The sequence below is a fragment of the Salminus brasiliensis genome, chromosome 12, assembly GCF_030463535.1.
Source record: "Salminus brasiliensis chromosome 12, fSalBra1.hap2, whole genome shotgun sequence".
In the NCBI taxonomy this organism is placed as follows: domain Eukaryota; kingdom Metazoa; phylum Chordata; class Actinopteri; order Characiformes; family Bryconidae; genus Salminus; species Salminus brasiliensis.
The window spans coordinates 23,020,125-23,091,908 of record NC_132889.1 but is presented as its reverse complement, the minus strand read 5'-3'; the positions used below and the strand labels follow the sequence as shown (position 1 = coordinate 23,091,908).

At 40.8% G+C, this 71,784-nt stretch overlaps 4 protein-coding genes across 6 annotated transcripts; 3 read left to right on the top strand and 1 right to left on the bottom strand.

The window, feature by feature from the left end:
- Positions 1-20,408: 20,408 nt before the first annotated feature.
- On the top strand, positions 20,409-28,697 carry ptger1b (prostaglandin E receptor 1b (subtype EP1)). The gene is made up of 3 exons (XM_072693479.1): positions 20,409-20,739; positions 23,275-24,150; positions 27,385-28,697. The coding sequence occupies exons 1-3, from the start codon at positions 20,737-20,739 to the stop codon at positions 27,649-27,651; spliced, it is 1,146 nt and encodes a 381-aa protein (XP_072549580.1). The 5' UTR covers positions 20,409-20,736; the 3' UTR covers positions 27,652-28,697.
- A 7,866-nt stretch (positions 28,698-36,563) lies between these two features.
- On the top strand, positions 36,564-49,768 carry ilf3b (interleukin enhancer binding factor 3b). 3 transcript variants are annotated; one of them, XM_072694432.1, is made up of 20 exons: positions 36,589-36,635; positions 37,917-38,043; positions 38,760-38,838; positions 39,135-39,358; positions 39,607-39,787; positions 39,901-40,048; positions 41,535-41,626; positions 42,661-42,756; positions 42,989-43,100; positions 43,203-43,300; positions 43,396-43,507; positions 43,648-43,761; positions 43,871-44,076; positions 44,193-44,366; positions 44,835-44,972; positions 45,134-45,271; positions 45,423-45,549; positions 45,693-45,740; positions 48,004-48,420; positions 48,931-49,768. In XM_072694432.1, the coding sequence occupies exons 3-20, from the start codon at positions 38,836-38,838 to the stop codon at positions 49,059-49,061; spliced, it is 2,559 nt and encodes an 852-aa protein (XP_072550533.1). In that variant the 5' UTR covers positions 36,589-36,635; positions 37,917-38,043; positions 38,760-38,835; the 3' UTR covers positions 49,062-49,768. The 3 variants fall into 3 exon arrangements, with proteins under 3 accessions (XP_072550532.1, XP_072550534.1, XP_072550533.1); XM_072694431.1 differs by lacking the exon at positions 37,917-38,043 and having other exon boundaries at positions 36,564-36,635; XM_072694433.1 differs by lacking the exons at positions 37,917-38,043; positions 48,004-48,420; positions 48,931-49,768 and adding an exon at positions 46,328-47,227 and having other exon boundaries at positions 36,564-36,635.
- Positions 49,769-50,707: 939 nt separating this feature from the next.
- Positions 50,708-64,746, top strand: farsa (phenylalanyl-tRNA synthetase subunit alpha). Its single transcript, XM_072694434.1, has 13 exons — positions 50,708-50,874; positions 52,651-52,788; positions 53,409-53,507; positions 54,436-54,554; positions 58,086-58,178; positions 60,211-60,339; positions 60,584-60,699; positions 61,639-61,723; positions 61,830-61,929; positions 62,031-62,199; positions 62,320-62,397; positions 62,955-63,069; positions 64,027-64,746. The coding sequence occupies exons 1-13, from the start codon at positions 50,728-50,730 to the stop codon at positions 64,130-64,132; spliced, it is 1,494 nt and encodes a 497-aa protein (XP_072550535.1). The 5' UTR covers positions 50,708-50,727; the 3' UTR covers positions 64,133-64,746.
- A 1,102-nt stretch (positions 64,747-65,848) lies between these two features.
- LOC140574391 (uncharacterized) lies at positions 65,849-69,061 on the bottom strand. Its single transcript, XM_072694209.1, has 3 exons — positions 69,008-69,061; positions 67,877-68,207; positions 65,849-67,191 (listed from the first exon to the last, which is right to left on the bottom strand). The coding sequence occupies exons 2-3, from the start codon at positions 68,106-68,108 to the stop codon at positions 66,893-66,895; spliced, it is 531 nt and encodes a 176-aa protein (XP_072550310.1). The 5' UTR covers positions 68,109-68,207; positions 69,008-69,061; the 3' UTR covers positions 65,849-66,892.
- Between the last annotated feature and the right edge of the window lie 2,723 nt (positions 69,062-71,784).

Here is a 71,784-nt window from a genome sequence, read left to right as displayed (position 1 = left end):
CTGAACTGATGGACACTGAGAAAGAGGTGAAGTGTAAATCCCGCCCACTAAAAACACAAGATCTACTGAGCACGACGACAGACCAATCAAGATACTCTCTGTGTCAATCTCTTCCTACCTCTGTCACTCGTTCCCTCACTCAGTCACCTACCCCCATACTTGCTCATTTGCTCACTCTTTGTCACCTGGCTGTCCAGGCCAATAGATAGGCCATGTCCCTGGGAACGGGAACGGTGTCCATAGTAGAAGTTTACTCTAAAAGAGACCCTATGGAAAAGCTGAGGTGCATATATCAATGAAATTAGCAACAGCTCAAATATGTCTATTACAAATGAGATCAAGTACAGGACTTCAGAAAATGTAACGCTGTAAATCCACATGTAGACAGCAGGGCAACAAAATCTAAATAACGATGAAATGAATTACAGACTTAATAATGACTTACCATTTAACTTACTGGCTGTGCTGTATGTTATTATATTATATTATATTATATTATATTATATTATATTATATTATATTATATATATTTGAGAGATGGAAACTAATAAAACTGAAAAATGTCTTTTTTAATGCATTTATAAAACATGATTAAAAGAATGTACATTTTCTTGTGAGGAAAAGTTAGGACACCCCACATTTACTTCTACCTAAAATGCCTAAGATCAGAATGAGGTACAACACATTGGCTGCAGATGATCAGAACATCATAAGAGGGGATTTTGGAGGAGCCTGTCTTATTTAAACCTCAAACATTTAGTTTGGTTTGCTCTTGATGGGTAAAGAGAGTGGTATCACCATGGTGAGATCCAAAGAGCTTCATGAGGCCTTCAGAAAGAAAGTTGTTACTGGATGTTGCATAAATGAAGGCAATGGTCTGTCTTAAAAAAAAAAAACAGGCAAAAAAAAAAAACAATCATTACAACTCAAGCCTCTAATGACTTTCCTCTGTCAAACTAACCCACCATCTTCGAGTGATTGATCTCAATAGCTAAGAAGAGTCTTGGATTGACTGCAGCCTTGCGGAAGCTGCCTGTCTATCTCCCCACGGAGGGCCCAGCACTCCCAAATTACTGCTCCCGGCGACCTGACGTCATTTCATTAATCTCCTCACTTGTATATCAGCCTTTGTTTCTCATTACTGTCATCGGAGCCACTGTTGTTGAGCAGTAGTATAGCTTTGGAATAAGGATAGACTATTTATCAGGGACCTGCTGCATGGTATTGCATATCTGTCTGCCAGCTGCCGGGAGTTTATAGCTGGAGGTGGTAAAAGGGATTTATGGATAGGGTGTTTGCACTGGCTGTCGTCTCTGTGCTGCCTCTGGAATGATGGAGCACTAGCTCTTTCAGTGAGCGGGAAGTCTAAAGTATAGACGTCAGTGACAGAGTCCAGTACTTCAGGAAACTGAATGCTGTGGATCCACATTTACACAGCAGGACAACAAAATCTAGATAGTGATGAAATGAAGTGCGGACCTAATAATGAAGTATATATGTCATGCAAAAACCTTGTATCTCAATAATCAGCAACAGCTCAAATATGTCTATTACAAATGAGATCAAGTACAGGACTTCAGAAAATGTAACGCTGTAGATCCACATGTAGACAGCAGGGCAACAAAATCTAGATAATGATGAAATGACTTAACATTTAACTTACTGACTGTTTTAATCTGCTGTATGTTATTATATTATATTATTTTATAATATATATCATGAGAGATGGAAACTAATAAAACTGAAAAAATGTCATTTTAAATGCATTTATAAAACGAAGGGATTTAGAAAGATCTCAGAACACTTAGAAATCCGCCGCTCCTTGACCTGCAAAAAAAAAAATACAAATGCAACAACTACCAACGTGGCCAGGTCAGGCCGTCCTGGCAAGCACAGCCTGATTTTCTCAGTCTTATTTGTGTACTAATATATATTTTAAATAGTTCCTATTTCAATATTTTTACTATTTACAAAGGTGTTCAAATTATTTCACATTACTGTATGTCATAAATGAAGGCAATGGTATGTCTTAACAATCATTACAACTCAAGCCTCTAATGACTTTCCTGCAAAAAGACTTGTATCTCCAAGATGGCAACTTAACCAAAAAAAAAAAAAAAAAAAAAACTTTCAATAAAAGTCAATGCAAAAAGATTTTAGTCATTTCGAAGCATTTCTACCATGCGTTTTTTTTGTTTTACCTTTCATCATGGTATTGTGACACAATGTAAAGAACAACCGCCAGATTCAGATTCTATTCACATTATAAGGAGATACAATTTTTTTGCGCAACACCTACGCTATGCCAATCATTAGAACTTTGTCATGCTTCCCATTCCTCCAACCAACTCTCGTTCCTTCCTCTGACACCACTTCATTGGACTACGTTTCCCAGAATCCAATGGGCCACCACATGACAAACACATGTTCTCCTACAACTAGACACTGTCAACGTTAACGTCAGCACAATTCATCTGCAAACATTAACGCGTTAAACTTTTTTGGCCCAAACGTCCTCACGTAGGTCTCCCTCTTTACAGAACCTAGTTATGCATTAGCGGTTTTATTTAGCTATGTAAACATGGCGTCGCTACTCTCTTAGCTCTTAGCTTAATCCAGCCCAATGACTGATCCATCCATTTATCTCTTTAAAAAGGTGTTACAGCATTTTCTCTTTTGAAAGCCACTGGGTCAGAGATTCATCAATGTTCAAGGCAAAAGTTATCAAAACTTCACTGAGAGATTATAAGAGAAGAAATCGATTACTGTAGGCAGTTTTTAGCATAATTCATCATAATTACTTACAGATTAGTGTTGTGATTGACCACACCAATCTAATTTAAACCTGTCTCTTTGCATTACTCACTGTGAAGTGTTGCTGTTGACTAGTTACAGATTGCATAGCATAATTCCAGGATTGGTATTGCTGGTATATTGACCCTTTTTTTGCTCATTGTGTCTCGCTTAGCACTGTTCATTCTCAGGCTCCGGTTTTGTGTCTATTTTTGAATGTTTTGTACTTGTTCTTTTGTGTGTTTTGTTTGTTTTACCCTGCTGTCATTTTGGATTACAATAAAAAATGCACTTTCACTCTACTACCTCCTGTCCTTCATCTCCCTCCACATTACGCATTAATTTGGACATATTTCTACATTTTCTTGCATTGAAATTTGTAACTGAAAGTGATGCGAGTGTGCAGAAAACATTTCACAAAGTTGCAGCAGCGATACGTGTAGTGAGCCATGAGATCAGGGAAGTGTGTGTTGTGTGAACTCTGAAACAAACGCCAAATCTTGCAACGTTCCCATGTGCCCCCGTCGAGCGGCAGTGACACAGTACAGGAAGCTGCGGTTTTCTGCTAGCTTACAAAAGGACACGCTCAAATCTCAACTGTTTACCTCATGCTGTGAAGTGCTTGAGCCAAACACTCACTTTTCCTCCAAGTAAACAAATAATTGAAACGGCCCAAGGCTATTAGGATGCTCTTTTCTGCTTGACTTCTGTCTCTATTTGATGCCTGTGTGTGCATTCGTGGAGACTAGTCAGTGGTCAAAGTATTTGAGCATCTGCACTTGCGCCAGCTTCTATGAACTGAACCCACTTGCATTTCTAGTTAAGGCAGTTTTGTTTCATCAGCTTGCGTCAGCACTCGACAGCTACAAACGAACCAAACTCAATTTGTTGTTCAAGGCTACAAAAGACTAAGCTACAGGAGTTCATGTGTCCCATTAAACCCCAGTGCATAGGCCTACCTCTAGCAACAGTTTCACAAGCCCTACAACAGAACCTTGTGGGACTCCACAAAATGTGTTAAAAGATTACCATATATTTCACAATGATTAAGACTAATAACCACATACGAAACCTGGGGGTTCAATGTGTAACATATGTGTAAAGTTTGTCCAATTACTTTTGAGCCTATAGAAATAAATATCTGAATTTGCCAAACTGTTAATGCAATAGAGCTAAAGGGCTAAAGATTTTCAATCTGAAGTCTTTCTGAATATTCTCTTATTTCTTTGAGTGTGCTGGAAACTGAAATACAGCACTGTCCTTGACACCATATCTCTCATTTATAAAAGAAATGATAAACTACTTTATTTATTTATTTTCCCCCCCTACAAACTCTATGGCATCGACACATCAACTATAAATCATGTTTCTCTGTTTATCACTCTTGCAGTAAGCAAACAGAATAGATTGCAAAGTCCTGTGGAAAACTGAGGATGCTCTTAGACTGAATATTAAGGTGAGCTGCTTTCCTTCCATGCAGCAGACCTGGCCCATCAAGCATCTTGTATCTATTTCAGGGTGCAATATATAATGCACCCTCTGACACATTCAACTCATGTCCTTTCTGAAATGTTTTCACTGAAAGCAGACTGGAGCTGTGATTCTGGGCTCTGAATATCAATGAAGATGAAGTTCAGACAGATACACAGACTGATAGTGAGAAATAAGTGGGCGCATTTGAAAGCCCTCCACAATGAGAGATGTCTAAAGCTGCACAAAAAGGCTTTTTGAAATGCTAACACTGTTGAATATTAGAGACACCCCTCACATAATGACACATTGTACTGATCCGTCGGTACAGATGCTACCAAAACAAAAACAGGAAGGCGGGAAGTGGGGGGTGCTGCAGCCCCCTTAGCACCCTCGTGATTTTAGGATTGTTTAACTGCCAATTCTAAAAACAAAATAAAAGCAACAGTCTAAGTATAGTAAAGACTTACAAGTGATTTTTTTAGGGTGGAGTAAGCATTTGTTATTTTGTGCTTTATTTACACATTTATACACTAGTGCAGTGTGGTCGTAGGCATAAGGACGAAGACTGGGTGCTTAAAATGAGCACACCCATGCAACTGTATAGCACGGCTTGGAGTGTATTATTCCAGATGTTCAAAAACAAATATCCAATACTACTTGAAACAGTCCAGTAACGATTGAACTGTAGCTTATTTCTATGATGTTCTCAAACATGTTTGGCCATATATTACAAGTCATCAGCAAATAAAGCACAGAAACACACTCAGCTGGTTAACCGCATTTATTGAAAAGGTTAAATTGGACAATCAAGCTGTGGTAATCATGGAAAAATCATCACAACTGCAACTGGGAAGAACATGACCTTCATAACGTTCTTCAGAAGAATGGCATGGAGAATTCAATCCAGAATTCAGTATTAAGTGTTTTTACAATGATTTTAAATGTGCCTCAGCCAATCAAATCAAGTCAGTTAAAAAGGGCATTTCATGCTCCTAAAGGACACACATTTTACATGCATTTAATAAGCTGAGAGATACAGAACCGGCATCTGAAGTGAAGGAATCATGTGGGTGGAGTAATGATATAGTATTTTACACTAATACGTCTAGGGTAATGCAGTATTATGTACTGTGTAACTTTGCCAAAGTTACATAGTACAGTGACGTGCCAATAGTACATGCCAAGCCTGGAGTAGCAAGGATAGGAGTGTTATTCTCCATGTTTACCAGATTTTACTTTTACCACACATAGCCTGTATGTCTGATTGTGAGATTTTTTATTTTATTTTTGGCACCCCAAACAGGCACTGAGCATTGGTAATCAGTGTGCGACCACAACTGCCAGTATATTGGAGGAGTAAACACTGAATTTTGCACATCCCACACAGGATAACCTGAGAAGACCAGCCTAAAATGATCTATTGTGATTGTTGGAATGGACAAATCCCAAAGAAACAGCCCTACTACCTTGCTATGTAGCTCTCCCGATCTTGCTTGTAATGCTAAGTGCAATCAGCGTAATTAGCCCATTGACCATACATTTCAGACACTCTCATTAATTTCCATTAAATTGCCATTTAGTAGTGTAAAAATGTGCAGGCAAATAGTGCCTTCCTCATATTTCAGTAATTCTTCTGGTGTACGTGTGAATCCGGACCATTTAGCCTGTTTCCCATCACCCCAGTTCTCTCTGCCTGCATGTCGTTCCCTCCTATCTGTCTGTCCTCTTATCCACTTTAACTCTGAAAGTGGAGGAGGCAAATTACTCTCCCGAATGGTATAATTTTTGAAAGCCAGCAGCATTACGTTAATCCATGATGATCATTAATCTCTATTAATGCCATTCCAACAGAGGGAGTAGAGTCTTCTGAACTCCTGAGTATGCTTCCTCAGACACATAGGCCTCTAACATTCCTCCCTAATTATTTTATTTTCTCCAGTAACATCCATCCAAACCTCCACTTCAGACCTCTGATCCCTCTCCTCCAGATTCTGGGACCACAGCGAGCTGAAGAGGGGAAGGAAGACATTTTTTCTCACATGCGGTAGACCAAACATGGCTTAGCAAGCGCCTGTGCAGCCGCCCGGAATCATGTGGTGGGAAGAAGCTCGGAAGCATCCAAAGCCTGTCCCATCCATTCTGCATTACTGGACGGAGTTCAGTCTTCGTTTGCTGCATTGAGGAACGTTCCTGGAGGTGCTGAGTGTGTCTATCATGGCGGTTTGTGCTTCATTGCATTCATTGTAAAGGATACTACAATGTACTGGACATACAAACAGAATATGGCCAACTGGGGCTGGTTTTCTTGTTCAAACTGCTTATCTACATTGACTAATTAAAGCTGGAGGAAAGGTGGGAAATCAAATCCATGGTAGCCTCGGAGGGGAAGCATTCCTGCCTCTTTATCACAGATCAAGGCATTTCCTGTGTGCCGTTTCCACAAACAATTAGCACAGTTCCCCAAAGCAAGGAATCAGCAGCATCAAAAAGGCCAGATGACATGTATTTGAAGGTTTCTGCTATTCTGCATATCAGCTATTCAAGTCATAGCTGTACTGACCATCCTACAGATTTTTTTTCCTCCTAAGGAAGAAATGGTCCAAGTCTCCCAGAAGACCAGTCTCCCTTATTGCACATCCATTGTCTTCATCCCTTGCCACATGCCACAGAATTAGCACACCACAGAAAGCTTTCCACTTGTGAGATCAAACGGCCACACAGAAGGTCTGGGAAACTGTGCTTAAGCAAACCTGATGACCTGGACTTGGAAGTTTGAGAACATCCAAGATCCATGCTATGCTTTCTAAAAAACTGAAGACCATGGAGACTTCCTTCCTGAGGGCATCCCTCACCACTTCACTCACATCACCCACATGGACAGAGCAGGGAAGTGTAATTAAAGGCAGCCAGGAGACAGCTGAAGGGAGGTAGCAGTCACAGGCAGAGTGATAACCAGTACTTCCAGTCAGATGGGAAGGATAGGCTTAAATATAATCCCAGGTCTGAACTGAGCTCCAGTTCGACAGACCTCAGAAGCATGACCTCTTATTTATCACCTCTGTGATCTGAGGATCATTTGGTAGCTCTCCAGCCCGATCGAGTGGGCATGCAGAACTAAGGAGAAGGAACATACCTGAAACTTTTTAAACCTAATGTCCTAGAAATCTCACCTCTACCTTGTTGAAGTGTCTACAGCAAGTCTTCGCAACCCTCCACCATCCCATCTCCTTGCTTTATCCCTGTTATCGATTATTCCTGGCTTTAATCATCAGAGGGGGGACTGGCTTCCCCCACTCTTACAGTCTTCTCCCAGATCATCACAAGCTGAGGGCATGGTCCAAACTAACAAATTAGCTTTAAGAACCTTCAGTCTAAACACACATACATACTAGTCTACATCACAAGATGGTCTTCGTTTCGGTGAGTCAGGAACACACTTACAATTCAGTTTACATGCAATTACATTGGACATAGTTTATTTGGATTGCTCAACTTAAGTAAAATACAAAGCATGTTTCTTTAGCTCCCACAACTGACCACTATCCTTTCCTTTACATCTATCAACATAACGTCAACGCTTTTAACAAAAGGCAGCATGTCACAACCAGGAAATTTACTGGACTGTTACAGCAAATTCACAAACCATTCATCAAGAAGCCATTTGTTCTAGGGACAGCATTACGGGCCCACTTGTTATCAACATGTGTGTCACCCTGATGCAATATATTTCACTGGCATTGACACCTTTGTGGGCCACATATTAAGAGTTCCCATGATGCCAAATGCAAATACAACCATTGGAACCAAATACAACCCCTCCTGACCTTTTATCTGCTTGATTCGTCATGAAATTATGAGGCAACAGGCTACACCTGGCCTTGAAACTGCATATCAGTCAATTGTTCTATTACTTTTAAGCCTGTGAATGGAAAAGAATACCTATAATTCCAATTTCAACAGCGTTGTTGTTCAACCCCTGGAATTAAAGCTGAAAGTCTACCTTGAGTGATTTATTTCATTATTAGATTCTGAGACCAACCCTAATAGTAAACACCCCTAAAAATTGGTATTGGTACATATTATACCATACAGCACTCAACTACTGTTCCTAATTTAACTACATTAGCTACATTGCATGTTGCTTGAAAGTTGCATAAATACTTGCTGGGCCAAAATGTTCAGATGCAAAAGTACAAGCACAACAGTGCAAGAGTCTTACCCACATGAAGGGTTGATTGGGCCATAGCAGGCTACAGCTGGAAGTTGAGTAAACTTGATTAAACAGCTCAAAAGAGGAACACTGTAGTGATTGTGTTGCACACAATTTACAAACAAATGCACACAATTCTTTATAGCATAGTAGTTTCCACAATCGTCTGAGAACATTTGTCTCTTTCAGTATCACAGCTTCTATACAGACCTAAGATCTTCTACTCATTAGTAAATGCAAATAATCCAGTAAGACAACATCTTAACACCAGTCTGTGTAAAAATAGTACTTTAAGGCATTTTTAGGTCTAAAAAAATACGCTCTATCTAATAATAATAATAACTATCGCTAAAGTTATTAAAATGTTGTGATGCTATCTAATAACATGACATCTATCTTATATGCTCATTGCTATCTTACACCCCACCAACAGTCTATTTTCACGCCTTCCGCCTGCGTCGTTTAAAAGGAACAGTGCTTGTGAATATATCTATGCTGATGGGCATGGTGGTCTCGAAATGAGGTGTGTTCGGGTATATTTCTGGCGTATTGCTATCTTAGCAGGTGCACCACTGACTGAAAACAACCTAGGTAGATGTCAACAGTCGACGTTCATGTTCAGACCGCACCTGGCTCTTAAAGGGAATGGCAAGTTACATGCTAGATGGTTTATTGCACGTTGCGCCCAAAACACACCCATGATTCATTAAGAGACTTACCACATGCCTTTTGTGCATTTCCTGACGTAACACTAACAAAGACACACTGACATGTCTTAAATCAAGCTGCGCAGCGCACAGGTGACTCTTTAGTCGTCTAAAGACCACTAAAATAGGGCTCCATAGTGTCACTGATTTGAAGCACCACTGTGACATTACCCCCAGGTAAATTTCTGGAGACAAAATATTATGAAAAAAGCATAACTCACCAAGCACTTTATTAGGTACACCTGTACATCTGCTTATCCATTCAATTATCTAATCAGCCCATTATGTGGCATCAGTACAATGCATTAAATCATGCAGACATGGACCAGTGCATTTTATTTATTCCAGTCCACTTCTGACAATTTTATGGATTTTATTTACCAAAAAGCATCAAAATTCATCTTTATCTCAGGATATATTTATCTCTCAGAATCAAACTGTCTGTCTGTTTTAATATTGTGCCTCTGAACCTGATATATGCAAATGATCTTTATTAATTTTGGCTTCCCTGAATAATACAATGCTAACAAAACAATCCATGTTGAAACTCCTTTTTTACAACTTTAAAGTGAGTGGGCATTAGCGAGCTGCTGTAGGCATCACAAAAGCAGTTTGTACTTATGGACATTACATGGACTGAAGTGTAAATACTATGTTTAAAATTTTTCTAAATGTTTACATACTACAGTACCAGTTAAAAGTTTGGACACACCTGGCTGCATGCGTGCTGACCATCATCTTAAAAACGTTTGATTCAAATGCTGGGGTGACCATATTTTTGTTTTCAAAAAAGAGGACACATGGTTATTCACTATAGTGTGGCAATGTATATGTGTGATTATGGAAATACCTCAAGCCATGCAACTATACTGCTATAGATATAAGATGATTTAGGAAGATTTGAAGGCTCTTTGGTCTGAAACTGTGGAGAAACATTTTACAGTGCTTTAAGGAACCTTCATGGAACCATTTTTTTTCTAGAAACCTCCTCAAAGCACCTTAAGAAGTTCATCCAGAGTTTAAAAATGAACAATCTCCAAAACTTCATTAAGAATGTTATACTTTTAACAATATGCTTTATGTTAATGTGCATTAGTACATAAACATTTGCTCATTTAGTAAGACCAATGAATAGCCTAATAGCCTATTTGACTAAATAATCCCCACCAGCTAAGATACTATGGAGGTTAGGTTCCTTGAAAACTAACATTTGGATCAAGTGCACCAGATGTGTGCAAACGTTTGACTGGTACTGTATATTAAGCCCTTTTAGTTAAAAAGGTGAGGATAACACAAGGCACTGCCTCTTATTGCTTGGTCACAAAAATGCAATATTAAGACATCATTGTATCAAGTCAAAATTGAGTTTTGAGTATCATTAGGCCCCAGACACCCAACTGTAACGTGTTAAATATTTGAAACTAAATATCTGAGATTCCTCTGAAGGATTTGCTATGTGTTCTTAAACCAGGCCCATATCAGCTGGTCAAAACAGAGAGTGTGCTCCAACAGACAGCTTTATGAGTAATAACTCAGTTGTGCTCATTGCATGCTTAAGCGCCTTGCGGTGTCAAAATGGTATTTTGGACGCTCTGGGGGGAATCTGCTCGAGGCTCTTTCTGGAGGAGGGAGCAGCAGTAAGGGTCTCAGAGTAGATGTGACACAGCAGTGGTGCTACATTTCAAAGCCCTTGGCTCCTGGGACCCAGCTTTCGGATGGATAAAGTGTAGGGGTTACAGACGAAAGGAATGGGCTTGGAGGAGCTCTGGGTGAAGAGGAGCAAATGCCTGAGGTTTAGATTGCAAATTATGGTGAGATATGGACTGGTGTGGAATGCCCTCAGAAAAAACTAGAACGGAAAATTGTAGAAAGAGCCAATGGGTTATGATTTTTGTTCTCTGTGTTCTTGGTAGGCTGAGTACTAGTTCGGTTGGAGAAGCCTTGTGTGAGGCCGCCAGGGCTGGCAGTTTATATGAGCCACCTCTCGCGTTATACATCCAAAACAAATACTCAAGCAACACCAACCGTGTTATTGGTGTGTGATTTTGGATTTCTGAGGCTTTTTTAGTGGGGACATGGGTTAAGTGGCACAAAATATTAACATCTGGTATCCATCTTTTGTTCCCTATCTGATTTGGCTGTAAGGCAGTGGCTCAAAATAAGCTTACTCTTTATTGGAAGTAATGCTGCTCGTACCACCAAAAGGTATGCCGATGTATCTGGCATTAAAATGTCAAAATAAAAAAAAGCCAATAATAAGGTTAACCCAATTGCACTGATGCAAATATATTATGGACTCCTCTGCTTCTCAACAATTAGTGTCATGTTAGGTTTATTTGGGCTGTAGCTATAAAAGCTGAAATGACATGTTTTCTTTGCGCTCTGGTTTCGCATAAGCTGCTCGAGGTTGGATGTGCGGCCCTGTCTGAAAATGTTGCCGTAGCTGTGCAAACACAAATCTACATGCCGGGTGAGCGCACACAATGTCCAGACACACGTTTTCATTCAGAGCCATGTTTAGGGTCTCGAGAACTCTCGTGAAGAAAAGTCCACCTCTCTTTCTTTCTCTCCTTGCTCTTTCTCCTTCTTCCTTTCACCACAGGTTGCCTGGAAGATGTTGATTTTAGCTCGCCTCCAGGTCTCTCGTGTACCCCAGTGGACTGGTCAGGTCCAGGACTTCATTAGCCAGTGCAAATATTGTGGACACACCTGTCTCCAGCGCTTGGCTCTGGTTCTCCTGCTTGTCTGCAGCCTGTGTAAATTCCTGTTGGCCGATCAGGCCTTCAATTTGTCAAGTAGAAGTTAAGTCTCCTCTGGTCTATTATCACTGGTCTCATTTGAGTAGAACTGAAGCCTTCTTAGCTTGAATGTCACTGGTCTTACATACAGTAAATGCAAGGAAGGAGTGACAGAGAGTTAAGAAGAGACCTTGGCTTTCTCCAGAAAAGCCTGCATGAAAGGAGGCTCTGTTTGCAATGGGAGGGAGAGAACTGCATGACTGTGTGTCAGAGGTGCAGACGTGGCCGTACATGTCGGAGAGTTCGAGACTAGCATTTGGCGCTGCCAGAATAACATGCACATAAAATTCTGGCTTGAGCCAACTGGTTTGCTTTGTTGGGTCATTTCCACAGGGTCGGGTGGAATAGGGTTGCCAGATTGTAGGTTCGGCTGTTACAAAGTCAGCCAGGCAGGGGTGCGTGGGTGGTGGCTGGCGCTTGGTCATTGTTTTGGAGGTGTCATATTTTAAATTGTATCATTTCAGTTGTGGCTTAAAAGAATAAGCTGAAGGTCTATTGGTTTACATGTGCCACTGTCCAAATACTTGGTATTTTTACATTCTTGGTACATGTAAAAGCAGCCAGAACAAGCTGCATTGCTTATGTTAAAAAGGTAAAGAAGCTAAAAAAACATTCAGAAACACCTTGTAGTAATTGCATTTATTCATTTATTTTGTTAACCATTTGATACTCTATTTAGTGTTTCTTCCTTGCATCTGAATACCTGTACCAACATAGAAAGAGAGACAGAAAGAGGGATGCAGCGATGGAACTGAAATGTATAAACTTGGTGTATTTAATCAAATGCAGTGCATTCGGAGTGAGACTGGACATTACGACATACAACTGACAGTGCCAACTGGACGACAGGGTTCAATACCAGACAGTCCAGCCCAAAACCGGAGACTTGGCAATCCCAGCTGGGGAGTACACTGTGCTGTGTAGCCACTGGGTAAGTGACTGGGTCAGTCCCATTGACAGTGGAGACAAGGCAGACACAGCCACTCCCCCACCCCTTTCCCTGCCGCCAGGTATAACTACCCAGTCGTCAGGTCACTATAACCCAGCTGCTGATTAACATGTGGAAGTAGGAAGTCAGTTGACCTTTTTTCTTGACTGCTCCTCCACTTCACCTCACCTCACCCTTCAGACCTCAGTGTGCACCAGTTGAGGCCTATTTTCGTCTTTAAGTAAAGATTTCAAACTCAGTTTGTATATACCAGCAAAATATGTATATGTATATGAACTGAACTATAAAGTGGTCGCCCTGAGGATTAAGCCAGATTTACACACAGCGTTTGCACTGGGAAATGATATAGCTTGCTAATGCACTTCTTATAAGCAAGATGTATTTTGCTGTAAGATAACTGTAACTGTAAGATAATTAGTAAAATAGCATGTTGAATTTGTTTAGCCTATAGGCAGGATTGTTACTGGAATAGCACAGGATTGTACATTATTATTATTCTGCTCACTTCAATAGTGTTACATGTAGTTTATAGTTTGCCGAGCCTATTACAGGTCAGTGGAGCATCGCAATGATTTCAAAGCTGCTATTTTAAGGTAGAAATGCTGCATGCTGTTGCTTGAAGTAGTAGTATCACGTTTAATCACATAATTCTTGTTTTCATTAAACATCCATCATGTTTTGATTTGTTTTTGTTTCACCTTCATTGCTATTGATATGAAAATAGGCTCAACACCTATTCTCTAAAGGGATCTCAAGGAAGCGCTGCCATACAACATGTGCAGCCAAAAGGAATTCTACAGCCTGATAACATAAGCAAGGACGCGCCACACTGCTCATGCTACACAGAAGTAGTATATTGGAAACAGGCCTAGGTTCATCTGTTCCTCATCAGCAAGTTGCTCTTACACACCAATGACATCCATGTACACAGCTAGTGCAAACAAAACAAAATCAAATCAATCAAATTTATTTGTGTGACGCTTTTTACAACTGACTTTGTCACAAAGCAGCTTCACAGTAATCCAATAATAGGACAAGAGATCCACAAAACATGAAACATAAAACCCCTGGTGAGCAAGCCAAAGGCAACAGGGGCAAGGAAACACTCCCACAGAGATGAAGAAAGAAAAGTAATCCTAGTAATATTAGCTGTGTGATGGTCAAATTATAGATCTGAATCTATTATGATATCAAGATTATTAGCTGCTGAACCAGGAAAAACTGTGAAACAGACAGATTGAACATTAAGGGCCCTATCTTACACCCTGCACGATGCTCATTGCTATCTTACACCCCACCGTGAAATTGCTATTTAAATAGCAACGGGGCGTGTGAATATAGCTACGGTGATGGGTGTGGTGGTCTCAAAATTAGGTGTGTTCAGGTCAATTTCTGGTGTATTGCTATCTTGGCAACGAAAAACACAGGTGCGCCACTGACTGAAAACAACCTAGGGAGACGTCAACAGTCAGGCGTTCATTGGCTTCTTGGCAGTGAATTGTCAACACCGGCACATGCCCAATGCGCATACACCCCTGCTTTGCACCATTAAAATAGCAATCCTCCAAAGTCAGGCCTCACCTGGCTCTTAAAGGGAATGGCAAGTGACACACTGATTGGTTTATTGCATGGTACCCCCAAAACACACCCATGAATAATTAAGAGACTTAGTACATGCCTTTTGCATGTTTACACACTTTTCCCATCGTTACGATAGCAAAGACACACTGACGGCCTAAATCAAGCTGCGTAGTTGATGGCTCCCCTAAGATCCCTAAAATAGGGCCCTAAGTCTAAATTAACACTTTTTTCTTGCTGCTTTTGGACCCAAATAAAAAACTGTTTGTCGCTGTTTAGACCACTGTCCATCATAGGACTCAATTTTCTTTAAACTAAATTTGTCATCAGGTTTGGCTAATATGTTAAGGCGTGTGTCATCTGCATAACAGAGGACATTAATGCTATGTTTGCATAGAACATGTATAATGTAAATAATAATGATCCTAAAATACTTTTGTATAATTTGAAGGCATCATTTACCTTTCCAAACTAAACATTCACTTAAATACAATTTAAACCATGATATTGCTGTTCCTGTGATTCCAACCATGTTCTCTAACCTTTCCAGGAGGACAGCATGGTCTATCGTATCAAAGCTGCACTGAGGTCAAGTAGTATTAATAAGGATACAGAGCCTTGAGGCAAGGAGATCATTTGTTATCCTAAGAGTTTTGAGTTTTTTAAATATGTGGTTCTCATGCAGGAATGATGAATATAGTTGTTGGGTCACAGTTTTTGTCTAAGATGGATATGAATGGTAGGTTAGAGTCTGTAATTAAACTGTACGCTAGGATCAAGATTTGATTTTTTGTTCACAGATTTCATAACAGCTAGTTTAAAAGCTTTGGGTATGTGACCCAGGGTAAGGAACAAGTTTAATATTGTTAAAAGAGGTTTGATTATAACTTTCATTTTCCCCATTTTCAGTCTGCAAAGCTAACATAGCTTGACAAACTGCCTGTGCTTAGTTTTCATCCACACCAATTTTTGCTAGCTGCTAAATATAGAGAACTTAACATTTAGATTTAAATGTCTGATTTAACAGAGCTTGTATTGGCCTATACTGTCTCTTTTAGGCATTTTAAAGCAGCATTATGCAAGAATTAGCATTTCTTGAGGCTTTTCCAACAGTCTAGAATTGGAATTTGTGCTTTGAGGCTCCTCTAAAGGACACATTTTCACGTGCATTTTATAAGCTGAGAGTTACAGAGCCATCATTGAAAGTAAAAGAAGCATGTGGACTGAGGCAGTATGCAGGACTAATCAATTTTGTGTGTTAATATTGCATTTTCTTGTGGGCTGAGCCCAGAGTAGCAACAATAACGATGCTACTGTCGTTATTACAGGTCAGTGGTGCATCACGATTTTAAAGCTAAGGTAAAATTGCTACATAATGCTGCTTTAATATTCCTTTACCTTCTATATCTATATCCCAAGATGTAATAGTTACCTAGCCTAGCTGACCTACCGTCATCTCTCTGACTGGTTAGTTTTTCACATCCTGCTTTCTGTTTTCCTGTTTCTTTTTTCTCTTTGGAAGGTTAGCTGGAACATGGATTGTATAACTACTCGCTGTTTACTCACATGCTACTCCTTTATCACTGTCCAGCATTTGCAGTATAACTGCACTGTTTACTATGTGTAACATCACCAGCCATGTGTACAGTATCAATATTGATTTACTATTGGCAATTTATTTACTATTACATTATGTGTAATAGCACTGGTCACTGCTATGCATGCATACTGGGGAACCTTTTTATATATATTTCAGCTGTCAAATTAAAACCACTGACGTGAAGGGAAGTGAATAACATTGATCTTTCTTATTACAGTTGGATATACATGTTATATACATGCAAGTGAACAGTCAGTTTATGAAGTAGATATGTGGGAAGCAGGAAAAATGGTGACATCCAGGTTTTGATGGCTAGACAGGCTGTTCCCGGGATGCAGTGGTTAGTACCTACCTACCAAAAGTCCTGCTAGGATAGGAAAGATAGCAAGTGAACTGGTGGCAGGATCATGTGCTTCCAAGGATCATTGATGTGTGTCTGATAACCAGGGGTGAAAGCTGCTGTAGCACAAACTGCTAAAACCGTTAATGCTGGCTATGTCTTGTGGAGTCCATGCTTCTACTACTATTCAGAGCTGTTTCAGTGGCACAGGCTCGCACAATTTTAGGCAGGTGCTTTTATTAATATGATCAGTGTTGATTAGGTTGTTTTCCATATGATGAGCACATCAGGATGATGGGATATTTCGCCTCTGTGTGGTATGCTAATACTGCAACTTCTGGAAAGCACATAGGCTGTATTCAGATATGCACTGAATGTGAATGTAGTTCATATTGAATGGTTCTAGCACAGCTTTCTTATGCTGAGGAAATGTCGCAGCTGCTACATACGGATATGTGTTTTGCTGCTGCCGTCTGCATCAATTGGTTTGCAGTGCAACATTATGAAAACAGAAGTCTGTGCAAGTGAAAGGGGCGTTGCGACCCCAACACTGGCCTCTTTTTCATGCAGTGCGAGTGAGGTCCAAAAGTCGAGCTCAAAACTCCCATGCAGCTGTGGCTACAAGTGGTCCACCCACAGAATGTTTTTGAAGGCAGACAGAGCAAATCTGGTTTGCATCGATCACAGTGCAATCTCTACTGTGTTGGAACAGGGGGAAAACAATTACAATGAATAAAAAGGACCCCCTCCAACACATTTACACACAGTTCAGTCAGAGTCACTTCACCCAAATAGAGACCTCTCCCAGCTGCAGAGCCTTCAGACACCTTCACTGTGTTTGAAAGAAGTGTTTTTTGAAGGGAAGGAAATTACTTTGAAAGGGCCCATATCATGGAAAAATCTATGTTTCGATTAAAGAGCTGGTGGTAGTATGTAAATAATGTTAAGGTTTGTGCAGTCAACACTCTCAGCATAGCACCTAGCAGCATAAACAGTGACCAAGTGCATAAGTTTTGGGTCATTTATCAGATTAGTGAGCTGCTGCTCCTCTCTCTGACACACAAACAGGTTTCACAACTAGGAAATGCTGCCCATCCAGCTAAAAAAAAATCTGGTTAAGCTTTGGGTACATTACACGACTTTTGAAGTCACAGCTGATTGTGAAAATACTGGGTATCTCACACTATCCGATTGAGGTTTGCTCATTTTTATGTTGAACGAAATAAACGGCCATCGCACACTAAAGGATTAGGATTCGAAAGAAGCGTGATGGTTGTGTGTGAGGTTGTGAGTGTGAAGACTGTGTGTGAAGAGTCAGAGCAGTCTCTACAGACTGCAGAGGGAGTTGGAGGTGAGAAACACAACACATATTGGAGGCAGATGTTGGCTTTATATACAAACTTCTTTTCCACCTTAAACGGTGCTGCAGGACTAGATATGTATTAGCGGCAGTATGTAGCTGCTGCATCATTTAAGGTGGAATGTGAAATTAAAATAAGAAAATGCCTAATCTGTGCCTGAAAACTGCACTTTTCGTGCTCGATTTTCTATTTACCCATTCAGATATGACCAATATCCACTACTAGATTACACTTAGAGTCGGGTTGGAAGAAATCGAACATGTCTGATATGCTCCAACTGCTCTGAAACACGACCGGGAGGCCAAAAATCATAGTCTGCGCTCCTTTCACACTACTCCATTCTCTCTCCAACTGACGACTCTCCAACAGACTAGAGCCAACCAGCACAGACTCAGCCAGACTGACAATCAGGGCTAATATTCAGGGTAAAATCACATAATGTAATCCTGGCTTTAGTTCTGTCAATGAGTTTGACTTGCTAACTGGTCGTACCTATACACTCACCGAGAACTGCATTAGGGGCCCTATACTAATAGGTTGTAGGGCTTTCCTTAAGTTCCAAACCAGCTTACTTCTCAGCTTACTACCAGCTTATTTCTCATGGTTTTCCACAGTATGTTGGAAACTTTCCTTTGAGATCTGAGACCATGCTGACATGATTCTGTCACACTTCTGAGGACTTTTGTACCATGAATCTCCTGTTCTACCATGTCCCAAAGGAGTTTGAGTGGATGGGCAGTGGTGGCTCAGCAGTTAGAGCTCCGGGCTATTGATAACAAGGTTGTGGTTAAGTTTCCTGGCCTGGCAAGCTGCCACTGTTGGGCCCTTGAGCAAGGCCCTTTACCCTTTCTGCTCCCCGGGCGCTGGAGTTGGCTGGCCACCGCTCTGGCTGTGTGTGTACTCACTGCCCCAAGTTCACTAGTGTGTGTGTGTGTGTGTGTGTGTGTGTGTGTGTGTGTGTGTTCACTACCACAGATAGGTTAAATGCAGAGGACACATTTCGCTGTACAGTGTCAAATACGTGCACCTTTACCTTTTTTCAGGTCAAGTGACTGGATAGATCACTGGCAGAACTTCTTTGCCATGTTCATGAAACCAGTTTAAGACAACTTTTGCTTTGAGATATGGTGCATTATAATGCTTAAAGTAGCCATTAATCTCGAGACCCTGCGTCCTCATATGGGGACATTAAATTTCTGCTTCTCTGATACTTAATTTTTTTTAGAAAATTTTGACCTTTTGGCCTCCTATGAGGACATTGTTTTTTGCATAAACGACTTCCTGTACAAATACTACGTTTAGTTTTTATACTTGTTAGGTCCTACTAATCCCAAATAGGAGTAATTAAAAATGTACACCAAGCAAAAATCCGGGTCTCAGGAAGTTAATAGAAGGGTAAATTGGGGGTCATGAATTGTCATCAACAATACTCACATAATCTGTGGCATTAAAGTGATGATTGGTAATAATGTCTCCAAAGTGACAAGACAGCCTTTTCCACACCATTACACCACCTTCACCAGCCTGGCCTGTTGACACAAGGCAGGTTGAGTCCATGAATTAATGCTGTAGGCACCAAATTCTGACCCTACCATGTCCATGTGCCAGTTTTCAATTGTCCAGTTTTGGTGAGCCTGTGTCCAATGGTTTGACACATTGCACATTCCAATATGCTTTTCTTCTCATCTCAATTGTACAAGTTTTATATCCACTGTTGACCTAACTAGGGCATTTTCGCCTTTAGAGCTGCCGTCCACGAGATGTTCTTTCTGGGAAAAGTCTGGAGGCTGTCAAACTCCCATGAGATCTGAGCAGTTACAGAAATAATCAGACCAGCCTGACTAAAAATCCCTGAGATCACATTTTTTCCTCATTCTGACGGTTGATGTGAAGATCATCTGTATCTGCGTGATTTTCTGCATTTTACTGTTGTCACACAATTGGCTGATCATATAACTGCATGGGTGAATAGATGTTTCCGTGGTGAGTGTAGGTCAGTGGACGTAAGCCACCTGAAGTCAAATGAACAGTGGTGGGGCCAATTCCAGCTAGTCCTCCCAGCTCCGGTGGCCATGAAGGAGTACTTCAGCCTAAACTTGAGCTTGATCAAGACACAGTGCAGGGCAGCCAATCATTATAAGGGTCATTTATTAAGCTAATTCTAAAAAATGTAGTGATGTTGGACAATAGTCATGACAATAAACAATATTTTAAAATGACTTCTTAGAACAGAAAACCACACAAATTAGTAATAAATTGAGAAACATGGGCCAGGCAAACACAATCTGTTTCACAATGGCCATTAGGTAGGACACACACGACCTAGGTGTATTTAAATAAGGTATAAATCTCTCCTTTTATTTATATATTTATATTTTTGTTTTTCTGGAACGTGGCAGTGGCGGTGTGCGCGTGCACGAGACCTAACCTCGTTATTCTCCGATCTCTCTTCACCCGTTTTCCGACAAGCCCCGCCCCCTTCGCTGCGATGGGATCGCGTTGATTTGTCAGCTTGCTGCCAATCCGTGCGCGGGGGGCGGGGCCTGCCTGAATGCGGGCGGGAAAAGCACCCGCTGCTTGTGGATAAAGGTGAAGCCTGAGCTGAAGTTCACTTGACGGAGGAGCAGCGTGAGTTTACAGGAGCGGGTCAGGACCAGTGCTCATCCAGTCCGCATCGCTTCTGCCGTGCTCCTCGAAAGTCGACAGAATGAGGGACATTTCACAGACGAGAGCTCTTCGCTTTTCTCGCAAAGGAATACGGTTTGCTCCACAATGTGGACTTTATCAAATGGGTTAAGGAGCTCGGAGGACTGGATTACTGAAGGAAATCGCTTCGTTACTTTTGTTTTTTCGTCCTTTCCGTATTTCTGTGATGTCCTCCATCAGGTGGCGGGATCTGCTATGACATAACCAGGACACCCTCTCCAATGGTGGGTTAAATACAGTTTACCATCATGCAGAAATAAAAGATCTCTCATCTCCTGATTAATAGGGGGAATATTTCATAGTTGCGTTTTAAATATATATTAATAAACAAAATACTAACATTTGCTAAGATGTTGATGAGGACACGTATTGCTAAAATACTGATCTATTCTTTAATGCCTTTTGTTAAAATACCAATCAATACTTTAATGCCTATTGCTAAAATACTGATCAATACTTTAATGCATACTGTTAAAATACTAATCAGTACTTTATTCATATTGCTAAAATACTGATCAGTACTTTAATTACTACTGTTAAAATACTAATCAAGATTTTATTCATATTGCTAAAATACTGATCAGTACTTTAATGCATATTACTAAAATACTAATCAATACTTAAATGCCTATTGCTAAAATACTGATCAGTACTTTAATGCATATTACTAAAATACTAATCAATACTTAAATGCCTATTGCTAAAATACTGATCAGTACTTTAATGCCTATTGCTAAAATACTGATCAGTACTTTAATGCCTATTACTAAAATACTAATCAGTACTTGAATGTCTATTACTAAAATACTAATCAGTACTTGAATGTCTATTGCTAAAATACTGATCAGTATTTTAAGCCTATTGCTAAAATACTAATCAATACTCTAATGCATATTAGTAAAATACTGATCAATACTTTAATGCCTTTTGCTAAAATACTAATCAGTACTTTAACATCTATTGCTAAAATACGGATCAATACTTTATTCTTATTGCTAAAATACTGATCAGTACTTTAATGCATATTACTAAAATACTAATCAATACTTTAATACATATTGTTAACATACTAATCAATACTTTAAAGGCCTGTTGCTAAAAAAATATTGATAATGTAATAATATACTGGTTATGAATGTGTTACATAGCGTTAATATACTGCTCAGCACTTTCATTCATGTAGCTTATTTACTATTCAGGACATAATTTCTATTTCTAATGTACTGATCAGGACTTTAATGCTTTTCGCTAATATACTGATAAATTCCTAGCTGCCCACCCATTGCTCTCCAGTGTGCACAGCTGTATGCAATGTTGCCAGAAAGCTCCTAAGTATGCTCAGGGAGCTGTTGTTAGTAACCAAAAAATCAAAATACACACATCTGTGTGCAAAGCCACAAGAAGCCTCCAGCTGTAATCATGAAATATGTTTTTGGATGGCCCTGGGTGTTCTCCTGTGCCAGAGACCAGAATGTGTTGAGACTTGTTAAGCATTTTTGACTCATGTCATGTTGGCTTGAGGAGACGTATATAGGAAAAGACTAAGTACATATTAGAGCTATACTTTAGTATTTCTTATCCACACATATTTGTGCACAATATGACAGTATGAGCGATAGATGGCCATTTATGCACCACACAATTTTACCTGCAGTATTTAACCTATGAATATTTCAGGACGGCAGAGTGCATGGAATGTACAAAATGCGTTAATTGCTATATTTAAGGTGCTGTTCAGGCAGCAATTAGGTTTAAACTCGGTGCAAATATAGTGTGCGGTAATACCACACGTTAAAAAAACAGGTTGGGTGTTATATATAGATGCATTTTGAAGTGCGATTATGAACAAGTCAAGGTTTGAAGGTATTGTTATTTCTGCTAATCACAAGTCGAATTTTAGAGCATGCTGATACAGAGCACCAGCAGACAACTGTGCCGAAATGAACTAATAACACTAAAACACTAAACAACTAAAACTATATGATCTTTAATCAAGGACCAACCATAGACAATAGAGGACATTTTCATCAACCCATAATTTTAATATTATCTTTCATTTTTGTCAGTTCAACCAGTTGTTGGTAGTTGAATTTTTTTACACAGACAATATTTCAGTGTCATATAATATATAATTCGTTTAGGTGTTATTTTTTGATTTTCAAAAGTCAGTTTCATATATATATATATATATATATATATATATATATATATATATTCTTTTATGTGTAATACACACTATACAGTAATATGCAAAATAGGTCTTCTCAATGAGGGTCAATATTTACTGTTACCACCCAATACCTAGTTTATCTAATCAGTCCTTTTGAGTCATGTGAGCTTCTGGTGGAACTGATTAAATCCATACAGTCAACGCTCAGACTTGTAAGCACATTATTTAAAACCATTTATCACAGCTGTATTTATTATACCGAATTATTTCCTTAGAAATTAGAATGTGGGGCAAGTAAATATAAACACAGTAAAAAGACTGATAACTATAAATAAGACTCCCATGGGATTGAAAATATTTTATTACCCATGGATGTAAAATCACTACTATTTGTATTAATGGTATATGTATTTTTCTCTCATTTTTGTGTTTAACTGAGCAAATAATCACTCACTCAGAGCACCGTACTGTCTATATATGTTTAATTTAGCAAATGTAGCAGTAATTGCTTATTTATTTATTATTAAGTTAATCACCAAGGAAAGCCTGTTTGCTAATTTTACATCTTTCTTTCTATTTCTTCATCCAGTTCTGCCCTTACTCCCTCATTCTGGAGAACCAGCCCTACAACACCTCGGCCCAGGCTGCCGCAGCGCCTGTCTCCAACCAGACACCTGGGGCAGTCGAGGCGGCACCCATGGGCCCAAAGGACAACTGGACAATGAGGTCAGTGAAGTCCAGTGGCAACGATCCCACGGCTGCTGGCCTCTCTATGACTTTGGGTATTCTGTCCAACATCATTGCTCTCTTCATCCTGGCCAAGGCCTACGCCCGCCTGCGCCGACGCTCCAAGGCCACCTTCCTGCTCTTTGCCAGCTCACTGGTGGCCACGGACTTTGCGGGCCACATCATCCCAGGCGCCCTGGTGCTGCACCTCTACTCAAATGGAGTCAGCCAGCCAACGCCTCCCAAAACTGACACCACGTGCCTGTTTCTAGGTGGCAGCATGGTGTTCTTTGGCTTGTGTCCGCTCTTCCTGGGTTGCGCTATGGCGGCAGAGCGATGCCTGGGGGTAACCCGACCGCTCCTCCACGCCAGACTCGTTTCCACCACCCGCACTAAGATGGCTGTGGTGCTGATCTGGTTGGCAGCGCTTTTGGTGGCCTTGTTACCCATCATCAGTCTTGGAGAATACACCTATCAGCACCCATGGACCTGGTGCTTCATCAGGGTGGAGAAAACGAAAGGCACTGATGTGGCTTTCGTGCTGCTGTTCTCCGGGCTGGGGCTCGCCTCACTTGCTATGTCATTGGTGTGCAATACGATCAGTGGGATGACCCTGGTTCTGGCCCGGCTGCGCAGGAGGAAGTGCCACCGCCGCTCTGCAAAATCGCATGACATCGAGATGGTGGTGCAGCTGGTGGGGATCATGGTCACGTCTTGCATTTGTTGGAGCCCCCTGCTGGTGAGTCTAAGCAAAGTGTATACTCTTTAAAAAAAGAATTATAAATGTTATAAATGGTTTTTAGAAGAACTACTATTGGTGCCATGAAGATCCATGTAATAGAGCTTGTAATAGAGATGTGTGAGTGTGAGGGACCTTTTAAACGTCTTCATGGTTTTTCAAAATTCAGATCAAAACAAAGACATTTAGTGTTTTGATGGTAAATGGTGGTTTGTAGGGAAGCTGGATAAATGGATTAATTTTATTACTATCCAAAAAACACACGTCATCTGAATCTTAATATGTAATGATGAAAATATTAAAATATTGAAATATTTATTTTTAGTATTTATACTAAACCCTCCATATAACTCTATTAATACCTTTTAAAACTCCATTTAATTAAAAAATGTTCTCTCTAAACTATCAGAAAACATCAACTAGGCAGCATCATCCAACATATTTTGTATTTCATTTGATGGATTATTGTGATATAGCTTTTGCTGTGAACGGTTCTAACTCTGTAAGTTTATCTAGATATCCGCTTTCCACATCAAGCCACTCTGAACAGTATTTGTTCTTAACCATTTAATGAATTATTTGAGCAAATCTTTTGGGAAATCTGTGGATTTTCCCTTTAAGAACACAGAAAGACCTTGGCTTATCCAGAACTGACATCAAGCTCTAGCTCACATAATACATGCAAAGGCATAAAACTGGACAGAGTTGGATTTCCCAAAAGCGTCTTAGCAGAAAGATGATTTGCAGAGGGTCGTACAAGCATCACACTCAGGGGCGCCATATGAGACGGGGAGGGTTAGAATGATTTTAAGGACCTGTTATATGACAGGGGCCCAAAAAATAGTATTTTGGCAAAACTGTGTGTTGTGGGGCCCAGTGATATATATTTTCATGGGGCCCAAAATCCCTGATGGTGCCCCTGATCATACTGTTAAGATGATCTTAACACTTTTTCAGAATGTAACAACTGACCATGACTCAGTACTCCACAGTGCAGTCAGAATGGGTTCTGGGAAATAGATGATAGGACTTGGGAGATCTAGATGATGAGTGGTTTGGAAGCATTGCAATGATTGCACAGCTCCACTCTCAATTCTGAAAGTGTATTTAATATGATTTAAATGAACAACATGCCTAAAACTGTGGTTTTGGGAAAAATGTAAGAAAAATGGATGACTTTCACATTGATATAATGAGAATTCAAATAACAGTAATGAATGGAGACATTTCACTGTGCAGTCTAGTCCACTGATCACAGCACACTCTGTGAGAATACCTGCAATGCATTAGAGTGTGTGCATTCCTGTAACTTGCTGGGCCACAGCATTCGCTCATTTCTGTGTAAGTACCAATGAATAATATCGAGTTATTTGTATAGTGCTGTTTATTACTGTATATCTACACTATAAGCAAACCGGTTCTATATAAGGAAGGGGGTTCTTTGACCTTCTGATGCTTTTTGGTGCTGTAACTTAATGTAACAGCACCAAACTTGCTTAACTTGCTGTAAAGTACTTTTTGAGGTCAACACATGGGGTTTGTGTAGGTTTATGGATCAAAAACATTTTGTAAATCCATTTTTAGGACATGCATCTATGTCCTAAAAGTGCACTTCTTATAAATTGAGTGGGTGGGGCTAAATTTGAATATATTTACAAATTCTTATGTTTAATCCATTTAGTGACATAACAAAAGCAATGAATTATGATAAAACTGATCAATGTTGACATTTTAGCAATGTATATTTAGAAATATACTCCATTATAACTGTTGCCTTATCCAGACAGACTGATTGCTCCTACTAAACTTTCTTGAACTTTCTGAACTTTCTCCATATGTTTGTTATGTCACTTGTACTTAGATTTTTAAATTTATTTTACACTGGAAGTCATATTAAAAGTAGGGTGGCATCGATCCATCTTTTTGTGTTCCAATACAGATAACGATACATGAACTTTGCGTTAAGATAAGATACCATGTTAAAATTAATAACCCATATACCTGACCATCTGGGAGACACTTAAGGCATTGTAAAACAAACTTTAGCAAATAAACACAGACATAAATGAACCCAATGTTTATTGGTCACTACAATTAACAATTGTGTTGGACCTCGGCACAGTGCTGTCTGGGCTTAAGACTTTTATTCTGAAATTTAAAGTCTGTGAGACCCGCCTTGGTTCTCCTTATATGGAAGACAAGCTGAATTACTTGATAGTTGATGACAGGCCACTGGTTAGATAGGGGGGTCTTGCGGTTTGCTATGATATGAGTATCATGTCTGTGGGTTACTCTGATTCTGGGTTATGAAGTGACTGGACTGGACTGATTTCTGATCCTAGTATCGGATTGGTGCATCACTACTGCACTTGCATTTTTGGTCATAAACATGTATCTAGATTACTTTGCCATCATGCGTGTTTAACAACCTTATTTCCGATGGGCTGCTCTGTATTGTGCATCATTCAAAAAGCAGCCCAGGCTTAAAAGTGCAGTAACAACACCTCTTATAAATTGAGTGGGTGGGGCTAAAGTTGAATATTTACAAATTCTTATGTTTCACGCATTTTGTGACATGACAAAAGCAATGAATTATGATAAAACTGATCAATGTTGACATTTTTAGCATTGTATATTTAGCAATATACTCCATTATAACTGTTGTCTTATACCTGTTTCTTAATTTTGTTAGTATCGGGACCGATTTCCGATCCTAGTATCCCTAATTAAAAGCTTTATTCTTTGTGTACTACTAAACTATCAAACAAAGGGGAACATTTTACACTAGGTGAAACTTAGGCATTTATTTAGTAGATTTATTTATTTTTGTCTCATGGGCCCCAGTCATCACTTTTTCCTACACAAGCATTTTCCAATATTTCTGTATTCTTTAGAAATAAACATGCAGTCTTTGGTACTGGGCTTTTAAGGAATGGATCTCTGCTCTCATAAGCTTCCGTGCTTGCATGCCATCACAATATTCCAGTAGGTCACACTCCTAACAGTAATGTGAGTGGGCAGGGGAGAAACTGCTGTAGATCATTGTATTTAATGACCACTAAAAAGCAATGAATTAAAACTGCAGCTTAGTTTCCATATATGGACTGTAATTCTTTACATGAATTACTTGTGGTTATCTAAAAAAAACATGCCTGAAGCAATGGTGCTTCACCCTCACAATCTCTTTTTCAAAAATGTTTCAAAATGATTCAACAATTATTCATGTTCCTGCAGATCTTCGGCCTGATGTCAGTCAGATCCTCCTACAGTGGCTCCCAGACAGAGGTCAACCCCTATAGGACCCTGATGGTAATGGGCGTTCGCTTGGCCTCCTGCAACCAGATCCTGGACCCCTGGGTTTACATCCTGCTGCGGCGAGCCGTGCTCAGAAAGATCTACAGGCTCACCACCGGCCGCACCGACATGAGAGGAAGCACGTTTCGTCGCTGGGAGATCAGCTCTTTCCAGAGCTCAGAGAAGAACACAGTCAAACGGATTTAAAGGAATTCGGTTCTCCTCCAGACTGTGTTCTGTAGGGTCTCGCAGTGAACCTGCCATTAGTGTCTCTTTACTTAAGACGGCAGGTAGGGGAGTGACGCACAGAAGCTGGTGGTCCAGGATGTGCCAAGATGTGTGGTCTCGCGTCGGTGTCTCATCATAGCGAGTGTCTTCATCAGAGAAACCGATCGCTCCTACTGAAATGTGAATGGAGATCATGGATCTGGATTCATAATGCTCTCCACACCTCTGCACTACCATGTCGATGACGAGTAATCACAAGAGCTCTTTGGAACCTTATATATGATGGCCAAAGCTTGGTGGCAGAGATACAGTGGTGTCCAAAAGTCTGAGACCACTAGTAAATATGCTTCTTTTTGCCTTCGAGTTCTTCAATTTGAGAGAAATGAGAAAATTAACATGAATTTGAGAATAGCTTTTAATGACAACATGCACTGAAGCTGGCATGGACTCCACAAGTTTCTGCAAAAGCCTCTGATAACTCAAACAAATGCACTTGAGAATCGCCCAAAGACGAGCTTAACCAGAGATAAGACTAATAATATATCTGAACTTTCTGTACAAAAAAAGGATTTTTTGTATTTTCATTTTTACCTTAAAAACCATGCAGTTGTTTTTTTCCATGAAATGGAAAATTTTTAAGATGATCTCAGACTTTGGGACCCCACTATAAGTGTCTTTAAAAGGCATGCCGAATACAAAAAAAGGAAAAGAAAAAAGATTTATATCAGGAAGCTCAACTGAAGGCTCAAACTGAGTCTTGGAAGTTGCTTCCATGCCCTGTCAGTCAAGACCCTTCTTACACCATGTTGTGGATTCATGTAAATATCACCATATTGACGCAAAGTAAAGGCAGAGCTTTTACTCGTTCTGTACATTATGTATCTGTAGCCAGATGTTCAGTGTCCTCATATCTGTATGTGTATTTATTGCCTGTTTTGTTTTCCCAATTATGTGACTTGAACCAAAGCTATTTGATGTAAAAGCTGCTGAATGTAATTATGACCAATAAAGGTTAAATCGCTTAATCGGGTTGCTTGTTCATTTCATGGGGCGAGGGGAGTGGTGGGAGGGGGTCGGATCAAATGCATATAGTGAGCTTGTTTTACAGGGAGAGCAGTTGATTCTGGGGGAATGAAATGGAAATAGTTTTAAAGTGATCATCATCACATCTGGCCTATTTAACTTCTTACTCCCTTGCACATTGACATCACTGAAATGAGTCAATTAAAACAAGTGCAAACCGGAAACACTGTGAATGCAATGTGGATTTATTCTGTTTACATTCTCTCAAAAGTCCTTATCTCCAGAGCGACAAAAAGAGAAACACAAATGAGAGGAATTTCCAGTCATGGCAATAAGGCTACTAGTGAGGTTATCCAGGGTCAAAGCAACTCATGAAACATCCTTTCATCTCTTTCTAAAAGCAGTATGGGACATGGGCCAACTGGCTGGAGTAAGCCTATGAAGCTTGCAGAGCAGCACCCTTCATACCCTTAGGATTTCTGACAACAAATTAAGAGCATCCGTCATTTCAGAAACGGAACGTTTTCTATAACTAAAACTGTTGTTAGAGCGTCAAATTTTACATTCAACACTGACACCAAACAGTGCTGCACGCCTATGTGGTACATTTACATTTATGGCATTTAGCAGACGCTCTTATCTAGAGCGACTTACAAGGTTACTCGTATTACAGAGGTGGGTCAGTGTAGTGTTAGGAATCTTGCCCAAGGACTCTTATTGGTGTAGCGCAGCACAGCCACCCAGACCAGGAATCGAACCCCAGTCTCCCACATGGTGTGGTAGCTCACTGGCAGGTAGTGGTGTTATCTGTTGCGCCACACCAACCACATGGTATGAACCTATATATTAGTGGTGATTATAAACATATTTCTTGAAGAATAATTCACTATAATCTTCCTTGGAAAACTAAATATTGTTTTTTAGAACCCATTCAGCTTATTTCAATAAAGAAATAAAAGAATTTGAAGTGTTTAATGGTAGAGTATCAAATGGTGACTTCACAGGAGAAGGCAAAGATTTTCTTACATTTGAATGGAAGTCAATGCAATGAGTCAATGAGTCAATGAGTTTAGTCCAAGTAATTTCAAGCATTTCTATTGGTCTGTTCATCTAGAGGTATTGAGAGTGCAGTATTGAGTGCTCAGAGCAGATACGGGGTTCAAATCATGGAGAAAATGAAAAATGGTTAAAAATGTTGGAAAAACAAAGTCAGTAAGTGAGGTTTGTGAATGCTCAGGCATTTTACAACCTTTAAAAAAACAAGTAAAAGAACCTAAAAAAAGAACCTATAAGGAAAGTGATACAGGTAACCCATGGTCCTGTTCTTTCCATACTCTTAATTTTTTTTTTCCTTAACGTATGATTTTTAAAAGAGATGAATGTGTGAGGAACTTTTAAATGATTAAAAACGTACTCATTTTAAGCATACACTAGAGGACGGACTGTGTTTCTTGGCAGCCCATAACAGAATCATAATCATCGGTTTAGTGGATGCATGAAGAATGTTCTCCCTTCTGGGACAGAAAAGGCCAAACTTTACGGTGCTTCTGAGAGGTCTGTGGCCTACAGGTCAGAGAAGCAGGCTTGGGACTGGGAGGTATGTTTGAGCCCATGGACTGACAGGAAGTAAAGGAACAGTGCCTTTTCCTTCCTGCTTCATTAGTTGCTCTTAAGAAAGGCACCTTATCTCCAGTTGCTCCCTGGGCACAGAGGTAGCTGCCCACTGCTCTGGGTGTGTGAGCTCAACATCCCTGGTCATTTGTGTGTGTACACAGCCAGAGATGAATTAAACTTGGAAGCTAAATTAAGAAAGTATGAATTTAGTCCTAGGTTCCTTTTCTGGGATGTCAATTTACTTAGACATGGCTAAAGCATAGTGTCTGAACTAGATCTGTAGCCATAAGGTGCAGATGAATCCAGCTGAATCATGTATACAACCTGATGAATCCAACTGAATCATGAATTAATACATGATTCGGTTGGGTTCATCTAGTGTGGTTCATTTTTTCACACTATTGGTATCTTTAAAAATGACAGTCCAGGTGAGGAGGTTTAATTCATGAATCCATGAGTCCATGAACACACTCTAACCACACCAACTGACCAACAGGTGACAACCCTCAACCAGCATCTGGAGTCTCCTAGAGTGTCTATAAGCTGACTTTAGTTTAGTATTTAAACATACAGTGGGGAAAAAAAGTATTTAGTCACCAATTGCGCAAGTTCTCCCACTTAAAAAGATGAGAGAGGCCTGTAATTAACATCATAGGTAGACCTCAACTATGAGAGACAAAATGAGAAAAAAAATTCAGAAAATCACATTGTCTGATTTTTAAAGAATTTATTTGCAAATAATGGTGGAAAATAAGTATTTGGTCACCTACAAACAAGCAAGATTTCTGGCTGCCACAGACCTGTAACTTCTTCTTTAAGAGGCTTCTCTGTCCTCCACTCATTACCTGTATTAATGGCACCTGTTTGAACTCGTGAACAGTATAAAAGACACCTGCCCACAACCTCAAACAGTCCCACTCCAAACTCCACTATGGTGAAGACCAAAGGGCTGTCGAAGGACACCAGAAACAAAATTGTAGACCTGCACCAGGCTGGGAAGACTGAATCTGCAATAGGCAAGCAGCTTGGTGTGAAGAAATCTACTGTGGGAGCAATAATCAGAAAATGGGAGACCTACAAGACCACTGCTAATCTCCCTCGATCAGGGGCTCCACGCAAGATCTCAGCCCGTGGGGTCAAAATGATCACAAGAACGGTGAGCAAAAATCTCAGAACCACACGGGGGGACCTAGTGAATGACCTGCAGAAAGCTGGGACCAACGTTACAAAGGCTACCGTCAGTAACACACTACGCCGCCAGGGACTTATTTACATTTACATTTACGGCATTTAGCAGACGCTCTTATCCAGAGCGACTTACACCGACTTACACCCGACTAAGCGAGTTAACCTTTATTGGTCATAATTACATTCAGCAGCTTTTACATCAAATAGCTTTGGTTCAAGTCACATAATTGGGAAAACAAAGCAGGCAAAAAATACACATACAGATATGAGGACACTGAACATCTGGCTACAGATACATAATGTACAGAACGAGTAAAAGCTCTGCCTTTACTTTGCGTCAATATGGTGATATTTACATGAATCCACGACATGGTGTAAGAAGGGTCTTGACTGACAGGGCATGGAAGCAACTTCAAAGACTCAGTTTGAGACTCAGATCTTGCAGTGCCAGACGTGTTCCCCTGCTTAAGCCAGTACATATCCGGGCGCGTCTGAAGCATTTGTATGTTCCGGAAGAGTATTGGGAGAATGTCTTATGGTTAGATGAAACCAAAGTAGAAGTAGTTTGGTTCATAAGAAGCATTTCAAGGTCCTGGAGTGGCCTAGCCAGTCTCTAAATCTCAACCCCATAGAAAACCTTTGAAGGGAGTTAAGTCTGTGTTGCCCGCCGACAGCCCCAAAACATCACTGCTCTAGAGGAGATCTGCATGGAGGAATGGGCCAACATACCAGCAACTGTGTGTGCCAACCTTGTGAAGACTTACAGAAAACGTTTGACCTCTGTCATTGCCAACAAAGGATATATAACAAAGTATTGAGATGAACTTTTGTTATTGACCAAATACTTATTTTCCACCATTATTTGCAAATAAATTCTTTAAAAATCAGACAGTGTGATTTTCAGAATTTCTTTTCTCATTTTGTCTCTCATAGTTGAGGTCTACCTATGATGTCAATTACAGGCCTCTCTCATCTTTTTAAGTGGGAGAACTTGCACAATTGGTGACTGACTAAATACATGAACATGAAGTGGACCTGAGCCTGTACTACTATGTAATGAACTTCTACCAGCAATTTCTTTAGAAATCTACCAGCAATTTCTTTACAGTGGGGGTGACGGGAATCAGGCTATGCAATGTCTGTCGGTGACACACCAGCTTAGTACTACATCCCTACCAGAGACATATGATGCTGATTAGATGAACCTAAAAAGACTACAATTTGTGTGTCTGGCTGTTTGTCTGGGCAAAATGTCCATGGAAGAACTGTGGTCATATTTTGTAATGTTGTGCTGCCCCCTACTGCATTTCAAGGTCCTGGAGTGGCCTAGCCAGTCTCTAAATCTCAACCCCATAGAAAACCTTTGAAGGGAGTTAAGTCTGTGTTGCCCGCCGACAGCCCCAAAACATCACTGCTCTAGAGGAGATCTGCATGGAGGAATGGGCCAACATACCAGCAACTGTGTGTGCCAACCTTGTGAAGACTTACAGAAAACGTTTGACCTCTGTCATTGCCAACAAAGGATATATAACAAAGTATTGAGATGAACTTTTGTTATTGACCAAATACTTATTTTCCACCATTATTTGCAAATAAATTCTTTAAAAATCAGACAGTGTGATTTTCAGAATTTCTTTTCTCATTTTGTCTCTCATAGTTGAGGTCTACCTATGATGTCAATTACAGGCCTCTCTCATCTTTTTAAGTGGGAGAACTTGCACAATTGGTGACTGACTAAATACATGAACATGAAGTGGACCTGAGCCTGTACTACTATGTAATGAACTTCTACCAGCAATTTCTTTAGAAATCTACCAGCAATTTCTTTACAGTGGGGGTGACGGGAATCAGGCTATGCAATGTCTGTCGGTGACACACCAGCTTAGTACTACATCCCTACCAGAGACATATGATGCTGATTAGATGAACCTAAAAAGACTACAATTTGTGTGTCTGGCTGTTTGTCTGGGCAAAATGTCCATGGAAGAACTGTGGTCATATTTTGTAATGTTGTGCTGCCCCCTACTGCTCCTGAGCAGTATTGTGCTGTGTGCTCCTGCGGATCACACACAGTTCACAGTCTGTTAGTAATTGCATGTATTTATTTAGGCAATGTTTAACAGGGACAGATAATTGGGACAGATTCTAATTTGCAGGAGAAATCTGCTGCTTTTAAGCATTTAATGTGTCTCTTATGCACAGACAAACAGAGTTTAACACATTCAACACTGTCAGAAAAAGGTACCGTCTTAAAACGAAGGTGCTACAAAAGGTTTTTTCAGCGACATCATAGAAGAACCATCTTGATAAAAGACATGAGTGTGAAGAGTTCTTAATCAAAATGTAAAGGCTCTTCGCACTCTTTTCTACATATCTCATCTACAAACCTGCTTCTTTGTAGAATAGTGGTTCTTCTATGGCATTGCTCCTTTGTAGTACCTTTATTTTTAAGAGTGTACTATACACGTGCACATTTACAACAATATCCTTAAGGATTATACCTAAAATGTGTACATCTGTATCTTTTCACAGCCTAACATTTTTGTAGGGTACCACTGCAATGAAAAGACTACTACCTGTTATGTCTCCCTGTGCTGGCCTCAGTGGAGAGCTCATGCACAGGTCTTGTACCCCAGTGTGTAAGGGCTAGGCTCTGCCCTTCACCTAAAGCTCCAGCTTACAGGGGCTGCTCGTCTTTGGACTGATTAGGACTCCTCTCAAGGTTTTATGTTGAGAGGGCCCCCTGCCTTATACTCTGTCCTGGGTCAGGACTTTGTCTGTGTTGTGCCGGCCTGTTTTTCTGAACTCTGCCTGTCCTGATGATGAGTATTGCTTTAGCCATAATAAGGCCCGGGGGGGGGGGACTGTCCTGCCCCCCTCCCCTTGCAAATATTCCTCCACCATTCACCATCACAGAGAAAGAGGTGAGAATGGCTTTTAGCAGGCTACACAAAAGACAAGCAGCTGGACCTGATCACTTTCCTCTATTAGCACATCATCGCTGTGCTGATGTGCTGGCTGCTTTCTTTACACTGTTTTAACACCTCTTCGAGACACTGTTTGGTTCCACAGTGGTTAAGATAGATCATTTTTAGAGGTATAATTCTTCTTCCAGAACTAAGCAACTTTAAGCCTGTTGCTTTGAGTCTGAGTCTCCTAGAGTGTCTTTAAGCTGACTTCAGTTTAGTATTTAACATAGAACATGAAGGTGGACCTGGGCCTGTACTATTGTGTAAAGAAGACATAAAGAAGCTAATTCCACTGGTTTGTGCATCATTTCTACACGATTCTGTCACTGAGATGTAAACATTCACAGTGAAATGCTTAATGCTAGAGAAATGACAGGAATCAGGCAATGCAATGACTGTCAGTGAAACAAATATGGCTTATTTTATTTACTTCCCAAACCACCAATGAATCTAAAATATCCTGCGTTTTATACTGTATGTAGAAATTACTATATTTTTTTTTTTGTTGGAATAGGCACAACAGTACTGAAACACATTATCAATATTTCTGATGTTGAAGTTTCTTTTTTAACTCAATATATTAAGACTTAAATATTAAGGGTTTTTTTTTAAGCAGTAAACTGAATATACATGTTTGAGTTTTTCTCTCTGAAAATATGACTGTAACAAATTAATCTGTATAACAAGGACTACTTAATGAATAGCTAGGTAAAAAAAACTATTTTTTAAATCAATTTATTATTTACCTCAGATGCAGTTGATATGTTTGATATCTTATATTTGCCTTTTTAAGAATGGGAGATGACAGCTAGGCTAACGCTGCCAACAAACACTTCTTGCACTGTCACTCATCTCATTTAGATAATCAGGCTACATGCCAATCTTTACAAAAACAAACTACATACAATTGACAAGAACTGGATAGACCTTATTTAAAATACTTAAAATTGCTGTCTGAACATTCAGTTTTGCCAAGTCCATTTTTTGTTTTTGTTTCTGCAGACTAAAAAGTCTGTCATATAGAGAGATTGGTAGACAGTCTAAGTACAGAGTTCATTAGAAAACAGAGCTTAGCATAGACAAGGCTGCCACTTGACTTGGCTGTTTGGCTGCATCTGGGGTAATAATAAATAAAGTCTTTTAGATTTAAAAAGCTATTCCTTTATTTTGTCCCCCCTTTGTTTTACTCATGCAGGCTCACAGAGATACAACGTTCACTCTAAATTTTCGTCAATTTGAGCAAATGTGATGAGGAAAAGCAACTGGGGCGGTAAAAAAAAAACAATGCTTAAGAAGACCCAGGCTCAAACAGGGAATTCCATCCTATTTGGAACGGCACCAGATCATGGGTGCATGACATAATACTTGAGGTAAAACGCTGAGGTGTCCAGACACAGTCATGTGAAATATAAAACAAAAAAATAAATAAATAGAATAAAACTATATAGAAATAAGAAAAATGTAGAGCTAGAAAAAAAAAAAAAAAAAAAAAAAAAAAAAATATATATATATATATATATACATATATATACAAGTAATTGCTGTGTGCTATGTGTGTATGTTGTACATGCAAGCAACTGTAATTAATAAATACATATATATTATTTACATTAAAATAAGAATATAACAGAGAGCGAGAGAGAGTGTGTGTGGGGGGGCGGGGGGTTGGATTGTCCCATCACAAATTTCATGATATTTCAGCCTTGGTATTACTGTGCATTAGACCGACTTCACCTTTCACCTGGGTCTTTTGACCTCGCCGTGATGTTTCTTTGCAGTTAAACCGCAGGCCATTGTTCATTAGGTAGCTACCAACCACATTCAGCACAGACAGCTGTGGCAACTCATTGAGCAGCGGTTCCACTGCACACATCCGTGTTCTCACGAGTCAAACGGGACCCGATAAATTAAATACCAGACATACGGTGTGTTTAACCTCGGTTCAGCGCAGGTGGATAACTGGCCTGGATTTGGAAACCGCGGCCATAGCGGCTTCTTCTCCATAGAGTCGCCCCAGCAGCGTCACACGGAAACGCAACGCACGATTGGTTAAGCCATGTGGTCACGTGTCATCGGCGGCCAATCGCGTGGCGGTTCTGGACTATCACCTCCACTGGCCGGGTCTACAGCTCAGCGGTCTCTCTGCGTCGAGCCCACATCGCCGTGCTGGTGAGTCACTTCATTATTCTTTATCAAGGGTTTTTTTTTAGGGCAACTCGCGTTTTTTTCTCAACAGAAAGGTTTCATAGAGAAAGTGGAACCACCTGGAGACGGTAGGTGACAATTAAACGGTAAGCTAGCTGGCTAGCTAATTAGCGAGCACCGTGCTGTTCGCTAGCTAGCCTTTCTGCCTTTGTTTGGCACTGTCGAGTTAGCTAGCTGAGGGGCTAGCACGATATATACTGGGCCTGGGTTCAATACACGGTGCACTTACTAGTAAAACTGCATTAAAATAATGGTAAAACTAGTTACTGTAATTCTAACTGCTTAAATGTATGAGTAAAATGTAGTTTTACCCCATCGTGGTTTGTTAGATAGCTAGTGCTAACTAGCTAGCACTAGCTAAGCTGCGCGTTTGGGACTGTACGAACCATTTTTGCAAGCTAGCTAGCCGGCCCCGCTCATTATATAGCTAGTTATATATAGTGTAGTAACCGTGCTGAGCAGCTAACGTTAAGTATCATAACGGTCATATGTGACCGAGTGCACGGTAGAGTGTAAACAGAGGCTCCTTTTAGCTTCAGGTCTTTCCAACCCCGTTGGTTTCTCCGCTGTGAGCAGTGATGGCGGTGTGGCTGTTAAAAAATGGCCGCCCGCGTTTCTTGTCCTGCATCACACACGAGCTGAACCCTCCTGATGTCTGAAGCGTTAGCTAGCGAGTGGGTTTTCTGTATTGCACATCGATATTTCTTTCTTGGGTTCAGTTTTTATTCAAACTGGCTCACACGTTGGGTGCCTACGAGCTGTTGTAATGAATGGATTGATGCAGCGGAGAGTCTAGCAATGATGAAATGTCCACACAAACCTGCGAGCTCTGTTTTAACAATGAGAAACTAAGCCTAGACTAGAGGATATAAGAAACACAGCAGATAGCTATTAAATCATTTTTAAATGTTCAGTCATTTCCCTTTTTGTTCTGTTGTCTGGCCTTTAAGTTTGTTTACAGTGGCGAAGTTTCTACAGGAGTGTTTGTGAAGGGGGTCGCACTGCATTTTTGTGACAGGAAAACGATTAAGGTTAAATAAGCTTATGGCACACTTTCAGGTTTTAAATGAACTAATTAAAACATGAGTTTGTTTACCTGTGTTGTGGACAAGGTCTACTGTTGCTTTCAAGACTGCCTATTGAGCTCACAATTTCAGTATAATTGAGATGTACATAGTTCAATACACTGTAAACAGTTTGAGGGCACTGGATGTTTTTACTGAGTTGTATGTGATCTGGTTGCAGGTGTTATCAAGCCCACAGACACTGCCATGAATCTCAGCTAATAACTTTCGAGATAATTCTGATGAATAAAACGCAGTAGCAGACCAGAGGATAAGAGATCTTTTAAAACGGACAAGATAAAAAGCAGGTACTGCACCAAACTAGAGAATTTATCTCTATATGCTTAAAGTAAAAGAAAGTGTCGCTGGACCATTAATCATAACAGACTGGCTGGCTATTTTTATCCTGTATTGCTGGACTGTCTGTCTCTAAGAGAATGACGACAGCAGTTTGTTGCTAGAGGGGGCACAGCAGCATAGTGGAGAGTGACATGCAGTCTGAGTCATCAGTGAAGAAGTGCCTCTCCTGAGCCTGCTCTTATCACTCTTTGCCAAGACTGCACTAGAAGCTGCATTTCAGGAGACATGGACTACAGTTTATGCACAGTTTGTGATGGATGAGTTGGAATTATTCTAATTTAATGTAAAAAGTTAATGGTTCTGCAGTATTTTTGCAGGGCTGTTTGGTCTGGCAGGTCGTCAGTAGCGTAAGACCACCTTATTCACCATTAGTGTTGGACACAGATGAAATTTGGCTTCTGCCTTTTAACACATCCGTGCAGAGAATACACACTATTGAAACATGCACGTGTACCCGGAGCGGTGGGCAGCCATTGCTACAAAGCCTGGGAAGCAGAGAGGTTGAAGGGAACAGTGGCAGCCTGCCGAGCCCTGGTATCGAATCAGTGAACTCCCAACCCTGTCATTAATAGCCCGGAGGTCTAACTGCTTACCCACCATTGCCTGAATGTTATGTCCTGGGATTTGGAACAAGGGTCAACATTATTTTGCCTTTCTTACACAGACAGGAGCAGCAGTACTCTGCCACCTCGAGATTGCAACTGCTAACCGCCAACCTGAAGGCCCACTTGGTTCCAAATATGGTAAAGGCCTTTTCTAATGTGACTAGTTTTAGCCTGTGATTGTCATTTTTGGCAATCACAGTGATGGTTTTAGGGGTGTTATGTCCATTAATATTGTTCAGTGTTCGAGTCAAGAACGTTGGTTTGTCTTCTACGTTAAACCTTTATGGTTTGCCATATACATAGAATGCCAACTTGATTTCAGTTAATGGGCATTGGCATAGATTTTACTAAGTACACCCTGTTTTATGTTTTAGGATGTTTTAGGACGCATATGTGGTAGTTGTTTATATATCTGTTTTTTTCCCTATTTGCAGCCTCCTCCACTCCGTCACCGCTCCATGCGCATCTTTGTGAATGACGATCGCCATGTCATGGCCAAACACTCTGCTATCTATCCTACTCAAGAAGAGCTGGAGGCTGTGCAGAATATGGTGTCCCACACAGAGCGAGCTCTTAAAGCAGTTTCTGATTGGCTGGATGAGCAGGAGCGTGGTACTGCAAAGCCATCAGAGTCTGAGGGGGATGGAGAGAAAGAGAGGTGAGTAAAGAGAGCACATATAGCTTGAATTATCAGCAACCGTTGATCCTGGGTGAAACTGATTTTGAGAAATTTCTCTTCTACATTGGCTGGTGTGTAATTAAAACTTCCCCCGAAAAACAAGCGATCTGCTCTTTGTTCTGTGATGGTTGATATTCACAGTAACTGTTTAAATCTTTGTGGTTGAGTTTATTGCTCCTGTACGTTTGTAGTTATTTTAATGTTTTTTTCCCTTTCTTGTGGCACAGTGAACCTAAGACAGTCGAGCAGGCCACTCGCTCCCTGCGTGGGGTGATGAGGGTGGGCCTGGTGGCCAAAGGCCTGCTGCTAAAGGGGGATTTGGGTCTGGAACTAGTTCTGCTTTGTAAGGACAAACCGACAGGCACGCTGCTAAGGAAAGTGGCAGAGAACCTCGGTGTGCAACTCAAGGTACGATATTAATTATTCACTGGATTTTCTGTATTATTTTGGTGTTAGGAGTTAAATGTGCCATTAATTTGCAACCTTTAAATCTAAAAACAATTGTTCTTGTGCCCTTCTAGGTCATTACGGAAGATAAGTATGAGGTCACCCAGTGTATACGTGATGCTTCCATCGTGATCAAGAACACAAAGCAGCCTCCCCTCACTCTCACCATCCACCTCACGTCACCCATCGTCAGGGAGGAGGCAGAAAAACGGGCTGCTGGAGGTTGGTTTGCTCCTTGGGGCTGATGGGTACATGCTTTTAAAAGCCAAGAAATGCACATGGGCTGGATTAAGAGAGTCACTAGTTAGATATTGTTTATTGGGCCTTCAATGGAGCTAGGGGATGTTGTGTGGCACCAGTCATGTACTGAAAGCTTGCTATGTTTTTCTAGATACCTAGAGCCTCGTAGTTCCATGTAATGTGATGTACATTTTTGATGGCCCAATACACAGTAAAAAGTAAAGGACAAAAGAAGTGATGGGAGGGAAACAATCATTTCCCTCAATCAAATAGTTAAATATAATGAAGGCTTACTGAGAATTAAAAAAAAAAAATCAAAAAACACAAACCTTGTTTGCATGTGTTTATATACTGAGAAATGGAACGGTTTGCATTGCAGCAAAAATGAGTAGCGAGGATTGTTGTGAGCTGTGGTTGCTAGGACCAGCAGTGGTCTATTGATGGTGTCTTTCTTTCAGTACAGAAAGTAAAGGGGTTATAGATAACGCTAGGGCGGTTTGAATCTTTTATTGGACTTTAGTTTAACCCGGTTACAGTCAGCAAAAATAATCGCCATAAAAGCTGGCTGGAACGGAGCTGTTGGTAAGCTGTTGGGTCCAATTTATAAGAAAGTTTCTTGCTGTTACGGGAACCGCAAGTGTAATGCTTCAGAAGTTAGTTATAGTTTATAGGAACAGGCATAGCCTGCTTTTATTTATCAGCTTTAATTGCTTAATTATTATGTAAATATTTAAAGCCTAGCCCTATCTGTGACCCCACTAATAGACAAGCCTGATTTGGGGCTTAAGAAGCCATCAGTTTTGCTGCAGTGTGGACTTGTTTTGTTGTTAGTACCTTTTGTGTATCTCACTTGTCTGTGGTTCAAAATCTGATTCTCTCTGTCAAGCCTTCTAGTTTGTCAATTTTAGGGACGCTGGACCTTTGACCAACTGGACGCTCTCTGTCTCGGAAGGGGCAAGGCAGTACACCCAGAAAAAAGAGAGAAAATGGGGGATGAAGGGGAGGGGTTCTGCCCCCCATGACACATCAGTGCACTCAGCCATCCTTAACTCCACTGAGGCATTACTTTATGCTCTTAGTCAAACACCATGAAACCCTCTGTTTAACCAACGTCACCCACTCCCACGCACACCCGCATGTCTCCATTACCTTTAAGAACCTTTATGAACATAGTAAGACACCGGGAGTGATGGGGTGGATGCAACCTGCTTCTGGGTTGGGGAACCTGAACAAGTCTATCTCCTTCTCTTTAGCTAGTGGGATTGTTTTCCTTTTTTGTTGTAGCTGTTAGTCATTAGCACAGAGGAGAGTTGGTTTCTTGAGTTGTTTCCAGTGGGGGAGGTCCCCCTCCCCTTCCCCCCGCTGCCTGTGGTAGGGGTTGCTTGGCTGCCTCCTCCCCCTGGCCGTGAGACAGATAAAAACCCCTTGGTCAAACTGTACCTTGTCTTCTTATCCCACCTGCCAATAGAAACGCTATCAGTCAACGATCCCCCGGATGTACTGGACAGGCAGAAATGCCTGGCTGCCTTGGCGTCTCTTCGCCACGCCAAGTGGTTCCAGGTTTGCACCTTGTCTTTATTTGTCTTCTAGTAGTTGAGCTATATTTGTTTGATTTTAATGTTCTTTCATGCTGTTACCAGTTTTTTTTTTTTTTATGTTTTTGCTGTGAATATTTGTCAGGCTTTTTTTTATGTATCGCCTGCTCTAGAGTGTTGCGTTTTTTGCTAAATGGTTTTTGAAGGTAATATTTGCTTTCATACAATGCCTGACGTTTAACACATAATTGGTGTGTCGCTGTAAAGATTTTGACCTTTCAGACACCTCATCCTAACTGTCTCGTGTTTGTTCTCTATATTGCTTAGTTTTACATCAAATGGTTTGTATTTTGTTTGACAAATCCCATCTTTACTGCTAATATCAGGTTTGCAATGCATCAGGTGCAATATTTCTGATGTTTCTTACTCATCAGCTTCGATTCTATGGTGTATTAAAGTTTCCTCTAGAACACTCTTTTTCTCATCACCTGATTACTGTGATTGTAATGCTGATGCAAACCACACGTTTATTTTAGCTGTTAATTTTGTACAACCTGGCATCTCTGGCTCTGTAATCATGTAACTGCTCCCCTTTTGTAGTGTTTGTCCTTCACTATGTAACTCTGATCTCTTCTGCCTGTACTCTAACTCTTGTTCTTTGTACCCAAAAAAGGGAATATTGCACCTTTTTTTAGCTGATATTCTTGTTCCTTCTTGGTGTGCTAATGCTCTTGAACAACTGCATCTGAACACTAAAGGAAGGATTCCTGTTTCACATATAGAAATGTGCTAGGGCCCCTCTACCATTTACCATCTGAATAGTTTTTAAAACTATTTGCACCCTATATATAGTTGGAAGGGAAAAAAGCAGGCTCATTTTGTCTCCCACTGCCTGACCGCGCTATTTGCTATAGTCGGCCATCAGAACATGGCTTTGTTTAGTTAATTAATGATAGCTGTACTGTTTTGATGTTTGTTTTGTTCTGTGGTCTGGTGTTGATTAATTAGTGTACATGACTAAGCTTCTCTGCTCTGTCTCTTTCCTGCTTGTGTCTCTAGGCCAGGGCCAATGGGCTGCGTTCCTGTGTGATCGTCATCCGCATCCTTAGAGACCTTTGTGCACGTGTTCCCACCTGGGCCCCACTTAGAGGATGGGTGAGTTTTAATGCTAGCTTATTACAGTTGATCTACTTAAGGACCATGTATATTGGTGTTTCTGTTAACTGGAAGTTTCAGTTATGTTTAGTCGACAGATTTTTCAAAACCTCAGCAGCCTTGCCTTAATTTGAACAATTCAGTAATGGCACAAATGGTAAATGGGACAAAAATATGACATGCCTTGTAGTTAAACAGACACTGACATTTAGCATTTTGTTGTTCTTTAAAGCCTTTGGAGCTTTTGTGCGAGAAAGCCATTGGTACAGGAAACCGGCCGATGGGAGCAGGCGAGGCTCTTCGGAGAGTTCTTGAGTGTTTAGCGTCTGGAATCCTGATGGCAGGTAATTGAATGTTTCACCCATCTATAAAATGAATAATTAAGAATTTCTTGTCTGGAAAAGGAAGAAAAAAATCTCATTCTTGTTTACTGGATAATTTATTAGATGGTTCAGGTATCTCTGACCCCTGTGAGAAAGAACCTACTGATGCCATTGGACATATGGACGACCAGCAACGGGAGGACATCACCCAGAGTGCTCAGGTATCATACTAATCTGTGGAGCATTTTAATTGTGTGCACTCGCATGCACATGGGCATCAGAGTTGAGTTAAGTTTTCCCTTCGTTTTGTTGACAGCATGCCTTGAGGCTTTCGGCATTTGGGCAGCTTCACAAAGTGCTTGGCATGGATCCTTTGCCTTCTAAAATGCCCCGGAAACCAAAGAGTGAAACCCCCATTGACTACACAGGTGTGTTCAGTGGACCGCAAACAGTTTGTTTTATATGGATTGTCATTATGTTGTACATTGGGTATTTGATTGTATTTGGGATTTAGCACTGGTAGATGGTACAGATCATGAAGGATTTTGCCTTTGTTTCCACTTTACAGTCCAGATCCCCCCTAGCACAACATATGCTCCACCCATGAAGCGACCCATAGAAGAAGAGGAAGGCAGTGATGACAAAAGTCCCAACAAGAAGAAGAAGAAACTTCAAAAGAAATGTAACTACATGTTTGGAATTCTGTTTGGCTCGTAAAGCTTTATAGGTGCTACAGTTATTGGATTTCACCAAAAGCTTTCCAATCTGAATTGTTTGTTTCTTTATTGCAGCTCCAGAAGAGAAGTCTGAGCCTCCTCAGGCTATGAATGCTTTGATGAGACTGAATCAACTTAAGCCTGGTCTCCAATATAAACTAATTTCCCAGACCGGCCCAGTTCATGTGCCTGTGTTCACCATGGCTGTGGAGGTCGATGGAAAGAACTTTGAAGCTTCAGGCCCGTCTAAACGCACTGCCAAATTACATGTAGCCGTTAAGGTGAGGGTTCTACCCCTGTACTGGATGAGGGAGTTATACAGAATCTTATTAGCTTGTGTTGTCACCTTTTAAGAATTTGCATACATCCACATTAACCCATTCATTTTTGGTGTTAGGTCCTGCAGGACATGGGTCTTCCCACAGGGGTGGAGCAAAAGGTTGCTGAACCAGCAAAGACGGATGAAGTGGCCGTCAACCCAGAGGAGGACGGCAAGCACGCAGACACGCTGGCTGAAGCGGATGCCCCATCTGCTCTGACTACTAACTCTGAGCCTGCTGAAAGTGCTGAGGTAATAACAAAACTACTGCGGTTGTATTGAAACACTAGTAAATGCAGCTCTGCTTTACGAAATGTCTACATTTGCATTTGCTACATTTATATTTATAAGTGTATGCTACATATAGCTGCCCAGTGAATGCTAGTACATACGTCATTAAAACCAGAGTAGTTTTAGATAAGGTGTTCTATGCCAAAAAGTACAAAATATCCTTTGTTGGCTTAGGCTGCTCGGTTTACACTTGTTGTGAAGTGTCATAACTACACTTTCAAATAGTCCCCATTTTGATGAAAGGTTTCTTGTTAAAGTGCAACCTGAATGTTGCAGATATTACACAGCTGTGGCCTTCACTAAATGCTTGGTGTTACTGATGTTCATTCCCTACCCTCTTAAACACTTCAGATCCTAGTTAAACAATTCCATTGGTAGATTTTCATTTTAGTTAAAGCTCTTACTATTTTGTTTGTCTTCTTTCCTCAGAGTGCTCGCCAGCAAGGCCCTATTTTGACCAAACATGGCAAGAACCCAGTGATGGAGCTGAATGAGAAACGTAGAGGCCTCAAATATGAACTTATCTCTGAGACAGGTGGCAGCCATGACAAACGCTTTGTGATGGAGGTGAGGCGAGGTTTTGTTTGGTTTGATACCTTTGTTAAACCTTTGCTAATTAATAATGGTTATCCTGTTTGAATATTATAGGTCCAAAATAAGTATCTTTCCTTTATCTAATCAATTTATGGTAGGCTGTTTTGGTTTAGCTCACTGTGGTCTCTTTGTAGGTGGAGATAGATGGACAGAAGTTCCAGGGAACAGGCTCCAATAAGAAGGTCGCGAAGGCATATGCGGCTCTGGCTGCTTTAGAGAAACTGTTTCCAGAGGGATCCGTCTCGGATGCAGCCAAGAAAAAGAAAACCATGGTAATGCCACCCCTTCTCCATTTTGTCGTTGTACATGTGATTTACATGGAAATATTGGGCAGTTACATTAAGTTAAGGGGATCCATTCTGTCAGAAGTATAATATTTTTTCCAATATTAATTTATTTACTGTGATTGGTCACTTCCGTCAGAATGCACCTGGTTTTGGAATGATGGGAGGACCTCCTGATGACCCATCAGGCATTCCAAGAGGCCGTGGAAGAGGCAGGGGACGGGGCAGAGGCAGAGGTTTTAATAATAGTGGAGGATACAATCAAGGTATGCAATTTAACTACTAGTATTGCATCACATCCCACTGAAAGAGGGGTGTGTTTTAATTCCGTAACTTTAACTGTGCACACAATAGGACATAAGAGTTTGCACTTTACAGTATACAAATTGCATATTCCCTTTCTTTTTAGGTGGTTATGGAAGTTATGGATATGGGAACAATGCTAACTCTGGCTACAGTGAGTATTTCTCTGTTTCGCCCTGGGTGTATTGATTTTTTTTTTTTTGTCGTCCTCCTCTTGTCTTCCCCTGGGCTGTAATAATGGCTTATATAATAATCCATTTATATAATAATCCATTTGATTTTTTTCTTTTTTTTTTAATTTATTGGAGTTTATTCTTTGTGTAATTAAGTGTCATGCTTGAAGAATATCTGTAACAGTTTCATTTGAGTATTGTTATTAAATGTGGAGATTTGTTTTGTTTTTGGATTTTTGGTCAAATCTGCTCTACAAATGTGAAACATTTTCACTTCAAGGTTGAATGATACTTTTACATTTCTCTGCTTTGTTGAGCCATGGACCACAAACTCTTGACTTTTAACCTTTTCTCAATAAACAAAACATGCAAATGTTCCCAACCTTACAGTGCCATTTTCTGAAGAAAGTTCTTCTTGAGGGTGACAGGAGCAGAGAAATCTAAAAAATAAAAAACACAAAAAACAACTTGGTTCAACTTACTGATTTGAAACCATTTGACTTTTGCCATTTTTATGGCAGCACAAAAAGCATCTAATACTGTGCTTCTCTGCTCTGTCTCACTCTAGGTGACTTTGTGTCAGACTGCTATGGCTACAACGAGTTTGCGACAGATGTCTGATGTTTTCAATAAGCACGCTAAACGTTAATGACAAATACAGGACAAAAATATTAGTAGGCAATATGACAGTGATACATGACTAATTGCCCATTGACCCAAGTCCCCTCACTATGTCCTTGTTGTATACAATTTAAAAACCGGCACCCAACAATCCTCCCACCTCTCCCAACACTGTGGATTCCACTGGGACTGCTGCCGCCTCTTCCTGCAGGAAATGGAAAAAAAGACTCTGATATTGTCTTTTCAACCTGTCAATCACTCTGCAGTGGAGCATTTAAGCTCTTTGACCGGATGGTGCAAATGGAGGGTTTGGACAGTTTGTGCGTGCAGTCTTGGTGCCCATCCGTTAGGATTTTTACTGGGCACTGAATCACTGTTTTAAGCATTGTTTGTTTGGTTTGCTTGTTTTTGTACTTTTGTAGATTCTGCAGTATTTTGTTTTGTCTCAGTTTTAAACATTGCCATACCTTTTTATTTTTTTGCCTCCAGTGTTATGCTCTGTTTTTAAATTGTGGTGTCATTTTTATGTGATGGAGAATTTGCTGAACTCTAAATTATGAATTTTTCATGTACCATATGAAATGATGCTGTGAAACTATACAAAGGAGATCCAGTACCTGCATTCAGATTGTTTTATGAAACCAAACCTGTTTTGTAAGTTCCCGTTTCATTTTTTTTTTTCTCTTTTTTTTTAATAAACATGAGGTCCCCTTTTAAAGTGAGATTTATGGAAGATTTTTACTTATTATATAATGCTAATGATGAAGTTTCAGTTTGTCATGTTAAAAGATCTAATTGGTTATGATGTCTGATTTAATGAAAGACTTGAAGGAAACTTTTGAAAGAATTTCTGGATTCAGTCTTCATTTAATGGACCATTTAATGAGCATTGTTAATCGCTGCATTACTACAGCTCATTTATGGGTTTTTTTTAAATGGGTAAGTTTTTTATTTCTAAATATATTCACAGTATTTGAATTCCTTGAGCTCTCAAGCCAAACTGAAGAGAGTAATCATAGGTTTCTGATCTTAGACTCCAGAATACATTTCTTGTAAACTGCTGTTCTTGATTGGCATTCCTGATGCTTTAGTTGTGGCACAGAAATCCTCAAACTTTTGAACGCTTTGAGGTACTAATGCTCCATGTTCACAAATGTAGCTAAATGTGCTTCTCTGTAGTGTGTTTTGTAAATTTTACTGCATTTTTCTGACTGGGATTCAACTGCCACTCTGCCAGCATGTTTTCACGCATGCTGTCAAACTGAATCCTCCCTTGTCTCCAATTTGGAAGCTGTTTGTTTGCAGGAAAGCTTAGTTTCTATTGTCAGTGACATTAACCATTCAGGGTTTTTGTTGAAATTGAAAGCATTGGGCTTTTTTATAAGCCTTTTTGTGGGTAAATATAACTGCACAGTTAAATGAAGCTGGGTTGTTTGACTGACTGGCACAGTGCAGTGGCAACAGTTTAATGTATTGGATGATGTGCAGAAACATGCATTCATGAGTTCTGTTAAGATTAATTGAGTGTCTGGGGGATGTGATGTTCAATATTACACACCCTTGATGGTAGATTCGCCACCCCATGATGCTTTTGACTCCATTGAGCGACTCCTTCTCTTCCAGATTACTACAATAACGGGGGAGCCAATGGAGGATCAGCAGCTCCGGCTCCTGGAACCGCAGGTCCGGTGTCTAACGCCCCAGCTGGTGGACCACCAGGAACAGGTGGCTTTACCTCGTATTACCAGAGTGATGGTAGCTATTCTGCTCCACCTTCAGTGACCAAATCCCCTGCTAAGAAGCCACCCATGCACCAGGGCACCAAGCCTCCAGGAACTAGTGGAGCTCCAGGTTCCTACCAGGCAACCCCACCCCCGGGGCAAGGCGCCTACAACCAGTACAACCAGGGCTACGGACAGGGGAAAAAGAACTTCGGCCAGGCTCAAGGTGGAGGTGGACCTGGGGGCTATGGCAACTACAGCACAGCTTACCCATCCCAAGTGACGGGAGGAACAGGTGGTCAGGACTATAGCTATGAAGGTGAGTTATTTTCTTTGCATAATATTGGAATTGAATTTTTAACAAGGTAACATCTGTCCAAAATTAATGGTCATGCCAGAAAAGGTGTGAAAGGCTACATGTCTAGAACGTGTTGCCTGCGTACAACAGGTCACCTAAAGCTGCTAGAATGGTCACGTCTCCGGCAGGTTCTTTTGAACAGACATGACTGTTTAGCGTTGTACAGTCTAGGCCACTTCTTATTGGCTTAATTTGGGCATCAGCTCATACAAATAGCTTTCTTACTTGATCGCTGTATGCAGTGAAATGTTCACCATTTCGCAGGGTTGATCTTACCCGTTATATCTTACCCATTTCTATAATAGTAGGTTGTCCATTGGAATGTTACTGCTTTAGTACACTATTCCCAAATGTTTGTGGACATCCCTTCTAATGTATGCATTCAGCTACTTAAAGTTGCACCCTAGACCAGAATGTTGGAAGTTGTATTGATATTTTGATGTAACTTGCTTACTTCTCCATGTCTTATAGGTTATGGCAACCAGTCAAATTACAGTGCACAAGGAGCCAACCAGAGTTACAGTGCCAACCCCAGCCCGTACCACAATCCTGGAGTAGGCTATGGCCGCGGGGACCCCAGCATGAACTACCAATACAGATAGATGGACTGAACTAACCCCTCTGAAATGTGCTCCTGTCGCATCACCCTTCACTCATTCGTCTTTTCCGAAGTAGCAGCAGCAGCAGCTCCCGTGCTCAACTGTCCTCACCAACGACTTTAGTTCTTTTCGCCCAGGGGCACAAACCGAAAAACTGGACTAGAAAAGAGGGGAGGGGAAGGAACCTAAAGTGTTCTGAATCTCTGTGCTGAATGATCTGTTCTGTGATCTGTTCAATGTGTGTGCTTGTGTTTTTCTTACACTTCTCCACAACTACTGCCCTAAAGAGAGAGAGAGAGAGAGAGAACCACCCAAAGTCACATGCATGTTTAGGACCTGATTTTCATAAACTTCATGATTGAAGTTAGGCAAAGGAAGATCCACTTTTCTTTCTCAGCTTGCTCTTAAATCACTTTTTTAATTTTTTGTTTAGTTTTTTTATTAGTGGATTTTTTTTTCCCCCTGTTTCTTGAAACATTCTTTTAACAGTGACCTTGTTTTGCTCGTCATTGTAGAGATTTGTGTTGGTAATGCTGCAGTGCTTTTATTTCTGCCAGTTCTTTTGGATGTAACTGTGAAAGATGTGAAGCTTCAATTCAGGTCACGGTAGCATTCTATGTGTTTTGGGATGGGGAACTTTTATTTTACAGAACAATGTTCAAGAATGTATGTGGTTTGTATGAATAAAAGGACTTTTGTTTTGGAGGTAATCCAGGCTCACAATTATCCTGTGATGCACTCACTGTTAGTCTACTGCTAAAACACCCATATATGTAATGTAATCATGGGTTTATATGCTTACCCTCTTCTTCTTTATTTTTTTAATATCCTTTTGTGCAGTTACACATTTTAATGGATAAAGTTTTTACTATTTACTATGTCTGTTTCAGCATAATTTAGACATTAGGCATAATAAAAATATTTTCCCACAGGTTAGGTTAACCTGCCATAGACTCAACTTAACACTTAGACTCAACTAGGAGTCTGATCGTAGTTTAGATTGCTTAAGGTCGGTCGCAGGAATTTACGGAGCTGAGGATCAAGGTAGGAAAATGATGCATAGAGACTTTCCCTCAGTTAATGATCAGTCCATCACATTAACTAAAGCCTCCCGTCCCGTCTACTTGGGAAATGATTATTAAAATAAGTGAATGGTTTAATAAGAGAACTGTTTGTGTCTACGATGATGCTTTGGGGGCTCCGTAGAAACTGATTGTAGATCAGCACTCCCACGCCTGAAGATGTTGTGAAGACCCTCACAGGCTCTGGTGGACTACCACCTGTCAGATGCTGGGTATTAAAATCAGGCGTTATTCCTTTATGAAACCCACGGCTCGACTGAAGCAAAAACAATAATAATAATAAAATCAGATTAATAAAGGGTCGAGCGAGCATCACACTGAACAGTCTCTCTACCACTTAAGACGATCACGGCACTAAGACGCTTTAGGAAGACTTGGTCCAGATTTGGAGTTCACGGGCCATATAGATAATTAATTTAATACGTTCTCGAAAAAAACAAAAACAAAAGTTATGGTAAAATAAATGATTTAATATCTTAAAATTAAATAAATGACGTCGTGTCTTTTTTTTTCACGGTAGCGTTCAGGGTAGTCGACGTCGGTGTCGTCACTTCCGCTTTCTCTTGGCTAGGCTAGCAGGGTTAAGCATGGCAGACAGCGGGCTGTTAGAGTCTCTTTTACGGCTTGTGGAGAAGGTAGACGGAGGTATCGACAGCCAGGATGTGGCAAGCAGTCTCAGCGTGGACCACCAAGTGGTCGTCGGGGCCGTAAAGAGTCTCCAAGCCCTTGGAGAGGTGAGTTGTGCTGTGCTGCCGGCGCTGAGGAGACATGCTAAGCTAAGCGGAGCGGAGCTGAGTTTGTATGGATGGACTGATGCAACAGCAGCGCAAATGTGATTCATCAGCAGTGTGCTTTTATACGAGTAAAGCTCACATTTGTACTAAAGCTGGGCAGTGTGCGATCTGTATGTGAAGTATACTGATCAGCGGGTGTTTGACGTGGGCAGCTGTCACTGTTTATCGTTACAGAGGAGCTGATGTTTCCTGCCTGCTGCTCAAATGAATGGTGGCGGTTTGTGCTGTAGGTGGATCGAGCATCTCCAGAAGCATTTACTGTACCTCACTCTAAAGAGGGAAATCGGCTGCTTTCCCGGCACCTGCTTCACTCCAAACCATCAAACTGCTGCTAGCGACATGTCTGTGTCATCCTGATATACCAGCACCTAGATAGCACCTAGAATATAGGAGGGGGGGGATCAATCATCAATGGTAGCCTCAAATGGTAGCTATAATATCTCCTCAACACCACAACCAGCCAAAACCATCAATGGTAGCCTCAAATGGTAGCTATAATATCTCCTCAACACCACAACCTAGGGTTGTGGTGTTGAGGAGATATTATAGCTACCATTTGAGGCTACCATTGATGGTTTTGGCTGGTGGAGGATTGATCTCCCCCCCCTCCCCCCCCTCCCTCCCCTACATTGGTCTTGGTCCTTCTCAGGGTTACTTCCTCCAGCTTTAAGGGGCAGTTTCTTTAAAGTGCATCCATTCCTTACAGAGGAGCTCAAACTCTCTTCTGTGGAGCGATGGAGCTCCATCCAATGCCACTGGCATGAGCAAGGGTGGCGATTGTGATCAAGAGCTAATTATCCAACAACCATACCTGACCTGAGTAAAGTTTAAAGCCTTCGCAGAAGAGGAGAGACTGAGGAGACTTCTACGTATTGTACAATGATTGCTTTGCCGTTTTTCACCACTATTTGAGAAATAAAATATTTGGGGTTGCAAAACCGAAATACCAAGATACTGCTTTCCGAGACCAGATTTTCACGTATCTGCCAATACAGGTACTTGAAATACTCTGGCTGTAATGACTATAAATTCTGATACTTGTGTTCCACTTTTGATGGGTTGTGCTTGTTTCTATATTATCCCAAATAAGACATAATAAGCTTGAAAGAACAGCATTTACTGGCTGAGAAACTGCACATTTGAAAAAATTAAAAGGCAGAAACACAAGTAGATAACCATAAGCTTGCTAAGCTTCACCAAACATCTTTTAATTGGTGTAAAATTCACATTTCAAAATAAAAGGCCAGTTTAGAAACAAAAGGCTTGTTCAGCAATTTCGCATTCAGGTACACGTCTCTATGTAAAAAGGTACTAGACTTCAGTGTGTGTGGCCTTTAAACAAGCTGCTTAAACCTTTTTTTTTGGATGTAAAAGTTTCATTAAATATCTGTTTAATGGTAATAACTATATGACTGGCTTTTACTGGTTGTTTAAACGTTTGGTTTAATATCATATGCAAACAAAAATGTTCTATAAAGGCATGAGTAAGCGTCTGGTATCTGTGCTCTCTATCATGATACTGTGTGTAAGTGCCAGTATCTGTGCGGCGATGCTGATACGATATCAGTATCGGTGCAACAGGTACTTTTCAGATATTTTCAGGTACCCTTAACCAACACGCAGCTCTATAAGACCTACGCTTACATCAGCCTGCTGTGCTTTATGTCAGGAATGCCTGTTTCAGTTAACTTGTATTGATGTACATGATGCTCACAGGTGATTGAGGCCACGCAGCGCTCCTCCAAACACTGGGAACTGACTGGAGAGGGGAGCGAGATAGCTGAGCAGGGTAGCCATGAGGCCCGCGTGTTTAACGCCATTCCTGAAGAGGGTCTGCCCCAGAACCAGCTCATGGTAAGGAAAAGGAAAACAAGACAAGATCTATAACCTGCTCTATTGGGCTTGATCACTTACTACAATTACAAGCATCCAGTAGGCTCTGACTTAATGCTGTGTTTGTCCAATTGTCATTTGTTTATGCCCACCTGCATAGTCTGAAATGCTCCCTTCATTGTACAAATGAGTTTTCCACTGATTTCGGTGTACGACAATATGATTTTTATAAGGGAGGGAGGAGTCACAGGCTTTCATTTTTAACTGTATTGTTTGTTTTAATGCTAAAAATGCATAAATGCCTAAATCTATCTAGCTCGACTAACACTGTAAGTCAGTCTGTTTGCTCTGTTTACAGAGCTTAGTTAGACTAGCTGTCTTACTCTCAAATATCAGGCCATGTCTGTGCATGTAAATGTAGTAACTGTAGGATTTTAATGACTATTGAGAATTCAGCTGTTTTCAGCCTAGGGTTCTCACACTTGGCCAAAAGGTACCGAAAGTGAATATCTACAAACGGTTGAGATCTGAGTTTGTATGTACCTACTTGGATGCTGTGAACTGCAGAACTGATTCAGGACTCAGATGTGCTGATGTGTTTACTTGCATACTAAACCTCTGTCTTGTTCGCTCTCCTGTAGAAACTGGCCAGTGGCAAAGTGGGCTTCAGCAAGGCCATGTCCAACAAATGGATCCGCCTGGATAAAGCTCATGAAGGAGGCCCTCGTGTTTTCAGAATGGTGGGTTTGTTTCTGCGCTAACACAGAGGTCACTCTCTGGTCTTTAAAGGAATGGTTTACCAAATAGTTTGCAATTAATGTTTGGTATGTGAAGTTTTTCTTTAGTTTAAAGCTTCTTTAGTTTTGTGTTGGATCCACCAGGCCAATGTACGTTCTAAACAAAAAAGGTTCCGTATTGTACTGAAAAGGGGGTTCTTTGACTATTGATATTAGAAACCCTTTTTGGTGTGATTATAGATCTACAAAAGAAGCACTTGAGCATCCAAAGGGTTCTTCGTGTTGTCATCGTTCTGTAATTATTTATTGCTTGTAGTAAAGAACCCTGGGGGAACCCTTTTTTTTGTGTGTTTGGTTAGTATAGTAAGAACAGAAGAACAAACTTATTGTCACTGTCTCACAAAAACCTTATCTATTGCACTAGCACATTTATTTTATTTATTAATTAATTTTAATGTATCATTTTGACACTGTTTGAATCTGGCAGTTGTTCTTTACATTTTAGATGTGAAGAATGGACCAATAGAAATGCTCCAATTTCGTTTTTTTTTTAAACATTGATTTCCCTTAAAAGTTAAACAGGGTTTTTCCCTGTTCCATGCCGTTTTGCCAAAACACAGGAGAAAGCACAATTGTCCATGCTCTCTCCGGCTGGGTAGATGGCACTCTCGCTATCACTTTTAAATGATGTTAGCCAGCACAGGCGTCTGCTAGCTGGTGCAGTGGCGCTGGGGACCAGGCACTTTCCTCTGAGCGTGACTGGCTGCCCTGGCTTTGCATGTATTGGAGGAGACCTGTATTAAGTCCTTACCCTCCTCAAGCTATTTTGGTTTTTGAGTTCATATTTGAATGAACTTTTAGGTTAGTAGAGTGTAAGGAACTGCGCTGAAAGACATGTTTGACAGTGTTTTACCGTTGCTGTGTTTTACAGGTGGAGAGCATTGAAGACACGGTGAGGGAGAAACTGCAGCAGGTGAAGAATGGACAGTCTTCTGAGCTGGAGGAGAAAGAGAAGAATGAGCTGAAGAAACGCAAACTGCTCACAGAAGTGTAAGACATGTTTTCACTGTTTCTGTGTCTCTTAGAACAACATCCCTGATGGGCAGGGGGTTTCCAGGAGCCTCGTCTGGTATAATCACAATGAAATCTCCACATTTACAGACTACAGAGGATGGCTCTTTTTGGAGGCAGTCCTATGTGTTAGGAAATAGTTGATGAGAGCAGTGCTGATAGTGTAATGTTTTACGTTGTTCCTTGCATGTTCTTTTACAGCTCATGTCCAGCAGATGGCACTAAATGCGAAAGTTCCACATCCTCTACTGAGAACACACCTCTTTAGTACACTAACTACTGTTAGTGTACTGCAGTGTAAAAACCTAATGCAGAGTGTGCAAAGGCTGTGGCACATTTTATGTTGTATATGTTCATTTTAGTTGTAAGTTTTATATGTAGGCATGCTGGAGGAAAAATGACAACCAAAAAACTTTTAAAGTGACATGATGTAGCATTTTTACCTTAAAATAACAGCTTCAAAATCATTGTGATGCTCCACATGACTGGTAATAAGGACAATAGAACCTCTATCATTGCTACTCCAGGGTTGGCACGCTGCTAAGTAAACAGGAAAGCGCTTACGAGAACTGCATAATGCTGCATAACCTTATTTGTGTAAAATCGAGTGCAATATTACTCTGCCGTCTCAATCCACTTGCTTCTTCCACTTTGAGTGTGGGTTCTGTACCTCTCAGCTTGTACTGAAGTGCCTGTGAAAAGTTTGTCCTTTAGGAATGGCTCAAAGTGCGAATTCCACCTCCTGACTGCAGGGGGAGCCCCGGAGCAAGGGATACCAATTCTCGCACAATGCTGCTTTAAGTTATTGTGTTTTACAAGATGCTGCAAGAAGCATCACCAGCAGCTTTAAATTTTAATTGTTTGTGTATAAATTTTAATTGTTTGAATGTTAATGATATGATGTATAAATAAACGGTCCCCCGATACAGTTTTACTCCACTGCCGGAAATACAAATCACGCTTTGAGCTCCCCCTTGTGGACAGCGGTGCACATGTATTTGTTGGCAAGCTGGCAGATGCAGAACCGTCACTGAAGGGAAAAGAAACATGCAGACTGACGTGGTAGAGCAACGTTACAGGATTCTACACTCTGCGTATGCAGCATTACGCAAAAGGGGTCACATTCAGCTCCACTAACGTTACATACTCAGAGACGCCATTGTTTTAAGCAAGAATTGCTACTTAATGTTGCTATGATGATGTGTCTATCACAATGAAGATAAGATACAATTAATGCTGCTTTAGAATGATCATATTGAAACTAGTTAAACACTCAACTACCTTACTGAAAGAAACGCACAGCTAACAGCATCACATCACTCATTGTGAGGGTGTGCTGTTTCCGACTAGACCTGGTTTCAGGATGTCGACATGCTAACCTATATCAGTACCAGTATGCCAACTTGTTACATTTAAAAATGTCATTAATAAAACTGGTTCCTAGCTTCAGAGTCACATATTAGTCCGACCAGTACCATATGGATTACAAATAAGAAAAATGGCCTGAACCATTTACTGCATAGTGCTTGTTTTGGGAGTGTTCAGTAACAGCCAAGTCATCTGGATCAAGACAAACACACATGAGATTTAATATGTACTTAAAAAAAGAGCATATTATATAATCCTGTTGTACTTTTTAACCTTACCAAATGTTCAGGATTACGGTCTTCCTTAGCTTAACTAATCGATTGCACAGCTGCTGCCGTCGTCCTTATTTCTGCAGTGATTTTCCTTAGCTTAAAGGCAGCAGCAATGTTTGTACTCATTTTAAGAGCAGAGTAGAGGTGGATAAGCTCTGTTAGTGATGGAAAATGCCATTTCGTGTGTGTGTGTGTGTGTGTGTGTGTGTGTGTGTGTGTGTGTGTGTGTGTGTGTGTGTGTGTGTGTGTGTGTGTCCTAAATGGCTGGGCTCCAGCTGAGGAGCTTTGGCCGGCATTAGCAAATATTTTTTTAATATCCCAAATGGATGCGGAGCAGTGCACATCAGGGGCCGCGCGGGACCAGACGGGTAGCCTAGCCGATTGCTCTTCATATCTAGTTTGTTCACATCATAACCAATCACTGTCTTACATCAGTGTTCTGTCTTTGAGCTAAATCCCCTCTCAAAGGAATGAGGACTGGGCTTTGTGGTCGCCGTCTGATGTGAAGTATTAGGATTAGAGGAGACTTAGCTGGACGTATCTGATGTTCATTGGAAACGTTCGTGTTTCCCCGTTCTTGCTGTGTGTTCTCAACTCTCTGAGCATTTGCCTTAATGTTGATCTCCATAGGAGTTCATATAATTCCGCAAGTTCCTAACGGTCAGGGCTTTTAGATACCCCACCTCAATGGATGTTTCGCAGTCAACCTGTGACCAAATTGGTCACCTATCTTTTATATATATATTTAAATAGAAAACAGAGGGGGAGATTATCAGATGAACCATAACATTGAAACCACCTGGCTAATATTGTGTAGCCCCCCCTGCTCTCCCCAGCTCTCTGTGGGCTCTCTGCTACCAACACACATTAGTATGCCTTGGGACCCCCCCCCCCACAAGACCTGCTGTTTTATAGATGCTCTGGCCCAGTCTTCTAGCTGTCACAGTTCGGTCCTTTAGGAGTAGTTCAGAACAGCTCAGATCAGTGTGCTTGCCCATTGTTCCTTCTTCCTACCTCAGCTTCAAGAACGGACTGTTCACCTTTTGCATAATATGTATATCCTACCCTTGACCGGTCCCGCTATAAAGAGATGATCAATGTTATTCATTTTGCCAGTCATATCAGAATATTTTGACCACCTACCTAATAGTGGGAATAACCATGCTTGGCTTGGATGACGTTAGTGAAACTTTGTGGCATGGACCGTATTATGTGAGGGAAGGTGTTCATTATAGAGGTTAACTGGTCCACAGTGGCGGATTCCGGATTAATATGCTAAGTATCACAATGACAGCTTTACTAACTTTGTGAGATGTTGTGGTTTCCGAGGTGCTACCACCCTTCGCCCACTGTCCCAGTCATATTAGAATATTATGACCACTTTTGCTTTGGAATATACTCTGCCCGGGATATCACAGATGCCATGTGCCAGGCTTTGCTGTACACATAAATAAGCGAGCACACCAGTCAGTTGCAAAACAATCAACGTGGCCAGAGAAACCAATTTGACTGACGTCTAAAAGGGCAAAGGGTGGTGGCATTTCCGAAACCACTAACTTCACGGGAGGTTCTAGAGCTGCCGTAGTAAAGGTGTACCGAGAATGGTACAGCATAGCAGTTATGCCCCACAGGGCATTGATGCCATGCCATAAGGTCTCACTAGTATCATTCGATCCAAGGGTAGTAATTACCACTATGTGCTAGGTGGTCATAATATTCTGATATGATCAGAATATTCGAGGCAGCAAGACTACAGTTAACATAATGACAAACCTAAATCAACTGCAATATCATGTTGAATATCATCAAATCTTCTCTGAATTTGAGCTTCAGGGTGAGTGCTATGTGTTTCCCTTTGTGTTGCCTTCAGGACAGTCAAGTCTTACTGGATCACCAAAGGCAGCAACTTCAGCACCACCATCACCAAGCAGGAGACAGAACTCACTCCAGAGATGATCGCCAGGTGAGCCTTCACCACACACACACACACACACACACACACACACACACACACACACACACACACACACACTCAGGGTCCTGTTACCACTTCCAAATTAGAACCTGTTAATATAGCATGAGAGCTTTTCTGCTGATTGATGTTTTTTATGGAGTGTGTCATCAGATTAATGGGAATGATTACATCAGTCTGTAACCCTGCGTGCCCTAACTATTGTGATGGAAATTCCTGAATGACCCTCAGTAATAGTTACTGCTCTGATTGATTCAAGGTATTTGCCATTAGACCACTGCATACATTCCTATTAATATGGGAATAATGGGTCATTTGAAGGTGTTCTTTACCGGTTGGACTGACCACTGTTTGATTGTAGCGAAGCTACATTGATATCATTAATATTCTTGAATAGGGGTGTAAGAAAAACAGTGTAAGAAAAAACGTCGTGGCATGGACTCCACGAGACGTGCCCAGCATTAACATTTTCAGCAGTTTGTGCCACAGTAGCTCTCCTGTGGGCTCTTTGCTATCCATGCACATAAGTATGCCTTGGGAACCCTTGACCGTGTCAGGGCTGAGATTTGATCATTGATTATTATTGAATACGGGTGTAAGAAAATATTGAGATATCAAATTATCTCTGTTTTAATACTGTATTGATTTCTAAACACAGTGTAGATTTTAATTTTATTTTAAATGTTTTTACAAACCACAACTGCTAGATATCCGTGTTGTACTATGTCTTCAGATCCTGCTGTTTTGATTGCATAAAAAAAGATCATATGCATATGATTGTGGTGTTTTTACACTATGGAGTTTTTTTCTAAAATTTGATTTTAAAAAAAGTGATCTAAAATAATCTATATCAATATATTAATTCATAACTAGAGGTGGGCATTATGACTTTTACTGTATCATGATAAATTTTGCTATCATAATCACACTTTTCTAAGCATATCGAGAATATGGTTAGTGCTTGAAGAACACTAATCAAGTGCACGTGTCAAACAACCCATGTAATTAGTCTGAATTTAATTAGATGAAGTGCAGCACATTCTTAATAAAAATCAAGTTTTAAAATTGTCATTACTGATGCATTTTGTCTGTGATCATGTCTATCAGGATGAATATCTTTTATCGTAAAAGTGTCTTTAAACTATAATATACTAGATTATAATATAATGGGATATTGCTCTACATTTTATAATCTGCATGTTAAGAACCACTGGACCACTGTTAACAGTGCTGCATGCTGTCCGTGTGGAACATCACGGTCATATAGATATAAGTACATTACCATCAGGGGAAATGTGAGCTATAGGGTAAGACTCTGTAACACTTCAGTGCACTTCATTACTTATAGATTACAATAATATTTATTGTGATAATTTATAGATGATCATTATCTGTCCAAGGCTCTTTTGAACGTGATAATGTTAGCATGTTGTAAAGCTTATTTGCATGTTTGAACCTCTTAAACTCCATGAAACCACCAGTGGTTCCTGTCTTTTTTTTTTTTATTTTATTTTATTTTTTTATTTTTTTTAGTAATAAAAGTCACGGAGCATAAAGGGGTTAAAGTGCATCCTGTGTGAGAATCTGGTTTTCGCTTGGGGTTATCTGATTATGCCCAAACATCTGCTCATTGTCTGATCATATTTAGGCTAGGTCACATTTTGTCTTGGCAGGCCTGTGCCCTGAACTCCGCTTTACCTGGGATGCCACTGTACGGGGCAGACCCTGGTCATGTCCAGGTCAGCCTGTTCCAGAACGTGACGGTTGGATTGGGTCATTAACCTGTCAAATTAGAAAGACGCTGGCATTTCTGAATGCACGGGAGACCATTTGGCAGCTTTTGATTGCAGCTGTTGCTCAAGCCTGATCTAATATGAACTCAGTAGCACTGTCTATAAACGTGAAATGAAGCTGTCAGCCTGAGGCCTATTTTTCATCATTATACAAGACTGGTGCCACCAGTTTAACTAAAGTTCAGCTCTGAAATGAAAATGAGGCATGCAAATATCTCTCTCTTTTTCAGTGGGAGCTGGAGGGACAAGAAGTTTAAGCCCTATAACTTTGAGGCAATGGGTGTGGCTCCAGACTCTGGGCACCTGCACCCGCTGATGAAGGTGCGGACACAGTTCAGACAGATCTTCCTGGAGATGGGGTCAGTTCTGTTCATGTCTTCCAGCTCTTATTACTACTGAACTGTCAATCTTCAGTTTAAAAGCAGAATTTGCAGTAGAGTTGGAGATGATGTTCTGCACCTTTCATATAGTCTTGCTCTTTTTTTATTTTTTATTCAACCTATTAATGTAATCACTTTTCTGATTGATGAAGCCACAAGTCTGTTTTCATGATTTCTCAGCCCATGTCTCATATACCGATTTTTGGTGTCCCTCACATCGTAGGTTCACTGAAATGCCCACTAATAACTTCATAGAGAGTTCTTTCTGGAACTTCGACTCTCTGTTCCAACCCCAGCAACATCCAGCCAGAGACCAGCACGACACCTTTTTCCTGTCTGGTAAAAAAAAAAAAAAATCACCTGTTAATTTCTCATGATCTGCATTAGGGATGCATCATTATTTATAGTTGTGTACTGTAATAAGGGTGCACCATTTAGACAGATGTATTAGGACTCATTCATTCACTGTTTCTTCCAAATTCATTATTATTATATTTGGTTTTGTTGGAGTAACTATCTCTACTGTCTGAAAAGCTTTCTACTAGATTTTTGAGCATTACTGAGGATTTGATTGTATTCAGTGACAAGATCATTAATGAGGATTAGGATGTTGAATGATAATCACCCCAACTCCTCCCCAGATCCCTAACTTCTCAAAAGGACTGGATGGAGCACCATAGATCATTCCAGAGAACACAGTTTCACTGCTCCACAGCTCAATGCTGGGGGCTTTATACCCCTCTAGCCAATGCCTGGCATTAGTCATGGTGCCAATAGGTTCATGTTGATCTGCTCCAGAACTTCTCTACAGGGACTAGACAAGCTGTGGGTGTGCGTTTGCACATCTGTGTCAGCAATGGGTGGAAATTGAAGCAGCTGAATGTATTCATCAGAAGTGTCCAAAATATTTTGACTGGTTCTGCCATGGTAGGAATAACCAGTTAATGTTTATCCATGAGGTTATTATTGGTACAGTAGTTTTTTATTGCTTGTTTCTGTACTGCTTTAATTGTAAGATCCAGTGGCTTTATTGGCCATTGACTTTATTATTATGTCCAGATCATGCAGACCTTGTCTGCATTTAATTGATGGTCATCTGAAATTTGCCATTTCATAGCTTTTGGAGGTCAATGGAATGTTCTTTTTATTATTATTGTTATTATTAATATTTTAGATAATGTTTATATGTATATATATTTTTTATTATGTGATCTTACAGGCATATCATATGAACACTTTGTAACGCTGAGCTAAAAAGGTTTACCTCCTACATTTCAGACCCAGCACTGGCTCATGAGTTCCCTCAGGACTACCTGGAAAGAGTGAAGAAGGTTCACTCTGAAGGAGGTTATGGATCACAGGGGTGAGATGCTCCCCATAAAAACACACACACACACACACACACACTCTAGAAGCATCTTCATGCACTTGTTCATATTTACTGTTTTCTTTTCGTTTGCCTGGATCAGGTACAAGTATGACTGGAAGATTGAAGAAGCACAGAAGAACATCCTCCGAACACACACCACAGCCGTGAGCGCACGCATGCTCTACAAACTAGCACAGCAGGTAAACACAGAAACGGACTCTGACTCTCTGATACAAAGTTAGAATCCTACAACTGCACATCACAGCTCCTTCCAAACACACATCTATTCTTACTCTCTCAGGAGAAGTTCACACCAGTGAAGTACTTCTCTATAGACCGAGTGTTCCGCAACGAGACCTTGGATGCCACTCACCTGGCTGAGTTTCATCAGATCGAGGGTGTGGTGGTGGACTACGGCCTTACCCTGGGAGACCTCATGGGGATTCTGCACCAGTTCTTTATGAAACTGGGTAAGGTGGGGTTTTTTAGGAAACCCAGGCCTGATTAGCTGCCATGCTAGACTGATGTTTCAACCTGAGATTTGTGCATTCACAAAAATTGGTAATTTGTTGTTTGCTTTTTATTTCTAGGAATTACTAAACTGCGTTTCAAGCCTGCTTACAACCCTTACACTGAACCCAGCATGGAAATCTTCAGTTATCATGAAGGTAAGCATGACTGAAGGCAACTTTTTGATCTCTCTTAAAGCAGCATTATGCGAGAATTGGTACTTCTTGCTTTTGGGCTCCCCCTACATTTAGGATGTGTAATTTATGCTTTGAGCTTTGAAACCCACTTTTCACATGCATTTTTGAGAGATACAGAGCCGTCGCTGAAACGTAAAAATACCGGATTCTACACAAACATAGTTACAGAGCTTGGCACGGTTCTCACGAGCGATATCCGGCCCGCTTCACCAGAATTACATAGTGCCGTTAGCAGCGTGCCAAACCCGGAGTAGCATTGATCGACGAACCACTCTTCCTATTACAAATCAGTAGAGGGTCACAATGATTTAGGAGCTGTTATTTTAAGGTACATTGTTACATATTTTTGCATATATTTAAGTGATCAGATAATTCTGATTATATATAAGTATATTTACTAGTGCAAATTAACTAATTGCTGTTTGCTGCACTTTCTTTAAAACAGTAAATCATTGGGAATCCTGGCACAGTTTTTTTCCCCCTACCTAACTTCTTATACCCTTCTCTGCCTTTTTCAGGGCTAAAGAAATGGGTGGAAGTCGGTAACTCTGGGGTCTTTAGGCCTGAGATGCTCTTGCCTATGGGTTTGCCTGAGGACGTGTCGGTCATTGCCTGGGGGCTGTCCTTAGAACGGTGAGTACATGCCAAGTTCTTGCCTGATCAGTATTACTGCTGTAGTGTGGTTGAGAACTTCAGGGGATCTTAAGTCCAGTTGTGGTTATTTGGGTGTATTTTTTGGGTGTGTTTGCATGGTGTTGCTAAAATCTGATCTTATTCGTCAGTATGGATGGCAGAAAACGCATTGCATCTGACATTTTCAGTTCAGTTTGGACCACTTTTATATGATGTATCAGATATCAATACAGATCCAATACATGGCAGTGTGAATTCATGTGCTATTAAGGAAGTGGCTGTTGTTGTTCACTGTATTTTGATTGTTTACCTCTGAACGAGTAGGTTTTTGGAGCATGGCCTGGTCAGATATAGATCATGTTAAAAAAAAAAAAAAAAAAGATAGTGTGAACAACCTTAAAAAAAACAATCTGATTTGGTGAGAAAAACGGATATGGCCCACTTTTCCGACTGTGCGAACTTTGCCTTAGGCCTGGTTTATGCATGACACGTCACTAAATTGGCAAGGGTCCATGCAACTAATAGCATCAGACACACCCCTGAAGATTAGTTTAGAACTGGCACAGGAGAAGTTGATTTTCCAAGGCCTGATTCACGTAGCAGTCACATTCTGGAGTCTGGCAGTGATGCACTGCTCTCCAGTGGTACTGCTGCGCAGCTGTGGCAACTACAAAAGTAAGAAAAACACCATATTTTCTAGAAATGGCTGCTGCGTTGTACCACATTTCAGCTATGTGGGCGCTTTCACTTGTGGGCTGGGTGTATATTAGTTTTGGAGGCATAAATATAATTAGTCTAGACTGTTAAGTGTTGAAATTGGCCCATTTGACAACTCCCGTTTTAGTTATGCTGGATTTCCTATTCAAATAAATAAACGCATCTGAACTATATACAAATAATTGTTTTTTTTTCTTCTCCAACTCCAACACCCCCCCCCCCCCCCCCCCACCACCACAGGCCCACCATGATCAAATACGGCATCAACAACATCCGCGAGCTGGTGGGGCACAAAGTGAACCTGCAGATGGTGTATGACGGTCCAGTGTGCCGCCTGGACTCTTAAAGTGTACTCAGGGACCCTTGCCGGCTGGCCGCCAGCCAAACGAAATAAGCCTGCCTCTTCAGGACCCTTTCATACTCAGACCTCATGGATTCATTAAGCATTCTGGATCGGTCCACGTTGTTATGCTCTGCGTAATCCTCGCCATATAACGCACACTCTACCGAAGTCCTCTGCCCATGTCTCAGTGATGTCAGACAGACATGTATGATGGAAAAAAGAAGTGTTGTCCGAGTTGTGAGATCGGTGTTTGCGAGGAACATGCCAGTCTTCATATGCAAGATGGTTAATTTGCATTGTTATAGCATGCTTTTTTTGTTTAGCTGGAGCAGGAGGCTATAAAATGGTCATATTTTAACCCTTACACAGGTGCACTGTTCCAACCTACAGGTCTGCATGTACTCTGAGCTAGAGTTAGAATATACTAGGGCTAGCTAGCATTCACACAACGCTCTATATTTAATGAAGTTCTACTATTGCTGTCATGTTTCTCTCAAAATCAAAAATTGTCTTTCACACTCTGGACTTATCTTCACTATTCAAAATGCAACTGAACCATTTTATCAAAGGGAACTATTCAGAACATAGAAATGTTAAATTAAAACATTTAAATAAGATCAGAGTGAATCATTGTCTTTTTATTATTATTTTATCTTTTTATGCTGTTGTGCATTTTTAAAGCCTGTTTGCTCAACTTTGGAGCATGATGCTGTTGTGGCATCCCATGCTTGTGTGGGTGTGTGTGTAAGAAAGATGTTCTCCTGATCTGAATGGAATTTCCAAGTGCTCAGCAGGTTGACCCAACTACTTAAAGGTTATTTGTGTAATTCCAGTGAAGACGCTGAGCTTAAATGTCACCCTCTAAATCTGTCACACGGTCAGATGAAGGGGAGGTGCTCTGCGTGTGTGTATGTGTTTACATGAGGAATGTACGCATCCATACAAGGTTTTCTATTTAGTACTCTACAAGTGTGTATATTGTTTTCTAGTAAGTGGAAATCTAACTGGCCTAGGATCCTGACCCAAAGGATATCGGGCTCTCCCTCTCTCCTAAGAATGAGATGCAGTGCCACATGCAGTGCTTTGGGTCTAACCTAGGTGGTCGGTGAATATTCTAGCAAGTGCATAATAACGCACATAACTCGACCGTTATCTGTTGGGCAATTTTTAGCTTGCACTTCTTTCCAGTTCTCCCCGGAAGCCAACATCCTGTTCCCTGTGGGCACTAGACTGGTCACTGACTAGCAAACGTCAGTCATTGATTGGCACACAAATCCTTTGGCGCGCCAGCGGTCCGTGCAAGGGATTGAGGGAATCCTTTGTGACGGTGAAGGATTAGGGCCTACGTCGTGTTTACTTAGAGAGATGTCGTAACTTCTTAAGTCTTGATGTTAAAGTAACCTAACCCCCTCCATCGTCCGAGAGGAGCTTGTCATGCCTGGGGTTCTATGGTTCTATCAGTGATCTAATTCCCCAAATAATGATCATTCAAAATTCCTACCAGCATGGCAGTTTAATTAGTAGTGTAATATTCTGCAGGAGTAGATGGAAATGACATGCGCATGTAACCATAAATGACAGAAAACCACTTCTGTATGATGTGTATAATGGTGTCCAACCACTTGTATTATAAGAGGTGTTGCAGTGGGTTCACTTTCAGCAGTAGCCTACTTTCAGGTTTGCAGAATAGCAGATTAGCATTACAGAACATTGTCCAAGATTTAACAACAGCAAACGAAATGCTTAACATGAATGTCAGCATAAGCAAATACATCAGTATGAGAAACGGTTCTCCATCTAAGCGTAATGGCACAACTGGAAGACATGTTCAAAGGTTCTAATACTCTGACGTGGTTCCTCATCTCTACAGGATCATGCATTTGTTCTTAGCTATTGGCAAAGTCCAACAATGTCTAAGTGAGAAGTTTATCTGTCAGAAAAGGCCTCGTCTTTCATCATCCTAAAGGCTTGCCGTCATGTCATGCCGCCGTCTGATTTGGTCCCCGTCTTCTCTGCTGCCACACCCTTCTTTTCATTCCTCCTTTTGGCTTCCCCGTTTCGCCCATTTCTCACAGAGGATTACAACGTCCGAATACGAGCTCCAGGCCGCAAGAGGCAAAGTGCAGTAAAACGAAACTCTCTGAAAAAGCCATTAGAGGCGGTGGGTCTCTATTTGTGATGGAATTGAAAGGTCAGGCCTGAGGAGTTGCGTAACACGTCAGCAAGTTGAGAACATAAGGAAGGAGATCGGAGTTCTCTGAGTCACTGGCACTACAACCCTTATCACTTTTGCTAATCCCCACTTTTCTTTGGGATAAGTCGTGATGTCTCGTAGTTTTGCTCAGCTTTTGCAAATCATCTTACACAACATCAAAGTGACACGAGTAATATGGAGGCTCAAGCAACCCCATTTCGGCTTCCAAAGTGACCTTGGCATGCCTCAATGCTTCAGCGGTGCAGCCACAATCTGTCTCAATATGTACAAAGGTTTGAAAGACGACGGGACTGGAATGCATTTCTATAGATCTTCGTTTATGTTGATGGGTAAGACGGTTCATTAGGATGTTATCAGTCAGTTCCGAAGATCCATAGCATCTCCACATTTGCTCAAATCATGAGTTTATCCTTGCCTGGTTCTTTCAGGACACTTCAAACTGATGCCCAACATCAAGAGCACACTTCAAGGTGTGATGCCGTATGCCTCATACAGCGCACACACTCAAAAGGGCATTGGGTTTGTGAGTGACTGAGTCCGTTCCCCTTTTAGACATCTCTTGGAATAGAGGTGGCCGGCCCAGGGCTGTTGGTGGTGCTGGCAGAGGAGGGAATATGGGAGTGTCCTGAATGTGGGAAGAAAGAGGGGATGTAGGGGATGGCGGCCAGCAGCAAGGGGCTGGCCTGGGGGCTGTCCTCCGAGGGCAGGGGTATCACCACGTCGTCCTGATCCCACACGTGGAAGGCGTTGGACAGAGACAGTGCCGCAGGGATGTTGTGATGGGGGGAGATGCACCTTAGGTCGCTCTCTTTGTCCGTGCCGTCCTCGTCTGGGCCGAGCACACAGTCTTGAGGAAAACAACAGAGAAGTCGAGTTTTTTACAAATAGGAATAGGCGATCTATAAAGGATCATTTCATTTGATTATTGGTTATTGAAAACAACTGGCTATATGATGTGCAAGTGTGAAGAACCACATAATTGAAAGCTTCCTACAACTGTATGTCCAAGCACCTTTTGGTGCTCGGGTATAATGATTATTTCTTGAACTATTTGGGAGCTGTGGGAACCCTGATTTTTAAGGCTGTACTGAGAAGCTGAAACCATTGCTTGCTTCCCTGCAAAACATGATCTCTTTAGACCTTTCTGTAAAAGAAAGAACGCTTTAGCAATGTTTATTTTTAGCAGAGCCGCTCAAAGCCCTTTGCTTTAGGTAGAAGGTAACCTTTGGTGGTGAACCCTGGGCCGAGTCCTAATCTGGACTGTGGCTTTAAACTTGACCTGACTTTGGTATAGCTAAGAAATGTGTCAGCACTCAAGCACTCAGCACCTCCCTTTGCAGCCACCTATGTCTGTAACACAGGCCTGGACCTTATCATTACATGATGGAACGACTTCATTGTCTTAAGGCATTAAGCAATGTCCTCACCAACAGAAAATCTCCAATTAGTTTATTAGTGAGGGCACGTTTTATTCAAGCTACTACCTCACATGACCTTCTATTCACAAACACTGTGTACAGATGTGATCTTACCTACTACATCATTGGCGAGGTCCTTGATCAGATGACCCACAATGGCATAAGCAACTGCAACCACCACTAAAGCACCCATTAGCAAATACAGCACTGCCTTGGGCAGCGGTATGAGGTCCCGGGTCACTGGCTTGTACTCCTTGTACAAAGAGTCCTCGTCTGGAAAGGAGTACTGATAGGCATGGCCGGTCTCGTCCGTGATATTAAAGCTGGTCACGTTCAGGGAGTTCATGGCTCTCGTTGTTCTCCCGTGCAGCGGTTCCACAGAGCTTCTAGCTTTCCTTCACGAACTCGGTGCCCAAGCTGAGGGGGAAACGCGTTGTATGGTTTTCTGGAGGAGAAATGAACAAATATAATAATAATTTGATTAATATATTTTGATATATATATTTTGATATATATATTTTGATATATATATTTATTTATTTATATATTTATTTAACATGGTATAGAACCTAAAAGCAAAAATGCTGTAGTACATGTTCTGACAAATGTGTGTGTATATTATATATATTTTATATATATATATATATATATAGTAATACATTTTAATGTTATTTATTTCCCTGTCATTTTTATACTTTAATCCACATTTTCAATTTTGTTTTGTTGTTTAGAAAAAAGAAAAAAAAAATATTTTTGGTCCCGTGTTACCAAATGAATATTATTAAATAATTTATTTTTTTAAATTAAGTCTCTAAGACTATCCGGATTGTGAGAATATTAAACATTTTGAAAAGTTTCTTTCCAGATTTCAGTTAAAATCTCATAGACGAACCAAAATGTTTCTTTTATAGAAGTATGGATGTTACCAAACATAGTATATACACATTTGAAATAGGGTATTTAATATAATATGTATTTAATAGATGCAATAAGTATCTATTCGCTTAAAAAAAATCTAAAAACGTAATTATCTTCAATTTAAATATTTTTTACCTTTTGATCAATTTTTAATCTGGCAGTGGTTCTTTACATTGTGTTAAAATGTCATTAACAACAGAAATGCTCCAAAATGACTTTATATATTATTAGGGTTGTTTTTTTTTTTTTTTACATTGACTTGCATTTAAAAAAAATGCTATAAAGAAAGGGGGAGTGAGGGCGATGAGAGCTGCTACACATACAGACCTCCATCGTGACGGCTCGGATGTTCCACTTCCTTGAAAACACTAGTTTAACTCCTCCAGGGCTGATCCCGGCGTTGTGTCCGGTCGTCTGATGGACTCATCCCTCCGTTAAACAGGGTTCTTTAACTTCTCAAAGTCTCTGGATCTGGGTTTGTCGGTCCGGAGCTGTGGCTGAGAGTGAGGTGTGCAGTCCGCGGTGCTGAGCCGCGTGTCTGTCTGTCTCCTAGCTCTTCATTAAAGTGGTCTTAGCGCTGTTTGGGTCCCACACCGCCCATGTTTCCACTGCGTTTCTCAGCACGGCCATTGGATACGAGGGAAAAGCGCTGACTTTAGCCCGCCCTCGAGAGCTCGCACCAACGCGTCCCTTGGTAATGCCGAGCTGATCACACTAATGCCATTACAGCCGAGGATTCCGCGAAGATGTGTGATCTCTCTGAAATGGACGTCTTTTCACATTGGGATCTGTTTACCCCGCTAATCCTTCTAAAAGTGCTGAGGCCAGTGAATGAATACACGCTGAGAAGCCTGTGACTGTTTACACTGGCCTCCTTATACTGTGTTAACAGCTAACTCGGTTACTGGTATTTGGAGTAGCATTCATTTCCCATACTGCAGTTTCCTTCAGTTTATGTCATATTTTGTAATAAAAAAAATCATAATTCGATTTTTTATTACAAAATATCTCATCAGAAAAACCCTTTTAACCCATTCATTTACATTTAAGGCATTTAGCAGACGCTCTTATCCAGAGCGACTTACAAAGGTGCTTTGCTATTTACCCCCCCAAAAAACTCAGCTAGTTTGAATATACTAATAATCTAATAGACTAATAATATTCATGTTTAATAACTAAATCTAGACAGATTTGTGATCAGGCATGCTCATAGCCCCCCTTTTGGACAAGGCTAGCCTTCACTTGCGCACCATCCTCCAAACAGCTCAACAGAACTGTTACTTTCCTCACTGAAGAGCGGGTTGGTCCTTGTAAAGGAACAGTTCAGGAGAAATGTCATTTAATGAACATGATTATTTACTTACCCCAGATCCAATCAACCACCCATATTTTAATATCTCATGTATGCATGTTTAATTCACAACAGGAGATGCTCAACTAACGCTGCTAACAAACACAGCCCTCATCTCAGTAAAGAACCTGGGGTTTCCTTTTTTGCGTTTGTACGAAAAGCTAAGAAACGGTCCAGTAAAACTGCATGAATAGCCCGAAGAGTCCGTGTCCACTGCAGCCTCAGCTTTCTGTTCTTGGCTGACAGAAGTGGGACCCGACCTGGTCTGCTGTTGTAGCCCATCTGCCTCAAGGTTGTCCAGCCATTCTCTGTTGTGACATTTGGCAGCAATAAACTGCTACTGACATTATCTTCTGATTTAATATCAGCACGTTTACCTTGTTCTGTGGCAAGATCTAAAAGGACAAAAGTTTTTAGACACCTGCCCCGCCAAGGCTTCTACTGAAATTAAGCGTATAAAGGGGTTTGCTGCAGTAACGGCCTCTACTCTTCTGGGAAGGCCTTCCACTAAGTGTTGGGACATTGCTGTGAGGATTTCACTGCATTCAGCCACAGGAGCATTAGTGATGGGTGACAGGTACTGATGTTGGATTTACATTTACATTTAAGGCATTTAGCTGACGCTCTTATCCAGAGCGACTTACAAGGTGACTCGTATTACAGAGGTGGGCCAATGTAGTGTTAGGAGTCTTGCCCAGGGACTCTTATTGGTGTAGCACAGGATAGTCACCCAGACTGGGAATCAAACCCTGGTCTCCCACATGGTATAATAGCTCATTAGCTGCCAGTGGTTTTATCTGTTGTGCCACACCAACCACTCACCATTTCAGTTCAATTTCATTTTCAATCTCATAGACGAACCAAAATGTTTCTTTTATAGAAGTATGGATGTTACCAAACATAGTATATACACATTTGAAATAGGGTATTTAATATAATATGTATTTAATAGATGCAATAAGTATCTATTCGCTTAAAAAAAATCTAAAAACGTAATTATCTTCAATTCCGAGTCCTGGCATGTCAACTCCAGAGCGTCCCATTCTATTGTCAGTGCTATGGAGGTATGTAATGGAGTGTGTGCTGAACAGTGAAGACTTGTTTCAGCAATGGCTGCACATTTAAGTAGCTGAATTCAGAAATGAACAGTGGTGCCTGGATACTTTCAGGCCTAGAGTCTACTTAAAGCTTCAGCTGTATTTGTTTCCACCCAGGCAGAGAATGTAAGTTAGCGTTGTGGCTCGTTTTTGTAATTTTTGTGATGCCTTTGTGGTACTTGGTGAAGACCGTTAGTTCTTAAGCAGAGCATCATCCTTCTACGCTGCAGATTATGTGTCAGCTGAACCCCTTCAGCCGTTTAAAGTTCAAATGGATTTGGAGACGTTCCTTGAAATGGAAGTTAATGGAAAGTTCAAAGAATGAAAATCGGAAATCACGTCACGCTTCTTTTTTTTTTTTGCTCTCTTTCTGTCCCTCTCTTCCTCTCTCTCTCGCTCAGTGTCAGACTTTGAATGCTGTGAAGGGATTGTGATCTGATTCTTGAGCATCACCAATCTTCAACAAACAGCTTTCAGTTTAATCAGTAGAAACAAACACATCGGGTTTAGATATAGATGTAACATTTAGTAACGTCTGTTTGTGAGTTGATTTTGCATAATGTTTACCCCCCTGTCAAATAAAAATACAGAGCTACAGCTAAGCAGTACTCCTCTTATATAAGTGATAGTTTGGGGATGTACAGGATTTGTCGGTT

Coding starts and splice junctions, on each gene's coding strand:
- ilf3b (XM_072694431.1), top strand. Junction 39,788..39,900: donor ACCTCGGTGTGCAACTCAAG/GTACGATATTAA, acceptor GTGCCCTTCTAG/GTCATTACGGAAGATAAGTA. Junction 42,757..42,988: donor GGGCCCCACTTAGAGGATGG/GTGAGTTTTAAT, acceptor TGTTCTTTAAAG/CCTTTGGAGCTTTTGTGCGA.
- ptger1b (XM_072693479.1), top strand. Junction 24,151..27,384: donor TTTGTTGGAGCCCCCTGCTG/GTGAGTCTAAGC, acceptor ATGTTCCTGCAG/ATCTTCGGCCTGATGTCAGT.
- LOC140574391 (XM_072694209.1), bottom strand. CDS start 68,108: ATGAACTCCCTGAACGTGACCAGCTTTAATATCACGGACGAGACCGGC. Junction 67,192..67,876: donor CCTCGCCAATGATGTAGTAG/GTAAGATCACAT, acceptor GTTTTCCTCAAG/ACTGTGTGCTCGGCCCAGAC.
- farsa (XM_072694434.1), top strand. CDS start 50,728: ATGGCAGACAGCGGGCTGTTAGAGTCTCTTTTACGGCTTGTGGAGAAG. Junction 58,179..60,210: donor ACTCCAGAGATGATCGCCAG/GTGAGCCTTCAC, acceptor TCTCTTTTTCAG/TGGGAGCTGGAGGGACAAGA. Junction 60,700..61,638: donor CGACACCTTTTTCCTGTCTG/GTAAAAAAAAAA, acceptor CCTACATTTCAG/ACCCAGCACTGGCTCATGAG.